Below are 72,089 nucleotides of genomic sequence, written 5' to 3'. Positions count from 1 at the left end.
AATGGATGTAGAATGTGTAGAATCCATGGTCCAGGATGGAATCCCCGAGCAGGAAATGTTGATTGTGCAGGAACACGGACTCGCCCAACTGAACCCAGAGCCCGAAATGGGTGCGGCAGCGGCCGCGGTGTATGACACCTCCCCCCCCTCTCCACCAAAACCCTTCCCCAACCCCTGCCGAAACGGCTCACTCAAGCGCACCCGACATGGCCCAGCTATGCGCCATGCTGGCGGCAATGACAGCGAAGATGAATGCGAACATGAACAAGCAAATGGACGAAGTAAAAACGAGAATGGATGCGAATACACAACAAATAAATGCGGATATGAAAGGCATGAACAAACAATTTAACGAAAAGATGGATGCGAATACACAAAAATTGGATGCGAATACACAACAAATGAACGGAATGGAAACAAACATGAAGGAGGAAATGAAAGAGCTACGGGGTGAGACGCAGAACATGGGCCGATGCCTGCAGGCGGGCATGAAGGCCGTGACCAGGGAGCTGGGAATGGCGACTCCACGTGTGGGAGCAAACGAGCTGGAAGGGGGTGCAACTGCTGACAGGCCCGCGGTGGAGGCGGGTAAAAAAATAATTCGGGGGGCGTGTTGGGCGAGGGTCGTGACAGAGGAATCGACGGTGACCAAAAGGGAAAAATTAAATGGGGAGACCAAAACGTGTGAGACGAGACACGAGGTGACGACGACAGAAACTTATAAATGTATAGAGACACGGGAGACAGAAAAAATAGAGGAGAGACAACACGATGAAGACGGGGTAAGTGACGCACACACACAGGTAGTGGAGGACAATGGGGTTGAGCTCGCGGAGCGTGTAGAGACCCAGTGCGAGCACCTGGATGGCCTCCTCCAGGAACGAGGGGAGGGAGTCTGCCCCCTTGAGGCGAGTCACGACCAGGTGAGTTCGGTCGTGCTTTGCGAGGTTGAGGGGACGGGTGCTGTGGACAGGTGCACGGAGAGCTTGGGGGGTATAGAGGCCCCGGAGACCCTTGTGGGGACACGAATCCCCAGTGTAGTTGTCCCTGTGTGTGTGGTGCAGGGCGTGGGTGCGTCCCCGTGTGTGGAAGCGACCCCGTGTGTGGGTGGTGTGGTGGCGATGGTGCCAGAGTACGTGCTTCCCAGCACGCCCAGTGTGGATGAGGAACGGTGTGTGGATGAGGCACAGCGGTTGAGTGCCCCCGCGTGTGTGAGTGAGGCACCGTGGGTGAGTGCCCCCGCGTGTGTGAGTGAGGCACCGCGGGTGAGTGCCCCCGCGTGTGTGAGTGAGGCACGGAGTATGGATGAGACACCGCGGTTGAGTTCCCCCGCGTGTGTGGATGAGGAACCGCGGTTGAGTGCCCCCGCGTGTATGAGTGAGGCACGGTGTGTGGATGAGGCACAGCGGGTTGAGTGCCCCCGCGTGTGTGAGTAGTGAGGCACGCGTGAGTGAACGGCCGTATGCAAGGGAGACCGTGTGTGTGAGAGAGCGGTATGTGAGGGAGATGTCGGTTGGCATGCGGGAGCACGCAGCCGCGTCTCCCGGGGTGAATGTGATGGAATGGAGTGTGAGCGTCGTAACACGCAGGTGTGCGTGTGTTGAATGGCGACGACGACGGAGACATGTGAAGAAAGAAAGCCGAGTAGCGGCTGTAGTTGTTTCGGGGACCGTGCCGGGTTCACCCAGCAGTGAGCACGCGGTTCGTGCTGTGCAACGCACGAGACCGCCACGTGCTCGCTTGCGAGAGTGAAGTCCCGGTCCGGAAACGCCAGCGGTGGATTTGCCGATCCCGCGGACGGACAAAGTTTAGGCAGGTAAATGGATTTGGACCGGACCGGTTCTCCACGCGATCGTGTGTGTTCAGCTCCAACGGGCAGGGCACATGTGTTCGCGTGGGGAACCCCTCGAGACGTGGGTAAATAAGAACAGAGTTCAATTTGTTCGACCACTTTATTAGCGTGGAACGACAATAACACTGAACAACAAAAATTTTTTACTGGAGATGTGTAAAGTGATTTAGACTAATTTGGGTACGCTGATTTCAACAATCATAACCATTTTGCTGTATCACGTCAGGATTTTCAGTAACAGAAATATTCCCATTGCCTAGAAGTCAGGATTTCAATGAAATTTACAAAAATTCATTTATTCATTTATTTCATCATGAATGCTTCAAAATTATAGAAATTACAGAAAAACTCCACTAGAATGTAATTAAAAATGCTTTAGGCATTTGGCTTTGCGTTTGTGCTGCTCTGTGTCAGTTTCACGATGCAGGAACCAGCAGAAATCGCCCATCATGTTCGGGTTGTGCCACCCTTGGTAACGCGTCTCCATGAGTGAAATCTCTTGGTGGAATCGCTCGCCGTGCTCATCCGAGACTGCTCCCAAGTTGTCAGGGAAGAAGTTCAGGTGCTGGTGTAGGAAATGGATTTTCAGGGACATCCTGGAGCCAAGTTTCCTGAAGGACTCCAGCAGCTGCTGCACTATTTCTTCATAGTTGTCCGCGCGCTCGTTCCCCAAGAAGTTGTCCGTCACAGCTTTGAAGCTCCTCCACGCTGCCAGCTCTTTGGGGTTTAGAGTTGTCGGAAAAGTTTCGTCCTTCATAATCTGTCGGATTTGCGTTCCAACAAAGACACCAGCCTTGATCTTGGCCTCCGACAAGGTGTTGCCAAACTTTTCCTTGAGGTATAAAAACCCACGCCCATTCAGATCCATTGCCCGTACAAAACTTTTCATCAAGCCGAGCTTTATGTGGAGTGGTGGAAGGAAAACCTTGGCTGGGTCGACAAGGGCAACATGCTCTTTTCGCTCTTCCCAATCTTTCTTCGTCCAGTGATTCTTGTCATCTCTGCTATCCCAGAGACAAAGGAAGCACATGTATTTTGTGTAGCTTGACTGCAGCCCTAACAACAGCGCCACCACTTTCAAGTCTCCGCAGATGTGCCAGTTGAAGTCATTGTACTTGATGGAATCAAGCAGCTGCCGCATAGTCTCATAGGTCTCTGTCATGCCGAACGCGTGAGCCAGTGGGACTGATGGTTTCTCGTTGCCATTGTGGAGCAAAACAGCCTTCAAGCTGTTCTTCCCCGAGTCGATGAAGAGGCGCCAGTCTTCAGGATCGTGATCACACCCAAGTTCTTTCAACAGACCGTTGATGTCACTGCAGAATGTCATCGTGTCTTCCATCTCAAAGAACTCAGCCATGTCTCTGTGACGTGCTCTGAACAAGGATATCTTGGTGTTAGGTTCAAGTAGATTCCACTGCTGCAGCCTTGATCCAGGCAGCTCTGCCTTCGCCTTTGACAGCGAGAGATCTCTTACAAGATCATTTAAGTCTCCCTGGTTCAGAAGGTGTGATTCTTGAGTGTCGGCTTCAAAAGGTTCATCATCACCATCCTCTTCACCACTGCTTACAGCTATGTTCTGATCAGCTGGAGGTGTTGGAACGGGGTTCTCGTCATCATGAGGCACAGGTTTACGAGCAGAGACGCAGTCAGCGTACTTGATGTGACCTTTATTCTTCTTGTTGAAGCCGGCGATGCTTGTGCAGCAGAAATAACAATCATCATGATGATTCTGCGGCTCACGCCATATCATGGGCACCGCAAATGGCATGCTCGCGCGCTTGCCCACCAACCACTGAGTCAAGGTTGTGTGACAGCGTGTGCAGCAGATGTGTGGTGCCCAGCTCTGTTCTTGGTCCCCCACCTTACACCCGAAGTAGTGAAAGTAGGCGGCCTTCATTTTCACTGCTGTAGATATACTTCGCTGTTGATCTTTTTTGGTATACCGACCACAGACATAACAGAAGTTGTCAGGATGATTGGTACAGGAACGCCTACTCATCTTTATCTGAAAGAAAGAAATATAACACAAGTTAACAACAATTGTACGAAATAGACATGTTAAAGACATATGTAAATTTCATTGAAATCCTGACTTCGAGGCAATGGGAATATTTCTGTTCCTGAAAATCCTGACGTGATACAGCAAAACGGTTATGATTTTTGAAATCAGCGTACCCAAATTAGTCTTAATCACTTTACACATCTCCAGTAAAAAAATTTTTTTGAAATTTGTTGTTTAGTGTAATCAAACAAGTATTGAACAGGTTGAAACACCCACAACATCCCTGGCTCCGGGTCAGGCTGCGCATGCGCACTGGCACAGGGGACCGTCGATATGTGGAATTACCGTAAAGTACAATGTTCTCTATCTCCCTCCGAGTCTTTATTATGTTAATAGATAAAGGCTGAGAAAATATTAAGTTTAATGAATGAACAAAAGTTTATATCGCCCATAGTGTGACTATTCCATGGAGTAGTCCTTGTGCCAGGCAGGCACGCTGGTCGCTCTGGTGGATCGGCGTTGACCTATTGCTGGTGCTGGTGGTGTCACATCGGGCCCCAGTGGGGATGGGGCTCTCGGGGTTTCAGGGGCCGATGGTGGCGTCTGAAGGATCGCGCGCCTCGGTGTGCCTCGTCCTGGTGCTGCTGGCGTGTCTAAAACGGGTGTCGTCTTGCGCCGGGGTGTGCATACTGACGTCAGTGCCGGCGTGGGCCCCGTTGGCGTCGCAGATGTCACGGGTTCGCTGTCGAGGTCAGGCAGTTGCGGTGTTACAACGGGTGTAGGTACAGTGATGCGGGTTGCTAGATCATCATAGATAGACCGGGGTGGCAGCTGGTCATTGCGAACTGGGCTAAACTTGCGCAGGAATTTCCTGTTCCGAAGTGTGACTCTGCCCGAGCCATCGATCTTGATCACGTATTGGTCGTGTTGGCGTACCTCCACGATACTGCCTGTCTTGTCCCATTTTTTGGGTGGAATCCTGTCTGGTTCTGTACGCGGACTTGGTCCCCTACAGCAAGTGGCGGAAGGCGTTTGGTGTGTTCTGCCCAGGTGTCGGCTGTGCGGATATGACGTTTGCGGAGGGCCTCCTCCCTCGCTTTCAGGGTCTCATGCCAAGTGTCATGCGGTCTGTACTTCCCGGGGATAATTGGGATGAAATCGCGTATCGGGCGGCCGAAGACACACATTGCCGGGGAGATCTTCGTGTCAGGGTCAGGCGTGTTACGATATTGTAGTATCGCTCTCTGCACAGCGTCAGTGTCAAGTTCTCCCTGCGGGCTGGTGTTGTCCGTGATAAGTCGTTTCATTGTCTTAACTCCAATCTCCGCGCGACAGTTGCTGTGAGGGAAGGCCACCGATGACAAGCGGTGGTGTACGCCCCATCTGTGCAGGAATGACCTGGTCTCGGTGGAGGTGAACTCCGGTCCCCCATCTGACGCCAGCTCTTCTGGTGTCCCGTACGTCACGAAGGCGCGACGTAAGTGGTTTATGAGTCCGGCGGCGCCACCCGTCGACTTTGAGATGATCGGCCAGTTCGAGTATCTGTCCACTGTCACAAGGTAGTGTGCACCCCTGTGTACAAAGAAGTCCGAGCACACTGCCTGAAAGGGGTAAACGACCGGAATAGGTGGAGTTGGTGGCGCTCCAGGCTGTGATGGTGCCATCCGGTGGCAGTGTTCACAGTTTTTCCGAGTGGCGCTGATGTCGGCCGACATGCCTGGCCAGAATACAGAGGATTCTGCGCGGGCGGTCATCATTGATACGCCCTGGTGGGCAGCGTGTAGGGCGCTCAGCACATCGCCGCGGAGTGAAGGTGGTATGACTACTCGGTCCTTGTATAGGATCACTCCATCTGTCGATGTAATGTTCTCGCGGTACTGGTGATAGTCGCGAATTGTCTCTGGCATCTCGATTTTTGAGTCGGGGATGCCGTTCATTGTCATTCCCTCCAATATGTGCATATCGCCATCGCTGCTGGTGGCTTCCCTGACGCGATCCCATGTTACTGATCGCAATGATTCGAGGCCCGCGGCACACCATGCCAGGTTGTCCTCGACGTCGTCGTCATACTCCGGCTCAGTTTGGCGTAGGAGGGACAGGACGTCGGTGTGCGTGCTTGGTTGGAGGTGGGTCGCTATGGTGGCATTGTCATCTGGAAGGTTCATGAGTGGAGGTCGCGTGGTGCCAACTGGCCTGCGCGACATGGCATCTGCCGCCTTGTTCTTCATTCCCGGGATATGTATGATGCGGAAGCGATAACGCAGGGTCTTCTCCTTGAGGTTCCTGAGGCGGGGGTTGGGTATGTCGTCAAGTGCTCTGTCCGAAAGGAGTTTCAGCAGTGGTTTGTGGTCTACCGCAACGATCAGGTTCTCGCAGCCCAGTACGAAGTAGCGCGCTTTGTCCAAGGCGTCCGCGACTGCGAGAGCCTCGCCCTCTATGGGCGCGTATCTGGATTCTGCCGCGTGTGTAAATCTGCTGCCGACCAGGGTTATTTTCCATCCATCAGTGCAGCAGAATGGTCTAACTGGCACGCATCGGCAGTGCTTTTGAAGCAACCAGAATCCGATTCCCTCCTTCGACCAGTCCGTGGCGATGCATGTTGGCTTAGTTTTGTCAAATATGCGGACACCGTGTTCGATTTCTTGTACGATCACGTCTTTCGACTCGCGGAATATGTCCTCTAACTCCATGGACCACTGGAAGCGTTCTCCACTTTTCAGGAGCTTCCGGAATGGCTGCATTCGTTCGGCCATACTAAAGGCGTATGCCACCTGGTTGACAAGCCCGAACCACGATCTGACGTCGGTGATGTTACGCGGTTGTGGGTAATCGTGGATTGCTTCCAGGTAGCGGCTGCACGGTCGCACGTCGGTCATGGTGATGGTGAAGCCCGCGAAGTCCACCGTGGGTGCGCTGAAGACAAACTTCTCCGGGTTGAGGATGATTCCATTCCGGCCGCATATATCCAGCCATTGGACCGCCTGGAAGTAGCTCCCCTCAATCGTGTCTGACCATAGGAGCGTGTCATCTACGCACTTGGTCTTGTTACCAATGTCCGCGACGATCTCATCGTATCGTCGTGAGTAACCGTCCCCGATGCCATATACCCTTGTGGGGCAGATAGGTACCGGTAGCGCCCTCATGGAGTGATGAAGGTCGTCTTGTGGCGGTCGACCTCGTGTAGGCGGACGCTATGGTAACCGTTCCATGCGTCGAATACTGTCTTGCGCTTCCCGTTAGGTACGCGTCTCGCCTGGTGGAACGGGGATTGGGTGTGGTGGGTCTCGCGGAACGCATGCTTGTTCAAGGCCTGAAAGTCGACGGTGCGTCGCGGCTTGCCATTCTTTTTCGCGCAAATTACCATGCGGTGACACCATGTCACCGGCGTGCCGACGGGTACTTCCTCCAACACGCCGAGCCGAACGTCCTGGTCGAGGCCTGCTTTTACCTCATCTTGCCAATGTATGGCCACGGAGATGGGAGTGTGATGGGCAACCGGTGTCGCGTTCTCACTGAGCATAAGACGTAGTGGCGGGCCGGTCATTCTCGGTAGTGGCTGGTGTGGGCACGTGTTGAATGTGCTCTGAGCATACATCCTGAGTAAATGTGACTGTAGTGCCTCTCTGTTGGCCTCGGTCGCTGGCATGGGGAGTGCGGTCGGCTTGGTCGGCGGCTCCGCGCGTCGCGGGCAGTCGCACAATTCCGAGGTCGTCAGATTCACCTCTCCGAGTGTCGGGAATCTGTCCGAGATCATTCCCAGGTCCATGCAGGCCGTGCGGGAGAGGAATATGCGGTCTGAAGAGTCCGTCACATACGCGATTTGGCGCGTCTCCAATCTCCGAGCGTCGTCACTGTTACCGGCGAATCTGACTACCACGGCTCCGAGGATACGAATTCCTCTGTTGTTTGCGGCCTTCATGGTCATGGATACAGGTATGAGGTCCTCGGTACTCAGGCCCATTTGTTGGACGACTTTAATGCCGATCAGGCAGCTCTGGCACCCCGTGTCTGCCATAGCGGGTAGGGTTACCGCGCGGGTGTGTTTCAGGAGGTTAAAACCCAGCGCTTTGTAATCCTCGCGCTTGTTGGTGAGAGTGAGGTTAACGTATGGCTGCGGGTCGGATATGCGTTTCATCCACTTATCGCACATATCATCGTACAGGTGGTGAGCGAGGGGAAGCGTGCGCATTTTGTCCTCTGTGCTGGCCATGGTGACCGTGCATAGCTCGACGAAGGCTGCCGTCTGCTCGTCGTACATCCCGTCGGTCTCCTTAGATGGGGGTCTTGCCGATCGGCCGCCCAGGCACGCCTTGTCGAGGTGATTCTGGCGGTCACACTTCCGGCACTTTTTACCGTATCCGGGGCACTCGGCGCGTCTGGCGCGCCATTGAGGCGTTTTGCCGTGGCCCACCTCGCCGCAGTAGATGCATACTCCTTCGGGCTTGGCTCCTACTCTGGCGCGGACGTCCTGTCGCTTTCCCCGCCGATACGAACTACTGATCGCGTCCGTGCTCTGAGTGTCAAGCAGGCGCGATGCCGAGCGTTTTCCAGACTCTTTGGCCTCGATATACTCTATCATGTCCTTTAATGGCATGTCCTGGTTCTTCTCACCGAGTAGGTCAAGTTGTATTGCTTGGTCCGCGATGCCACGGGCAACCACGTTGCGCAATATCTCTTCGGTGAAGTCGTTGACCTGATCGCACCCCGCCTTGGTGCACTTCATTTCATACTTGCACGTGTCCGCCTGCCCCTTGATGCGGGCGTGGAACGACCGGACGGGCTCCTCGTGTCCCTGCCGCATGTTAGACAGGGCCACTCGAGCTACCATCGTGTTCTCCGTCCGGACGGCGAGCGCCTTCATGGCGGCGAGGACGTCTTCTTCATCGCTGCCCACGAGGCTCCGACCCGCCGCGCGAGTGAGGTCCTTTCTCAGCTCCTCCTCACAGCACTCCAGTAGCTGCGCGACTATGTCAGGTCCGACAAGCTTAGTACCTGTTTTGTATTCGCCCCAGCGGGTTATGAAGTACGACCAGGCCTCGCCCGTTCCGGCCAGTGCTATGGAGGGACGCTTGAGTTTCTCCATCTTGGCATTTGAGCTCGCCGCCCTGGGGGCGGCGACGTGCACAGTGGCGTGTATACTCAACATGGCGGCCACCACTGCCGCCTCTGCGTGTGTAGCCATATAGTCACAACCCTCGATCAGGCACTCTGCTTCCACCGGCGCCATAGGAACAGTTATTCTGGAGTAAACGTTCTATTTTCGGTGATGCACACGTGTGTACAGTGTCCTGGGGGCGAAGATTGGGTACAGTACCCAAGAAATCCAAACTCACTGTCGACGTTCTCGTGGTCCGTTTTCACCCAGTCGTGTCCTCCTCAGCACCGACGATCCTTACTCGACTGCATCAAGTTGTTTGATTATAAATAAGAACAGAGTTCAATTTGTTCGACCACTTTATTAGCGTGGAACGACAATAATCAAACAAGTATTGAACAGGTTGAAACACCCACAACATCCCTGGCTCCGGGTCAGGCTGCGCATGCGCACTGGCACAGGGGACCGTCGATATGTGGAATTACCGTAAAGTACAATGTTCTCTAGTGGGGCTTGTGTTTTTTTTTTATGCGCACGGTGACGTCATGGCTGCACGTGTGGTTGGAATCCGGCAGGAGGGGTATCCCGGCCGGATGGTACCGTCCAAGGAGGGACGAGGAACACGTGCAGCTGCATGACGTCACGGGCAGGTGCAAAGTGCGCGAGCTCTGAGTTGCCGCGCAGGTGCTGCGCATGAAAAAAAAAAAAAAAAACAAGCCTCACTTTCGGGTGCACAGGATTCCTGGGCAAGGGGTGGAAGACCCCCTTACCCTGGGCACAGGATGGAAACTAGTTAGGGGGAAGGGTTCGCTTAGTTAGACCGACTTCATGGGGCAGGGGTAAGTCCTCATGGAGTCCGTGGAATGGATTAGTTAGAGGGATTGTAGCCAGATTTAGGTTGGGAAATAAAATGGGATTATTTTGGAGACAGAGACAGACTGAGGATGTGTAGAGGGGACGTAGCTTAGCTACGTAGAGTTAAATGGAACGTGCTGTAGTTTAAGGGACGACGTGGGAGCACGAGTTAGTTAGGGGATGTAGTTAGAAGGATGGCAGAGTTCAGCAGTGTGTGTTGAAAAGTTGGTGAGTTGTGAGGCATGTGCTTGGTGAGTGAGTGAGGCCAGCGGGTCTGTGTGTGTGGAGTGAATGGGGAATGCATGGTGCGATGAGTGATTGGGGGGAGGAGTGACTCCCGCCCAAGGGACCCCGGGGTCAGTATAAAGTGAGTTAGGGGGTTAGTCAAATTGAAAAATGGAGGTCGTTTTGTTGTTGGTGGGTGTGTAGGCTCGAAACCCGTTTGGAGGGGTGCAGGAGCCCTGTTGACGGGCTTGGGAGCGTGGCTGCGAAAGGTGAGTATCGCTGAGTGGGTACCCCGGGCACCAGGCTCGTCGGCCGTGGTAGGCCAAGGGTCCATGGGGGGCCGGGATAGCGTAGTGGGCACGGGTGTGCCTGCTTGGTGCGGGGGCCCGGGGCGCCATTAGCCGCGTGGGCAGTGTTGTGGGCATGGGTGACCCTCGGAAAGGGGCCCGGGAAGCCAGCCTGCCACGTGTGCGTTTCAGGGGAGGTGCCATAGGGGGGCACTCCCCGGTGTTAGGGAGCTGGTAGGCTCGGAGGCAGTGTAGTGCCCGGGGGTGCCATCGTCGGAGAATCGGCAGAGGGTCGTGCCTGCCAAAGGGAGCCACTTGTCATTCTGAGGCTTCGTTGGGCCTCGACACAGGACGTTAGCTCTCCCTTGTTCCCCTCCGGGAAGGGAACGTAGGGGTTGGGAGTAGGCTAGGTGACAGGATAGGTTAGCCGAACAAGGACGATAAAGGGGGTTAGGGGACGATTTATAGTGGGGAAGTAAAAATAAAAACAAAAAAAAAATAAGTTGGGGCTAAATTGGGGTTTGACAAATTAAGGGAGTGGGTATGTACAGTGACAGGCAAAGGCGATAGGTTGGGAGGGAGACAGGTAGGTAGGTCCGAGCCCGCCTTCCAAGTGGCCAGCACCACCGCACTCCCTCCACCAACCTCCACTGAACGGCAAAGGCTGGCCAACTTCATCGGCTGGCCGTGTTTTGCTGCAAGGCAGAGGCCGGCTAACTTCGTCTGCAGCTGCTGTGCTGCAAGGCCTGTGCCGGCCGGATCATCTGCAGCTGTGTTACTTCAAGGCCTGTGCCGGCCAGTTCATCTGCCGGCTGTGTTTGCCTGCAGCGGCCTTCTTCTGCGGGCTGTGTTTGCCTGCTTGCCTTTGCCATGCCATGCCCACTGCCCACGTTCACCAGCCCCGTTCAATTTTTGCTTTTCCCCCCCTTGTTCATTTCCATGTGCGCCAGGATCAAGGCAACAGTTTGCAAGCTGCAAGAACTGCCCTGTTGGCAGCTACAACACGGGCCTGCAGTGGCGGCCCGTGCACCGTGTTTGCGTCCATCCATTCACCCATCCATTCGTTGTGTTCATTGCGTGTGCCACTTGAGCTGGCACGGAGACTGCGTTTGTGCAGCCCATGCACCGTTGTGGTTCACTGCGTTCAGTTCAAAAGGGAAGGCCTTGGACTGCGTGTGAGCAGCCTGGCTCCCTGCTAACTGCTTTTCTTTTGCAGAGTTCAATGATCCTGGGCCATGGTTTAGTGTAAAATTTGTAAGTTAAGGTTAAGATGTACTGTAAATATGAGTGCGCCCCCGGCATGTCTGTCTTAGCGCCGGCAATTTTATTTAAGTCGTCCGTGTGAGTGAGTTTGTTTAGGTAGTTACGCAGCCCTCAGGTTATTTATTTTGGGGACACGAATACCATGAATGTCGCACTCAGGGATCCGTAGGTAAAATGTACTAGGGGAAAACTACACATGATGGCACACGAAAATTTGACGACTCGGGACGAGTCTGTAAAAAGGGGAGGGGGTAGTGTTGTGGTTACCAAATTCGCAAACCACCATTCAGGTCCCTTAGGTGAGATATCTCGGTAAGTACATGTGTAGTTAGGCCCAAAGCCGTTGTCTAGTGGGAATACATGTCATTTATGCGTGCTGCGACTCTTCAGGATAGCCGTTTTTCTTTTACTATCTTTAATTTGGACCAACCACCATTGTTACAACCACAACATCAACCACCCAGCGCGGCGCCGCTTCACGTCACACCTCGCAACCGTTGCATCGCCACCGTTCTTGCGCCGCTTGTGGGTACCGGTGTTGGACTCGTGCAGGACGCGCGCCGAACAGCGTGTACAAAACCACGGATTTTCCACTTCAAAAACGGATCAAAAACGACACACGCCCACTTTTGTTCCGTCCAATCGGTGGGCGAGGGGCGATTTGGCCCCGCCTCCAGGGCGTTGGAGGGCGATCGCTATATGCAAATTTATGGATCAAAAAGCATTCACGCCCACTTTTTCTCGGGCCAATGGGGAGCGAGGTGAAAGGTCGAAGGGAGGGGGTCAAAGATGAGAGAGCGAAGCCACGGGGCTGATATAAGCGACCGCGTTCGTCAGTCAAGGGGACAAGAGTTAAGACTTCGCGGGCGGTGGAGTTGGGAAGAAGAAGCCAGAAGGAGTTGGTCGTCGTCGTGTGCGTTGGAGTCGGAACGGAGGGGACGGAGCTGTGGAGAGGCGGCGAGGGCAGACGAGGGGGTGCTCGCGTCATGCAGGGAGCTGCACACCAGGGAGGCCGACGGCGCGACCTGGCCGAGGTGGAGACGCTCGTCGCGGGACTCGAGGCAGAGTGGAAATCCTCTATACCCCGAGCATCAGCAACCCCCTCCTGTTTCCCCCCGCGCTGAGATAATGCGACCAAGGGGGCCCCTTTCCCACCCCCTACCAGACACTGCCCGCGAGGCCCGCGGAGTTGAGGCACCATCGCCGCTCCGCGTCTCATCACCAGACGGGTAGGCCCGACCCGGTCTCGGCCTCAGGCCCGCCTCATCTTTGAGGGTGTTCTTTTCCTTGGTTTTGGATATGTGTTGTCGGCGCCGTCTGTGAAGTAAAATTGTATAAGTGTTGCCGTGTGCTCGCGTAATCGGTATTAGATCTGCATTGTCGCATTTGCTTTTTGTGTAAATTGCATTGTGTTGCTTTTTGTCTTTTCCTTTTCTATGTGCTTTTGGTGGAATTGTATATGTTCGCTTTCCGTTCATCGCGAATAAATGTGCTTTGTGTTGAACTGTTTCCCGCTTCGCTTCGTCATTTCTCTCATTGAATCCTCATCTTGCTTCACGTGAAGGGTTGGTAGTGGGCTGAATACGCCCGATAATTAATCGAACCGTCGAGGCCGACGATAACACCGCTCGGTTATCCCGATAGTACGGAACGGGTCGCTTAAGTGGCCCGTGTCCGAAGTCGACCTGCGGCGAGGTGCGATCGCCCGGTCTACCCTCCGCGTGGGTACTTAGGTAGGTCGAATTTGGCGAGCAACCCTATCCCACGCGGGGGCTGATTGGCTCGATCGCGGTGAGACCGAAAGGTCCACCCGTGACTGGTTCCCGGCGTTAGTCCGAGAGGGTCACGACTGGATTGTCCGTCCGGTGGGCGACGTGCCGCGATTCGAGTTACGTGGCCGTCAGCACGCCGGCGGGCGCGAATCCGCAACAATATATATATATATATATATATATATATATATATATATATATATATATATATATATATATATATATATATATATATATATATATATATATATATATATATATATATATATATATATATCTCTATCTCGAAATATAGAATATATATATATATATATATATATATATATATATATATATATATATATATATATATATATATATATATATATAGATATATATATATATATATATAGATATATCTCGAAATATAGAATATATATATTTATATATATATATATATATATATATATATATATATATATATATATATATATATATATATATATATATATATATATATATATATATATATATATATATATATATATATATATATATATATATATATATATATATATATATATATAAAATAAGCACTGGAGCAAGTTGTACCAGGGCCGAAGGAGAGCGGCCCATGAGCCAAGGGGTGTGGTGAAATGCCACGGTTGTCTCGTAGCTCCATATACACTCACACCACATGCTTCCGTCACAACACCGACACCCCACCGCCCATCTTTTGCATTCCTAACCCGCCTCCTCCTCTCACAATATTTGGTCTGCCGTAACCCCGCATGGTTGCGTGAGGTAAGAGAGGAGTCGTTCGCACACTCTGCTCTGCTTATTTCTCCACAGTTCTTCTCATCTCCTTCTTCCCAGATTGAATGGTGATGCATGTCTGTTGTCTAAGTAAGTCTGTATAAGAGGGAAATACGTATTAGGGGTAAGTGTGCTCTTCCGTGTCTTTGCCTGCTTGTAAATACCTGCCTGATTAATTGTTTGATGATTGCCTGCTTGTGCAAATAAAGATGACTGCTGCTTTGTAAATGCATAACACATGCTTCATAACTATCACCTTGCTTGTGTGTGTAAATAATTGATCTGACATAGCGTGTACGTAATAGATAGACGGGAAGTTTTTGTCCCACAAAATGGCTCCGAGGGTTAGCCAGCACTGCACTCTCCGTTGCACTCAGCAGTGATAAGAGTACGTTTTGAAGGCATGCACCCTCGCTCAGGTAGTTGTATCAACGAGTAGGTAATGTGCTGTGAACGCAGGACCCTGCTTTGTGTAATTGCTTTTGCCGGCGTCTGCGGTTGCTTTACGACCCGTTGGGCTGTGGAGTTATCCATGTTCCGGGGGGCCTCAGGGTTAGAGGGTGAGCGGCAGGTCCAACGACCACCCTGTCGATCTCGTCTATACTCGAACCCTACCCGTAACAATATGTGTGTGTATGGATATATATATATATATTTTTTTTTAATATATCAAGATGTAGAGCACGGTTCTATAATGTATTAAGGATAGAGCACAGACAAACCCCAGGGGTGGTCATCTTTGCGTTGGAAGAAATTCCTTCTTAATTGCCCCACTGAGTGTGGAAAGAAAAGTGAAGTCACACAAGATGCCATCGCTGGTTCCCAGAGTGCCCCCAGGAGGTTAGGTCACTTGCCCCAAGGTCACTGGCTGTGTTTTAAATGAAGTCATGTCCAGTGTTTGCTGGTGTCTCTGTTTGCAGGTGTGCACATAATTTTTGTGACAGCTCCTCCACGAGCCTTATAGCAAGACATCAACTTCTTACATTCATTCACCTGTGTACGAGAGTAGTTCGACGGTGACGTTCAGTCCTGGTGCGTACTATCGGAGGATATCACCCTAAAGAGAGCGGTCATTCTTCAAACGATTATGGGAAGACGTAATTGTCTTTCGTTTTTTGCTTTGACTTCATTTTCACACTAAAGTTTTGCATTATCGTTTGATTTGGAGGGCATTCGACCCACAACTGCAACAATTAACAGGAGACCTTCCCTGTTGCAGTATCGGAGGTGTAGCGAGATGGTTTCCATGTCATTTGGAAGTCAAGACTAGCAGGAATATGTTCGCATCTCAACCCAGCTATAAACTGCCATCCCGGTGTTGCACAGGCAGGGTGATTCATCAACGTGTGTGTGCCGTCTCTCGGATGGACGTTAAACTGGATATCCCATCTGCCAGCATTAGTTGGTGGATGTTAAACATCCCACGGTGTCCTTCACGAAGAGTAGGCGAGCCAGCACCGGCATGCCAAACAGATTCCAAATTCCCGCTCTAACCTACAGGGGGCACTGCATCAGTGACACAGCCACGCACCCACCAATGATGCAATGCAGCAGCCACATGCTGCATCTGAAATGATGATGAGCAGGAATATTTCCAACGACCCAGAATCTTCGATAAATAAGTACCATTTGAATCTTAGCTTTGGACACCACACCTCATGAAATGCAAAGGAGACATCAGGATTCATAAAAACGTGAACATATGGATTTTGAATGGCACATTAAGAGTCCTGTTTGATTTCTATTTCAAGAGGTGTTTCCATTTAATACTTAGTGATGTTCATGAACTTTGATGCTTATCAATGTTCATGAACCATTCTCTGTACACGAGCATCCGAGTTTGTTTGTTGCATCTTGTATTTCGTGCAAGGTGGCCACTAAATAAGAGAATTCATTGAGTGAAGGTAATAATAGCTGAAAAGATTCTAAAACAGTTATCTGGAGATACTGCTGCCAATGTGATTAACTAACGGATAGGAAACAAGCTAATTCGAAGTTGATGGGGGTCCTCAACGACCCTCACACTGTGGCATCATTCTGGCCACTTGCCATCTGACAATTGCAAAGTGGGCACTAACAAGGGACGTTAAATACAACTCTACTGTGAATCAGACCAACTTCCTTGCATCAAATTGAAATTGTGCTCAAAGTGTAATTAATCATCACGTTGTGATGTCTATTGTGCTCCTATTGAGACAAGCATACAGAATATGCTGTGCTTATTCCAGTAAGAAGGTGAAAACAAGTAATTGATGGCAATGGTGCTTTTTAGGGTTTGGGACCTTGTCCACCTCCACCTCCAAAATTAACCATCATGACAGGTAGCATGGTTCGGATGTATGTTTTTGTTTGACCGTGTGCTTTGAACTTCGGGCTGAAGTGCGTGGAAGAGTTTGACGAGCTTTATTGGATAGTGTACTTTGGTGTTATGGCTGCTGTTTTGATAAAATGTTTGACTCCCTCCCCCCCCCCTTTTTTTTTTTTTTTTTACAGAAAAAGCCATCATAATGATGGCCATTGGTCCCCACAGTTATTGTATGTCCATGCATTCTGGCCCTGTGGGCTGTGTTTGTTACCTCGACCACCGAAGGTGAACGGAGGTTATGGTTTCACCCCTGTTTGCCTGTTTGTCTCGATGTTTGCCTGTGAGCAGGATATCTCGATATGTTATGGGCAGATTTGGAGGAAACTTGGTGGACAGGTTGGGTGTGTGACAGGGTCGAATTGATTGGATTTTGTGGAAGAACTGGATCCGGATATTAGAAATTTTTTCGTGATTCTTCACCATTGAGAGATTGGGGCCAAAAACGATGTATAGCATGATATCTCAAAAAGTTATGGATGGGATTTGGATGAAACTTGGTGAATGAGTTGGACAGGTGACAAGAACAAGCAGATTCAATTTTGATTGAGGTCCAGATGCATATCCAATCGATTGGTGCAGGAAGGATGGCAGAAACAGACACACATGCATACCTTATGAGTTTAAAAAAAAACAAAACAGTTTAACAGGATGAAGACATGACAAATAAACACAACACTTAACAAAAGGGAAATAAACTAAATTCCCAAAAGTGGCGCGCATGCACACACACACACACACACACACACACACACACACACACACACACACACACACACACACACACTCATGTATTCACACAGAATCAGGCCAAAGGATAGTCCCTCAGGACCATGTTAAAGAATGGTGGATGCAGGTAAGATTCGCAGTGAAGTGAGCATGAAAATAATGAGCAAGCACACCCATGAGGTGAGGACACAAGAGGACGAGCTCTGTCCCACCAAAAAGTCCAAACAGGCACTCCTGTTTGGCGTGAGCTGTTCATGAGCTCAGGGCGTAGTTATGAATCTTGTAACTGCTGTCAGCCAACGACGGTCGGCACTTGAGTTGGCACAGCCTTCATCGATCGCTGTGGAGACGGAGCCATCATGCCCGTGTTGGCAACGGAGACTCTTGGTGTTCCACTGACCCAGATTATAAGGCATGCCTCGAATAGCCCCCCCACCCCCCAATCCTGCCCTGGTTACACACATGGACGATACATGGTAAGACATTCTTAAACTGACTACACTAAAACGACTTGACCCATCCACCCAGCTGGGCCACATCAGATAACTTATGTATCGTGTTCCTCAGTCTCTTGGCCCTGCAGAGATGATTCTTTGATCAGTCATTTTTTTGTTTAAACTTTCAATCTTAATTTCCTCATTTTTCACAGCCTTCGCCATGTGTACGTACTAAATATATGGCCCCGTGTTCCTGATATAATTCGCGGACCGGTGTTTGTGTGTTTGCTACTTACGAAATCTATATTGATGACTTCCGTCCTCTGTTTGTGTGTTTGTTTGTCGGCACGATAACGCGAGAACGGAAGAAGCGACCAATGTCAAATTACACCACGTGATTCAGGAGGTTTGTGGCTGGCGCTGATTAGATTTTGGTCAAAATCGGTCAAAGGTCAAGGTCACAGTGAGGTCAAACATTCGATTTTTGATGGTTTGGTACAGAATCATCGTATAAACTTCTGGTTTGCGTCGCTATCTTCTCCAGAGACAGCTTTTATTCGACAAGGTCAGAGGTCAAGTTGACGATTTCGTAAGTAGCAGCCTTTGACTGCTTGTTTGTTTGTTGCGCTACTTCAGTTCTGGGCCAATTATATCCACACTTGCTACAGAGGATCAGCATGACTCCAATTAATGTATAGTGGTACAGTATCTTTAATCTTTGGTGGTCTTAGGTGGGTCAAGAGGGGAACGCAAATTCTCCATGTAAATGTGTATCGTGTAGCGCCGCCTCCAGGTGGGGGAGGGTATTGCAAGTCCCCACCATTTACAGTACAGTATTCCTGTCCCCATGTTTTCCTGTACAGTGAGGTGTTTTGCATTATAAGCAGTAGGTATGTTGTTGCTTCATGCATGTAACCATGGCTTTTATTTTTTGCATATACAGAGCTGTCAGTTGCCTATACAACCGCCCAATTAAAGCTATGCGTCAGAAGAATGTGTTGCATGCTTGGAACAAGATCGCCCGCAGGGTGGGTACTCTGCGAGTGAAAGATTATAATTCATGTTCAACTACTGACTCTAATTGTTGCTTTCATTCTCCTTGCAGCAAATTATCATTGAACTATACCTCGTTTCCTGTTTTCTGGGAACTCAACAGACGTACAGAACGTTTCATCACCGGTCAAGTAAAAAAGTTGTCGATGAAATACAAACAGGAATACAAAAATATAATTTGACACAAACGCGTCGATGGATATACCTTTGCCCGGGTTCGACCTGCACCCACTGTTATGTTTGATCTCAATTACAGGTCGTGTGAAAAATTAAAGGTCACGTGAGAGAGTATGAGAGACAGAAGAGAAATAAGTGGAGGAGAGACAACATGAGATTCTTCATGCTCGAGTAAATGATCTGCAAAATGATTTTCACAGGACACACGACCTTTGACCTGTTGAACCCAAAAATTGAGGCAGTTCATCTTTGTGTTATAGTCTATAATTTTGCCAAGTTTGCTTGAAATTCCTAGAGTGGTTCACAAGTTGCCATGGTAACAGAAACCTAATAACAGGCCAGACAGACGAACGACCCGAAAACATGCCTCCGGCCTTCGGCTGTGGAGGCATGAAAATGACAGTTCCATCAGGACGTTCGTTCAAATTCATCATAACGCTCCATGATCATTTCTGAATTGGAAGGAAGTCACGTTTTCACTGTCCTTTTTCAATTACGTGTCTCCCTCTCCTGGCTACTTTGTGTATATCGTTGAACACCGATTACAGAAGTGAATGTTTCGTTCCCATTATAGTAGTCATCCTGATGGTGTCAGTTGATTTCTTCATGTTAACAGTGATCCGAGAACAGTTCTCGAATCGTCTCGATGCCTAGAATCCGAATTTATATTTTGCCATTTCTGAATTTATCATTAACCTTGGTTTAGTTCCCCATTGCCACCATCCATATAAATGTCCATTTGATAGGCTGCTTATTGTTTAAAGGTCCATTCAAAATAGCCCAACGTTGGTAAGGATGTGAGAGCGACTTAAAGATCTGTTAAATAAATTCAGCAAATGTGGTTCAGGTGCCCATTTTCTGAATCGGCAGCAAATCGTATGACGATCTTAAAATTAGATTCTCACAAACCTTGAAATAAGTGTAAACATCGACTAAATCATTTGTATCACTTGAGGGACCCAATTTGTTCAAATAGGGACGAGGTACTCCAACAACAAAAAAATTGCATTGATATAATGGGCCAGATATTCTGTTTATGTCTGCTTTGAATGGAGAGTTTTTTGTAGTACTTGGAAAAAAGGGCTTTTACATGTTGTGTAATCAACTTTAAAAGGCCAATTATAAAGCTCGTCCTTCTGTGGATTAAGTGACCCTTGTCCCAAGATGAATCCTTATTAAATACAAATTCTTAATTCTCGTCACTAATAAACAAATCGCAAGACATCTAAATATGGCTGCCATGCACATGCACATTTTAAATGATTAGAAACGCCCGCTCCCTTCGAGAGCATTGGCAAAGCTGTCCTCCTTCCAGTGTGAGGGGGTGGATGTGCCCATGACCTGATCCTGGGTACTAACAACACGTACGCAAAATTTGGTGGAGATTGGCCAGCCCTGTTTTTTTGTTTTTTTTTCTATGATTGTAGATGTACGTACGTACGTACATACGTACAGTACCAGTCAAAAGTTTGGACACATCTACTAATTCAAGGGTTTTTTCTTTATTTTTACTATTTTCTACATTGTAGAATAATAGTGAAGACATCAAAACAATGAAACAACACAAATGGAATTATGTCGGAACCAAAAAAGTGTTAAACAAATCAAAATATATTTTATATTTTAGATTCTTCAAAGTAGCCACACTTTGCTTTGATGACAGCTTTGCACACTCTTGGCATTCTCTCAACCAGCTTCATGAGGTCGTCACCTGGAATGCTTTTCCATGAACAGGTGTGCCTTGTTAGAAGTAAATTTGTGGAATTTCTTTCCTTCTTAATGCATTTGAACCAATCAGTTGTGTTGTGACAAGGTCGGCTTGGTATACAGTAAATAGCCATATTTGGTAAAAGATCATTATTTTTCTGTACTGGAGTAGTCCATATTATGGCAAGAACAACTCAACTAAGCAAAGAGAAACGACAGTCCATCATTACATGAAGGTCAGTCAACATGAAGGTCAGTCAATTCGGAAAATCTTTTCGACATGAAGGTCAGTCGATCTGGAAAATTTCAAGAACTTTGAAAGTTTATTCAAGTGCAGTCACAAAAACCATCAAGCGCTGTGATGAAACTGGCTCTCATGAGGACCACCACAGGAAAGGAAGACCCAAAGATACCTCTACTGCAGAGGATAAGTTAATTAGAGTCACCAGCTTCAGAAATCGCCAATTAACTGCACCTCAGATTGCAGCCCAAGTGAATGCTTCACAGAGTTCAAGTAACAGACACATTTCAACATTAACTGTTCAGAGGAGACTGTGTGAATCAGGCATTCATGGTTGAATTACTGCAAAGAAACCACTACTGAAGGAGACCATTTATAAGAAGAGACTTGCTTGGGCCAAGAAACACAAGCAATGGACATTAGACCGGTGGAAATCTGTCCTTTGGTCTGATGAGTCCAAATTTGAGATTTTTGGTTCCAACCGCCGTTTACTTTGTGAGACGCAGAGAAGGTGAACGGATGATCTCTGCATGTGTGGTCCCCACCGTAAAGTATGAAGGAGGAGGTATGATGGTGTGGGCGTGCTTTTCTGGTGACATTGTTGGCGATTTATTTAGAATTTAAGGCACACTTAACCTGCATGGCTACCACAGCATTCTGCAGCGATACGCCATCCCATCTGGTTTGTGTTAAGTGGGACCAACATTTGTTTTTCAACAGGACAATGACCCAAAACACACCTCCAGGCTGTGCAAGGGCTATTTGACCAATAAGGAGAGTGATGGAGTGCTGCATCAGATGACCTGGCCTCCACAATCACCCGACCTAAACCCAATTGAGATGGTTTGGGATGAGTTGGATGACAGAGTGAAGGAAAGGCAGCCAATAAGTGCTCAGCATATGTAGGAACTCCTTCAAGACAGTTGGAAAAGAATTCCAGGTATCTCATGAAGCTGGTTGAGAGAACGCTAAGAGTGTGCAAAGCTGTCATCAAGGCAAAGAGTGGTTACTTTGAAGAATCGAAACTATAAAATATATTTTGATTTGTTTAACACTTTTTTGGTGACTACATAATTCCATTTGTGTTATTTCATCGTTTTTATGTCTTCACTATTATTCTACAATGTAGAAAATAGTAAAAATAAAGAGAAACTATTGAATAAGTGGTTGTGTCCAAACTTTTGACTGGTACAGTTCTCACATACATCCATCCATACACACATAGAATTGCCTTATTTAATATACCGTAGTAGGATATGACTGTCAATATGTTAGATCCATATGATGGCTGCTTCTCCAGCTTTTATATGAATTCCAGGAGCCTTTGTCGACATTTCTATGATATTCAAGATTTTTTGTCCACCTTAAGTCATTCCTTTTCTGTTTATGGATTTACTGAAACTTGGTTCAGTCTCTTCTTCCATATATTACAATGCCTAATTACAACTTTCTTCATACTCCTGGTTCTCATCCTGAAAAATTTTAACAATGTCTTGATTTTTATCTTTATGTTATTTCTAGAGAAAGGAAACTTATTTAATGGGATATTTTAATTTCCACTTCCTCAATTGTTCTAATCATCAACCCACTGACGACTTTGCTAATCCTTTTTATTCAAGAATTTACAAGGATTTACAAGGAATTTAGGCACAGGAGGAGGCCATTTGGCCCATCATGCTGTGCCACACCAATACCAGATTTTTATCAATCCGTTGATACCCCTTCCCTTCATGTGCAGCCTCTTGGTTGCAACACTGGTACTCATTTCACCGACCTCGGAAGGATGACAAGCTGTCAACCCCCTGGTGTTAATTCAGCGACCAAGAGGGCTTGAACTCAGGACCCTAGGATCCCAAGCCACCACCCTAACCGCTAAGCCAACACCAGGTTATGCCAACACCCGCAAAGCCAATAAATATGGATTTCATCCCCTGATTGATCAGCGAACTCACATTACCCCTCAGAGTACTACCCTTATTGATAATATACTGATCAATAACGATGGTGATATTTACACAGGTATTATCCTCAATACTGACATTTATGATCATTTACCTTTATTCCAGATTACTCCTTCATGCTTTCTAAATTATACTTCTATTCAAAAGAGTTATGTTACTAGGGATATCAACTATAACATCTTGTGCTCTTCTACTGCAGATATGGAATCCATGGAATGGGAGGAAGTCTATAAATCCCATCAAGCTAACTCTGCTTATGATACGTTTCTTTCTCTTCTCACTAACTCTTACAATCACCATTTCCCACTTATTACTAAAAGGAGTGGAAGAGGAAAGACTAATCATCCATGGCTCACCCAGTCGATTATCAACTCCTGTAACTACAAAAATAGGTTGTAGCGGCACTTCTTACATAATCCCTCTGAGAATAGTGGGGAACATTAAAAGGGTAAACGTAATCTATTAACTGCTACTATCCGACTTGCCAAACAAAATATGACATCAATAAGTTTCATATGAATAAAAATAACATGAAAAATACTTAGCGTGAAATTAATAAAATTCTTGGCAAAAGTAATAAAGAGGATATTTTGGAAAATCACTCCGATGAGCAGGAGGTTTACTCCAATCCAAGAGGTTTTGCTAATTCCTTCAATTCTGATTTTACTAACATTGGTACATCACGAGCTTATAAAATCTCACCAACTAACATGCACTTCGGGGGCTATTTATACAACTCTTTACTACCCCTGTTAATCCACCACAAAATCCATCTCCTTCAAATTCCCTGCTTTCCTTCCTGAAAGTCCCTGTAGTGTCCACTTTGTTTACCCATGTACCCCCTTCCACAGATCTCGTGTATCCCTCTCCCTTCCACAGATCTCCAATTGTCTTTGTTCCCCACTATTTTGTGCTTTCCTCTCCCACCCCTCTTGTCTCCTGCCTTGTGATGTGTTTCTGTGTATTAGCTCTTATATGAGCCTTGACATGGTATTCAAAAAATATATATTAAAAACTCCAATTCGTAATCTTTTTTTGTTTTCCTTGTACCAACAAATTATTTTAAATTGAGAATGGCAGGAAGCTTAATAGTGCCACTAGTTGTGGCTTTGATGAAATTCGTTCTTCTGTGATAAAGTCTGTGATATCTTTTATTTCTCCTCCTTTAGCCAATTTATTCAATCTATCTTTCCTTACTGGTTCTGTTCCTCTGAATCTGAAGGTTGCTAAAGTTACTCCCATTTTCAAAAGTCACGATCGTCAAGCCGTTCACAATTACAGAATCATATCTGTTCTTCCGTGTTTTTCTCAATTTTTTGGAGAGACTCGTTTATAACCCTCTAACCGATGTTCTCTCTAAATTTTACATTATTTTTGATCAGCAGTTTGGTTTTTGTCGAAAACACTCCACAGATATGGCTCTCATTCATATGACAGATTTTATGTCAAATTCTCTCTCCGACATTGTATACCGCTGGTGTTTTTATTGACTTGTCCAAAGCCTTTGATATGATTGATCATAATATTCTTCTCTGGTCACAGTTAATAAATTACATACAGGGATATTTATGAACAAGGATATCAAAAATCTTCTTGCACAAGTATTTTTATCTTATTTTACAGCAGTCCATGACATCCATACTCATTTTTACGAGATGGCAAGACAACTTATTTATACCTTTTACTCGCACATCATACTCTATTAATACACTACGTTATTTGGAATAGTATTGTTAGAGCAGTGAAGGCACAGTGGTCTGTGGGTCGGTTTAAGTCTTCTCATAAACAAAATTTGATATCGTATTATTGAGCTTCCTTTCTTACACATTGATTTGTTATTCACTCTTGCAACTCTTCACCTTATTGTTATTTCATTCTTTTTTATCTGTTTATTACCTCCGCCAACGAAGGTTAAGGAGGTTATATTTTCATCCCTTTCTGTCTGTTTGTTAATTGCCAGAATCCTTCGGATTTTAGCAATTATGTTGGTCGGTTGTGTGTGTCATTCTGTGTGTCTGTCTGTCTGTCTGTCTGTTTGTGTGTTTGTATACCCTGTAGCAGCCACACCGTTTCAGCGATCATGACCAAACTGGGTACAGACGTCGGCCATAGTCCAACTTAGACACTTGTCGTTTTTGTTGAATCTAGGTCCAAGGTCAAGGTCACTGAAAAACCGAAATTCTTATTTTCGCAATTACGTCCGCTAAAATAGTCGTATCGACTTCAAGCCAAATCCAAAATGTGCATCTTCCAATTCTGCATCCAACCATATGTCTCATTGGGGTGTCACACCAACACCCTTCTAAGCGGTCGGGGGTCGGATGTCAGGGGGGTCGGGTCAAAACTTTCAAATTGCGATAAAAACGCCATTTCAAGTCCGATTGACTTCCAAGTTATGATCATGACCAAACTAAGTGCGATAACTCATTAAACAGTAGCACTATCGACTTATAAGAACCAAATTTATTTCCAGGTTTTTGTTTTTTCAGAGATCATGGAGATATGACAAAGTTATTCCGGCAATTCCTTGCTCAACGAGCAATTTCATTTGTTTGTTTGTGTGCAGGATATCTCAAAAATTTGTGGATGGATTCGGATAAAATTTGATGGACAGGTTGGGTGTTTGACAAGGATAAACTGATTTGATTTTTCTGCAGATACGAATCCGGATTTAGATACGATGATTATTTAATTTTTAAAGTGATTCTTCACCATTGAGAGACGTGTCTAAAAACGATATGTAGCATAATATTTCAAAAATGTATTGGGCCCGATATGTTCCACTGGATCAGGCATTGCGTGGCGGAGGTATGTGCTCTACCGAGTGCCCTTCTCGTTCTTGTTATTCACAGTATTCTTGATCATTTTTCCTTAATTATTTGCCATTCGGTAGTTTTGGTCGAATTTATCGTTTGCCATTTTTATCGTCAGTCCATAGGCATATCAATATAAGCCTTGGCTTCGGAATATTCCTCCATATTTGCTTCGGTATGCATTATTTTGATTGTATCCATCTGAGTTCACCAAGTTCTGGAAGTATTACTTTCATATATTTTTGCTTCACTCTACTCAGATTGTCAACTGTGGAAATAAATGTTTTTTTGAAACTGAAAAAAGCTTGGGAAATATGAGGGTCGGTACAAAAGTCATGCCTCTTCTTTTATTTCTCACCAAATATAATTCCAATTACAATGAAATTTACAGGGAATTTGCACACATACTGTATGCAGCAAATATGAAGATATTTTCCACAGTATCCCTCAACTGCAATGTATTTTAATGAGCGCATCAATCCGACTCTTTGTTTTCTGATGTCACAGTGGTTACAGGTCGACCACTTTGAGGTTTTCCCCACTCTTGAAATGCTTTGCACAATGTCTCACAGTGCTCACATCAGTGGTTGTCGCCGTCCACATTCTTTAAGTGATACTTGATCCATCAACGCCTGAGGTTCCATGATAAAGTCTTAATGTGATGTATCTATGGATCCCCCTCCCCCTTCTATGTTGCACAATATTGTTGTCTGATAACATTAGCAGTATTGATAATTGGTAAAACAATTGTAACCATATCTACTGGTCCAATGTTATCAGCTGAAGGGGTTGGTACAGTGAGGGATGGTTGTGAAGTGGTCCAAGATATACAAGAGGGGTGTTAGTGCCTCACTTCGACTATGTTGTCCATGTGACCACGATACATATCAACAGAAAGGATTGTGTTAAAATAATGCAAATAATATGCTGTAAGAGTGGAAGGTGTCTCAGGCTGTTATAAAGAAAGGTCCCATGTTGTTGTTGATGTGACCCTGAAACTCAGATGCGCCTCCCTGAAATCATGCCTGCCACAAGCTCCAATGACCGGCAGTCCAAAGTGATCGAGGGTGAAGTCTGAGATTGGATGCAAGCTCTTCTTACCAAGTGAGACAGGCAGTTGAGCACTGTAACCACAGAGCCCAAATATACCTGTATTTGGCATTCCTGGATGCCGCTCACAGGCACAATCTATGCAATCACAAGCTTAACATAAGGCCAAATTAAAAAAAATACCAGTTGATCGTCCCTGCCCACTTCCTTTTTTGAAGCCGCCTCCTATTTTTTTTATTTGTTCTTTTGTCGAACATCACGAGAAAAAAAAAATCGCACCTGTGTGGAAGCTGTGCAGTGAAGCTGCTGCACCGCTTAAAAAGTAGCCCCATAGGGGAGTAACGGTTACTTCACCAACAGGTGGGGTGACCTTACTGTCCTGATGCAAACTAAACAATACCACAAAAAACTAAACAACACAACAAACTACAAACGAACAAAACGTGTTGCTTTTGAAAGGTACATCTTCATTTTTTTACCGACGGAAGGAAGGAAGGACATACCAAATATTGAAGCGGTTTGCACCACTTAAAAATCCATATCTTTGTGTCCGACTCTGGAACCATTCTTTGAATCGATCATTTTCCCAATGTTGATGCTGAGTTTTTATAACTTCGTTTTTTTAACCGAGAGCTGTACTGCCACATGCCGCTTCTGTGCATGACATGTGAACAACACTAATCTCTGAACGGAAGTTCCATCACAGCCGCTGCAGTAAAATTCAGTCCACGTTTCGGATTAAAATGATGCAAAATACCACTGGTTTTAAAACGAGCAAATTGCACGCCGAATGTAGAATGTAGACAAATTGTGCGAACGTGACGAATCATTTTCATGACTTAAGTTTCATTTTTGAACACTGCTCCTTCCCAATTCCATTTCCAGGCGATGCGTGACGTCATCGCCGGGTGCGAAAGGAAGGAGGTACTCAGTTTTTACTCTGTTTGTTTGTTTGTTCGGACGATATCTCAGCCATCCTTTGAGATAGGAAGCTGAAATTTGGGGACAAAAGTGAGGATGTGCTTTTGCAAAAACGTTTTTTAATTTTTTTGATTAATCAACTAATTGATTAATTACTTAATTATTATCGATTTATTAATTACTTATTTGTTTTCTTTCTCAGCTGGGCAATATATCAGGCACATTTTGAGCGAGGAAACTGATATTTGACGTGACAGTGAACAAGTGATTTAGCTACAAAAGGTCATTTTGATTTGTTGATTAATCAGTGAATTATTCATTTTTCGATGAATTACTTAATTTTCGAAAAGTTCTAGATTCGGATGAAACGGTGGTGGTTTTTGGTATGCTATTCGGCAATTGAATGAGAAATTAATTATTTTACGATTATTATATATTTATTTTAATTATGCATTTAATCAATCAATCAATCAATCAATCATTGTACACCACTCCCTCCCAATTTTGTCTCGATGTTCTACATGGCGGCATTGGCAGGTGCCAAAAGCACCTGGCAATGTCACGTGCTGTTGGATTTATTGATTTATTTGGCATGGCAGCAGTGTACTTTGAATGTACCTGTACTTGTTGAAGATGGTTTTCATCTGTTTGGAAATTCAGATGGGAACTTAGAGTCTTGAAACCATGTTTATTGATGGGTGATGCTCGCTATGTGATGTTTTCTCCAATTTCGCTCGTGGGGAGTTGGACCAGGGAGTGCTGGTGAGTCCATATCCCACAAATGTAAATTTGTGTTTTAAATGTTTACTGTAGATGTATATAGAAAGATGGCCCAGTCAATCATTTTAATATGCACGAAGTGTGTAAGTTTTTTTTTGTATTTTGCCATACATTTATTATGTATTTGTTTAGAACTGTGGATTGTATTTTTAATATGCTGAGTGAGTGTGTATGTGAGGTGTCAGGTATATGGCCCACGTCATATTTGTTTAGGGATAGAAAACTGATGTCTGGTAGATGACTCGTGTATTTTTTTTTGGGGGGGGGGTATAAAGGTAAAAAAAAAAAAAACTGGCGTGTTGGGTACGTGATTTGTCAGGTACCAAAAGCAGGTGGCCATTTTTGAAGAAAAAAAAAACAAACAAATAAAAAGGCCCTCCTCCTTCCTTTTTCAAAAAAAAATCTGGACGATAACTGGTGTTTTTTGTTTTTTTTACTTCGCCTGACGTCTCCAGAAGCAGAAGAGGTACCAAATCTGTGAGTGTGTACTACCTATTTCCCTCATGCAGCAGAGCTTGTTTTTCCACAAATTTGTAACTTTCTTCCATCTATATGCCTGATGTTGCATCTATATGAGAAAACATCTCCACGCTACTACATTAAAGTTTATCATAGGGAAAATTATGGTGATAAATATGCAAGCACAGTGAAAATAATTTTACGAACAAACACTAAATGCACACAATCAGGGCACAAGCCATGATAGAGCTTAAACGAGATACATAGAACACGTGTGTAAAATAGGACAGAACTAATAAATATATTGTCGCAAACTTTGAACCACAAACGGAGAGAGCTGGGGGTGGGGATTTGGGGGGACTGGGGGCGTTGGGGTGGGGAGGGGGGTGGTGTCTCCTTTTGGCAAGCACACAGGTGCAGTGAGCAGTAACTGGGACTCAGCAGAGGGACAGTTGGTGGTGAACCTTGTCAGAATAGCTGACTCATGCTGGAGGATGATAGCAACCTCTGCTCTCCTGTACTTCTGCCGTGCTGGGCCCGTTGTCTTCTTCAACAGCAATCACCATCTCAATCTCCTACTGTCTCACTGAGTTTACTGAATTAGAAAACCAACTGCTCAATTCCGTTTGTCTGAAATGTCAAACTCACCTGGACGCACTTGCAGCATGCCGTTTTATTAGTCACCTGTGGGATTGAATCCAGCTCACTTGCCACGGTATACATGTTCAATCTTTGTCAATCGTTCACGGCAATCCCTGGCCGATCGAAGCGGGGTTTGAATTGTCCCTGCTTGCGCTTGGTGTTCTACATGCCATTCCTAAAGCTTGCTTGATTCATGCCGGTTGTTATGAGAGATGAGGTTCTCGACAACATTCTGAAATTGAATGTGTTTATGAAATGTTGAGCCGTTCGATAGGGGATGTTAACAGAGGTACACTTTGTGGGGTTTATGCTCTGAGATTCCATGTGGAAAGATATTTGCAATTGCTTGGTGACCTATATCAATTATGTAACACCATCCATAGAGGAGTTCGTTAAACTTTTTTTTTGTGCCTCTATCACGAGTGAAAACAGCTCTGCCCTTTCCATAATGACATGGGCTTTGGACCATTCTCTTGGGACAGCTGTGCAGCATTTCAGACTGCAGGACGCCACGGTGCAATTAGGCTCGGTTGGTGCCGGACTCAATGTCCCGTTGTAGTGGAAGAGCGAAAAGATGTTTCCTCCCCCACCCCCGCCTGCCCTCACCACCTCCCTCAACCCCAGCCATGGGGAATACTTTGGCCACAGCCCATGGTGATAAACCAGCAAAAGATTGTCAGAGCAGAGCTGCTGAGCTCATGAAATCCTAAGGACTCAAACTGCCTATAAAGAACAATATGTACAGAAGTGGAGGCTAGGGAGAGCAGAGCCGAGTCAAACAGAGGCCACCAAGAATGGCAGAGATGGCATGGACATCGAGAGCAACGGAGGAGATTTGCTGTACGTAATCAATCAAGTCAGGGGCATGAGCGAGCGTCGTTGGGGGAAACCAGGCAAGTTGTGCATCGCAAGTGGCCATTCTGCCACAGATACTTCCCATGCACAAGGTAGGTCTTACTTTGATTGACTGCAGCATGAGCGAACTGTGCTCTCACCTGGCACCTGGAATTTTGCAATATCACCTGGATGAACCACAAAGCAATGATCGCCACATTCCCTCCTCTGACTTGCTCTCTACCTGATCCAGGCCAAAGTCAATTACCTTCTCCGTGCTTCATGATTGTAGCCAAAAGTGGAGAAAGAATGGAGTTTCACAAAGACAATTATACTTTGTGTCCTGTCTGTTTCCACATCTCTTTGTATAGCAAACCTCTCTGCAGGGATATTATTTAGATTTTTGATTGTACCAGTTGAAGGAATTATAACCTTTATATAATGGAGCAAGTGTTTGTGTATGTTTGTGTGTATGTATGTATATCCGCTCTTCACCCATTGGTTGGACAGTTGACCTGACATCACCCACAAATGTAACCTGAAATACTTACCCTAAAGTATCCAGAGGACCCAAAAGACCCCAAGGACCCAGAAGTCCCCATGGACTCTGAAGATGCAAAAGACCCAGAGGACCCAAAATACCCTAAAGACCCCAAAGAACTAAAACATCTAAAAGACCCTGAGTACCCAAAAGACCCCAATAACCTTGAAGACCTAAAATACCCAAAAGACCCAGGAGATTCAAAAGACCCTGAAAACCCAAAAGACCACGAAGACGCAAAAGGCCCAGAGGATCCAAATGATCCTGAGGACCCAAAAGACACAGGGGACCCAAATGACCATGCATACCCAAAATACCTCGAAGACCAAAAAGATCCAAAAGATGCCCCCCTCCCCCAACCCAACTCTGTCATCCTCTCCCCCTTTCTTCTTCAAGTCCTCAACATCCCCAAACCCCAATTACTCAACCCCTTTCCCAACCCTCTGTCCTCAACCCAACCCCCACTTGCATCTCCATGCACCTCCCTCCCCAACTCTCTATCCTCCCCTCCCCATTTCTTCTCGTTCTTAACGTTACACAAAAATACACAGAGAACTGTTTTTGTTCTTAATCTTCTTCTTGTGGACTTTTTTGTTTCACAGCCTACAGTTTTCATCGAAACTTCCTGAAACTTGACATATATATGTAAAAATACCCTGCGCAGACAGTAACCATCTCCGATTTTGAAAATTCCTCCGAGAAAAAAAGTTATGACGTCAAAATATCTCCGCTAATGGAAATCGCCTAAAAACTTATCTCTGAAACTCGGCAAGCTTTTTGAATTCTGTTTGCGGGAATCGAACAGGGCATTAGCAGAGATGAATTACCGCACATATGAGACATCACTATGACGTCATATCAATTTTTATGACGTCATTCCTATTTTTTGACATTTTTTGTTTCACAACCCAGAGTTTTCATCGGATCTTCGTGAAACTTGCCATGTATATGCAGAAAGCCCACGCGCAGGCAGTAACCATCTCCGATTTTGGAAATTCTTCCTAGAAAAAAGTTGACGTCATAATATCGCCGCTAATGGAAATCGCCCATACCATTGTCTCTGAAACTAGGCAAGCTGTTTGAATTTTGTTTGCGGGAATCAAGCCGGGCATGAGCACAGATAATTTATCGCAAACCTGATACATCACAATTAGTCCAGCAGCCAACTAGCTTAACCTGGAAGTGCAGTATATACAATGTTTTTGGGTTGATTTGGGTCACTGAGACCATAAATATTAACAATCCGCTTGATGACACCCTGTCACCGTTGGGCATTTTTTCTAATTTGCATAAAACCCAGATGGCCGCCAGTGTTCTATTGAATATACTACAATGAAGATATCTCGACTTCTAGAAGGGATTTTAAAACTATCTAAAATGTTTTAATGGGGCTTTAAGACATTAGGAACGCAATGGAATAACTTATTATGATTTGACAACTCCTTCATTTGCATAAATCCAAGATGGCCGCCGTCAAACCTCTCGGGAGACCGGTTTCATGTCACCACGTTATCTAATTATTATTTTGGGCTCAGTGACCGAAATCAACCAAAAAAAATTGTATATACTCCACATCCAGGTTAAGCTAGTTGGTTGCTGGATGCGAATGGGACAGTCCGTGACTTTGTTGTGAACTTCAAACAGTACATCCAACATAAACTTACTTCTAGCGATGTCTATCTCATGTTCGACAGGTACCAGGATTTCAGTACCAAGAGTACAACCAGATGCAATCGAACAACAGAAGCAAGCAGAGTACAGCGACTGGCTCTAGATACACCTCTACCCCCACAGAAAGTTGTCCTGACAGTGTCAGAAAATAATACCTTCGATCGAGACTACACAATGACCCACAAACTTGTCATCACTAGCAGTAATAACACACCTGTTGATATAAGTTATGGGGGAGTGGTGATCCACCGGGAAGACATGTCTACATCTCATGAAGAGGCAGACTGCATCATTGTTCAACAAGCAGTAACAGTTGAGACTGAATGCCAAGTAGGCGTGTCAGTGATTGCAGATGACACCGACGTCTTCATCCTTCTGCTTCACCAGTACTTTGAGTGACAGTTAACCAGTCACATGATCATGGAATCGCCGATTCATGGTAGAACCGTTATTGACATACAAGCTACTGTTAAACACCAGCAGAGCATATTAGATGGACTGTTGTCTATGCACGCCCTATCGGGTTGTGATACATGTGCATGCTATTTCGGTATTGGTAAAGTCACGGAACTGAAAGTACTGCGAGAAGGCTACTCCTTGTCACTTTTGGGTGACATTCATGCATTGTTCACAGATATAACAAGACAGGCATCCAAGTTTGTGACCACATGCTATGGACACAAGGACTGTAGCAGTAGATCTGAGGCAAGGAAGAAGTCATGGGCCACAAAGGTTGGAAAGGGCATCACAGCCATACCAAAGCTGAAGTCTCTACCTCCCACAACAGAAGCATTTCTGGAAAATGTCAAACGGGCACACCTGCAGGCAGCTGTGTGGAAACACGCTTTGGTTCGAGACCCTCCCTTGCTCGATCCAACAGAACATGGATACGTTCGTGACGACAGTTCCAAGACTATGTTGCCTAAATCGATACATGAAGATGTGTCCCTTGCTCCACAAGAGATTCTGAAACTAATTCGCTGCTCTTGTGAAAGTGAAAGACCTTGCAAATCAGGAAGATGTGGATGTGTGAGCGGTACACTACCGTGCAGTGTATTTTGCGGATGTCATGCTGAGGACTGTCATAACGAACTGACTAAATGTGATGTCACCTCTGATGCAGATGACGACGATGACAATTAGACATAAAGGTATTAATGTCATCACAGACAAATGAGAGGAAGATCATGTTGATAACTGTGTACAATGTCATGTGCTATAAACTCTAATATCGCAGTAGTTAAAGGAGAAGAAATGTGAACGATTTCTTTATGCGCCATGGCTTGCTCAGCATAGACACCACGAGAACATTATGACTTTTCAGTCACTTTATTCCATATAATGGATATCTGAAATTAGTTTACTTTATAAACTGGTGTCTGTCAGCTTAAATATATTCTAACGTATACGTCAATGACAAACTATTAATATTGTTACGTTTGAGGGGGGGTATGCATTCAAAGGGTAATTAGGATGTTTAATTAGGTATGCCATGCTGTTCGAGTTTACCAGGATCTTGATGTAATAAGTAGCAATTCAGTGGTGATAAGTTGTCTAGTAAATGTCCATTTCTTCAAGGGGGAAATGATAATTGTCACGTAATTAGATAGGGACACGGGATAGGGTAAGTGTGTCTGCGTAAACCCCTTTTAGTAGTCCCTGGAGGCTTTCCGTGACGTCACAGGACAGTGCTGCGGATGGCTCCGCCCCGTGATCACGATTGGTGGAAGGCGACGGCGCAGGGCCAATAAAACGGCTCGATTGGAAGTGACGAGGACGGGAGGATAAAAAGGTTCTGTGCGGGGTCGAAAAGGAAGAGGAAGAAGATAGGTACAGAAAAACCGTTCTGGTATAGGTTGTTGTGCTGGGAGCGTGCTATTTTGTTGGGCTGATTCGATCCTGGTTTTCATCGTGTCTCGAGGCCTTCCTGTGCCTCGTGCCTCACCTTGGTTGGCTCTGGGGTTCTGCTGGCTCGGAGTACGGGGTCGACCGGCGGGCGGACCTGCCTCCCTCTCCTGCTCGCAACTTGGCGCCAGAACTGGTTCCCTGGCGGCTGTGAGCGGACTTGGGCCAGGACCAGGAGGTTGACAGCACCACGGTGTCTCCTGCCCCTGACGAGCGCAACGCCAGCTCGTCCGACGCCAATCCAGGGACTGTTGTGTCTACACCACGGGCCAGCCTGACCACCAGGACCAGCTACCTGTTTGTGTGTGTGTGTGTGTGTGTGTGTGTGTGTGTGTGTGTGTGTGTGTGTGTATGTGTGTGTGTGTGTGTGTGTGTGTGTGTGTGTGTGTGTGTGTGTGTACCTGGCGCCTTAGAGGGTTTGAGATTTGTATATTCATTGGAATTCTGTGTTTTCCCCACGCCCGAACCCACACCACCATCCCGTCGAATCGCCCCGGACCCCTCTTCTTGCCGAGTCTTGTTATTTCTGGTTAGAGAAATAAACATCATCAACTCAGTGAAAAGAGACTCGTGCCACCTTCCTCGTCCCATTTGCGGTAGAGCGATTAGAACCGCCATCTTTGGGTTGTTGAGGATAAACCGCCTCCATTGTTTCGGCTCATTCTACGTTAGCGGGACTGTTCAAGTCCCGTGGACGTCACAAATATTATATTGAAGGTGTTCAATGATATTGTCACCATTTAGATCAATCAAGCGTGTCATTCAAGAGTACAGCAAAATGTTAACAGATTGACAACGGCCATATTGGAATATGCAAATGAAGCTAATATATTTAAATTGTAATATAAGATGTATTATATGGGACCTCCATTTTTTCAAAACACTAAAACAAATCATTTAAAATGTATCCAAAATTGCATCCAGAATGTGGTGACATAAAACCGGTCTCCCGAGAGGTTTGACGGCGGCCATCTGGGTTTTATGCAAATTAGAAAAAATGCCCAACTGTTACTGGGTGTCATCAAGCGGATTGTTAATATTTATGGTCTCAGTGACCCAAATCAATCAAAAAAACATTGTATATACTCTACTTCCAGTATACCCCTAAAATCCCATTTTGCTGCCAGACGAAATGACGTCATATTCGTTTTTATGACGTCATCATTAAGAGGACGAGGATCTTAGCTCATTTGAGGTGGTTTATTAAAATCCATTGCTATGACGTTAAGAACTTGGACACGGTTGACTATCAAGTCAGAACTATTTATCATTGGGATTTGTTGTGGATGTGCAGTTCAAACAGTCGTTAGATGTAAATGGACTGGTTATGCTGCTTGATCCATCAACGCCTGGGGTTACAAGGCTGGTTCATTCAGTGTACCAAGTAAACTTTGAGGGTCAATATACTTCTTTTTTTTTGTATTTTTCGATTTACTTGGAATCGGGATCGGAATCATGTCCTCGGCAGAGCGTTGGTACTAAGCTACAATCCTGGTCAAGTCAGCACTCCGACTCAGGAAGTCAAAACAGGAATTTGTAAAAAAAAAAATTCAGGGTGCCGGCGATAGCTCGCCTCCTCTTCACGAAGGACGCAGCGGTCCCCCCCCCTTCACCAACAGCGTAAATACCCCGGTCATGCCGTCACTCTCTCACTTCGAGCCGTTCGTTGCCGCGATTTGTTCCTCAAAGCACGTGACTTGAATCCGACGCATCACGTCGTCGATCTCCGCAGGAAATTTCCAGAATGTGCTGCAACAGTTTGAAGGAAATAAATAAATAAATAAATGGAAGTTTTTTTTTAAAAAAGACAATTTCCCATTTCTCTGGAAATCCGGCGATTTCAGCTTCGCTTGAACGATTTAATAACGACACGTGTTTCCCGACGAAGCGGAAAACTGAACACTCGCAAGTTACACGGAAAAAGGCTTGACGGAGAAAATTAAAAAACAAAAAAAAACCAACAAACAAAAAAAAACAACAAAGAAAAACAAGGGAGTTCCATGAAATGCACAGATCGGTAAGACTTGTACGAACGGAACGTTTCATAATATTACTACTTTAAACCTCGGTGGGCATATCACCCTCTCGAGGCAAACAATGCGTGATGCCGAACTACATCACGTGACGTGATGCCCCGCCTTCCGCCGTTCAGCGGAATTTCCCTGCTGCGCGCAGCTCCTCGCCGATTGGCTACATTATTGGCAGCTCTTTGTAAGACGAGCTCCGATTGGCCAAAAAGCGGGAAAATCCCCACGTCAATCCGAAGGTGATGGCGCTCTCAGCAGCGACGAGTTGAAGCGCAGAGGGGACTGTTGAGACTCGAAGATCGAGTCGTGTTATGTTGTCGGCGTGAACCGAGAAAGAAGCTGAAAAACACCGTCGACACCGTGTGGAGAAGTACGACGGGGGAGGGAGGAGGAGGAGGAGGAGGAGGAGAAAAAGAATAAAAACTTCCGCTCGGTAGGCCTTTGGGTTTTTGGCTTCTCGTCTTCCAAAGAGTCTGAGAAGAGAGGAAAGAGAACAATAGAGTGAAAAACGGGGAGGGGGGGTCACGGCGCTGGACTGGGGATCACAAGGTCGATAAGCGTCGGACGGCGGTTGTTGTGCGTGATCCGTTGAGACATGGCGCAGGCGGGCGGGTCGAGCGGCCTCGCCGGGGAAGAGAAGTGTGATTCGGGAATCGCGTCCTTTTCCGAGCTGGATATCCTGCATCAAATCCAGGCTGGAGTCTCTGAGCTCGAGCTGGGAGGTCGGAGTCCCGACGCTGCATCGGACGAGACGTGGCGGCCCATCCGGGATCCAATGGTCGATGAGGATGGGGACACGTACGTGCCTGTGTTATTGTGTGCTGTGATTGTGTTCGATGCTCGTTGTGATTTCTCTTTTCCCCGTGCCCCTCCCCCCCGCTCCCCATCCCCAACGGAAAGTACGAAACGTCCACGTGGTGTCCACATGGTGTCTGTCATGTGCTTCCACCCCCGTCGTTGTTCACCACCCCTCCCACCAGGCCTGGTGTTGGCTCCACGGTTAACGTGGTTGCCTTTAAAGATCTCAAGGTCTTGAGTTCAAACCCCCTTGCCCCCTCGTTGAATAACACCAGGTGGGTTGACTCACTCGGTCATCCGTCGGAGGTTGGCAAAATGAGTACCTGCTTGCTGGAAACGAGGGGGGCACTGCATCAGCGGCACAGCTGGCTCGCAGCAACGATGCAACCAGCAACCGACCACAGACTGCATACGAATAAATAAATAAAGCACTCCCAGCCCTTTACAACGTTTTGTGAAATTTTAATTGAAACCCAATCATGTGACTGATATCGATTTGCGTGAAAACCTGTGATGCTGACATGACCATGAGTGGAACTATATGATGCAGGTTAAGAAAAATATACAAATAGCGAGGCTCATGGAAGAGCTGATGACGGAGAGCCGAGAGTCGGATGCATCGATGATGCAGCAGGAAGGGAAAACTTAGCTGCGTTAAGGATTGTTCCATTTTGATCACTCGACGATTGCTGTTTTTCAGGATTTTACACCAAGCGATCATTCACGAGATCCCCGCAGTGGCGCAAGAAATCATTTCTCGTGACGTTCACAAGCGCTTGCTGGATGTGCAGAACGATTTCAAACAGGTAACACGTGTTACGTCACACTATTTATTTATTTATTTTTGTGGTGTAAGCCTGGTGGTTGGCTTAAGATCTTAAGGTCTTGAGTTCGAGCCCCCTGCGGGGCCATTAAATAGCACCAGGTGGGTTGACTCAGCCTGTCCTTTCGAGGTCGGCAAAATGAGTACCGGCTTCCTGGGGGGGGGGGGTGGCACTGCATCAGCGGCACAGCCATGCTCCCAGCATTGATGCAACCAGCAGAATATTAATATTTGTGGTTTTGTTTTGTTTCGATTGTTGAGTTCAACAACGTAATTTGTACATTGTCGGTTTTTGTAAGCGTGTGGAAAGCTCTGCAAAACCCTCTTTTACATATTGTGCTGCACAGTACTCATCCCACCGACGAGCAGACGATAGCGGCACCACTCTGTTGAATCTGGAATTTTCTTAGAAGCTGCTCGGACAAACGTAGCGTGTCTGTCGGTCTCACCGTGTTGCACTGGAAAGTCATCAAACGAACCCGCCTATCTATTTCTATTATCAGCCATTGGAAGAGGATCGGTCTCTTGAACTTCTCGGCCACAACACACTCCCGGGCCTCCGATTATAGCAAAACTCGCCTTGAAAACCGGCCGCAGACTGGGAGTCCTCCGTCGTTCCAAGGCATTCCTTGCAGACTGTGATTAGTACAGCACTTATTTTACAAGGTCTCTGTCTCTGTAGTTCAATGGAATACTGCTCTTCACGGTGGGCTGATGCCCCAGCATCACATCTTTCTCCTGGATTCTGTGATATTTAAAGCTGGAAGCATTAGCATCACTCATTATGAGGTGGAAGCAACAAGCTCGTTGCTTTCTCATCCTCTGTTTTTCCTCAAAATGGAGGTGTGTGTTTGTGCGTTTCCTCGATATCTTACCTTCTCTATCGGGCAAATGCCATGATTTGTTTCATTTGGAAAAGCATTTTCCTGTATGTTTATGCCTCCGCAGCTGAAGGCCGGAGGGATTTTTGTTTCTTTCAGGTTGTCCGTTTGTTATCTGTTCTTTGTTACCACGATAACTTGTGAACCATTGAAGGGATTTCAACCAAACTTGCTCCAAGTATGGACTGCAGAACAAAGATAAATGGATTTGATTTGGAGTTCAAAAGGTCGAAGGTCATCATGCATCCTTTAATTGGAAATCATTTTGCAGACCAACTTGAGAGTTAAAAGCAAATCTGATGTCTTTCCTCTCCTTCTCCTGTGGTCTCTGTCTCTTTCATTTTATTTTGTTTTTTTCATTTGACCTTTTAATTGGGATCATACGTAATGTGCGTGGATTGACATTCAACAATTTTATCCTTGGGTTTACCTCCGACACCGAAAGAGGGTGGAGGTTATGTTTTCACCCCTGTCTGTCTGTCTGCCTGTTTGGACAGGTTAGGTGTGTGTGACAAGGACAAAATGATTACATTTTGATGAAGATCCAATCTGGATACTAGAGTTTTTATTCAATTTTTAGTTTGTAAATGCAAATTGTGATCGGATATTGGGATATTTGTGAGGTTATATCTTTAAGTATGCAAATATTCCTTGGAAATTATCAATATGGCCAGGAAGAGTGGCTGTGGCAGTTTTGAATTCTCTTACGTTGAGTACCATTCAAATCTCACCACTGCGCTGTGATGAATCTGTATGTTTCATTGCTTTGAGAAATGTATTGGAACAAGTATGAGTAAAAATAATCGATATCTGTATTGGAAGCTTCCCCAGAAAAACTAGATTGTGTGTGTGCATGTGCACTAACCCCTCCCCCCCCCAATAACTTTTTTTTTTAACCATTTGAGCTTTTGTCATCAAATTTTCAATCATCCTTAATTAACCTCCGCCATCTTCGAAGATGGATGGAGGTTACTGTTTTCACCCCTTTCTGTTTGTTTGTTTGTTTGTTTGTGAACAGTATTACGGAAAAACTCCTCCTCGACGGATTTCGACGAAACTTGGTGGGGGGGTTAGGTATGGTCCAAGGATAATGCCATTAAATTTTGGACTTGGTCCCCCCCCCCAAAAAAAAATTTAGAGAAATTTTTTTTTTGCATTTCTACATGTTTTAAGTGATTTCCAACCCCCCCCCCAAAAAAAAATATTGTTAGAGAAAATTTTTTTTGCATTTCTACATATTTTAAGTGATTTCCAACCCCCCCCAAATTGTTTGAGAAAAAAAAATTTTTTGCATTTTTACATGTTTTAAGTGATTTCCAACCCCCCCAAAAAAAATTGTTAGAAAAAAAAATTTTTGTAACTTTTTTTTCAACAAAATTTCGATTTTTTTTTATTTATTTTTTATTTTTTTTGCATTTTTACATGTTTTAAGTGATTTCCAACCCCCCCCCCCCCAAAAAAAAATGTTGGAGAAAAGAACTATAACACTCAGCACTGTTGACATCATATTTAATGAATAAGATATAAGGTTCACTTGAGTGACCCAGCAGTATTGGCGGCGGAGGTTTTGCACTCTCCCGAGTGCTCCCCCTCTAGTTACTTTTTGAGAACATGGAGAATAGTATTTAAAAAATTTTTTTTAAATAAATAATAAAATTTTACCTGTTGTTTTCACCAAGTTTAGTTTTAGTAGAAGGTGGACACGGATGGGCTTTGCATTTTGAGATGCTTTGAATTCATGCCAAAGATGAACTGCTTCGAAACAAAAATAACTCCTTCATTACATTATGAATCCATTGTCATCCAAACCGAAGAGGTGGAGGTTGTGTGTGGGTGAGCTTGACTCAAATAGAAAGTATCAGCGCTGCCTGGGCAGCTGGTATTGTAAACAGCATCTTAAAACCAAGATGGTGGATGAACCCTTTTACCCCCAGAATTTCTTGAAGTAAAATTGGCATTTTCAATAGATTTGCGGTCCATTGTGTGTACAATCCAGTCAAACCACATGTTGGTGTCCATTTGACAGATTCCATCTGCTGTATTCAAGTGGTGTTCTATTTCCACTGGAATGGAAGAAAAGTCGCTTTTTTTGGCTTCACGTTAACAGTTGATATCTCCCTCGTGAATTATATTTACGTTGGCACGAGTCGTGGTGGTCGTCACGTGAAGTGGCACAAGTGGGATGAAGCTTCAAAAAGGCAATCTTGGCATTATTTATTTCCGTACTTTACATCCTCGTACGCGGAAACATTTGGTCAAGGGGCAAATGCAGCCTTGATATTAATATAATTTTTTTTCTAATTATATATTCATTAATTTCTTGACGGAGGATTAAAAAAAAATCAACGAGAATGCCACTTGGTATAGCGCATACCTCTGCCAGGCTGAACAGTTTGTTTTGTATCCCAATGATGGGCTGGATCTGCATCTTGACCTTAACCAACATCTAAGGCCAAAAAAAAAAATGTTGCATTGGCGTAACCCGCCCGACCCTAAAAATTCCGCCGACCCTACGTTTTTTTTTTTTGTTTTTTTGCTATCGAAAAATTTTGCCGACTCTATTTTATTGCTATTTTTGTTGTTTTGCTATCGTTTTCAAGTATCTTGTTGATTGCGATCGCAAAAACCCGGAAGTGTTTCGGACAGAACCCGCTGACAAAAAGGGTGGTACTCGAGCCGGGGGAGATTTTGGGAGGGATTTATTAGGAAAAAAAAAAAAAAAGATCCCGACCGACCTACCCTATTTTTCAGTGACCCGTTACGCCAATGCAACATTTTTGTTTTTGGCCTAATCGGCTTGTTCTTGTCACCAACCCAACTCATCCACCATGTTTTGTCATAACTCGTCCACAATGTTTTAAAATACCCTTAAGCGCTATGTAATGTATCTCTCAATTGTGAAGAATCACTTAAAAATTCTCGTATCCAGATCTTCAAAATCTAATCAATTTGAACTTGTCCACTAAACTTTGTCCAAATCCATCCATAACTTTATGAGCTATCCTGCTCACAAACAAACAAGGATGTAGTGCACAGCACGACACTTGCGAAATCCAAATAAATACGCTTCGAGGTTTTGATTGACGAACCAATGTCGTGACCCGATATGCAAATTCTGTTCAACCGAGCAGATAACCCACCCCCTGGGTGGGTGGAGTTTGCGAATTACTTGATGAAAAAAAACTATCGTGTGTGTATTGAAAGACGACTCTATACATGTTTGTGTGGTGTGTGTCTAAAGAGGTCCAAAGGGCCTATCGGGCGGGTGCGACAAGGGTCTTGAGTGGTCGAAGAGGCGATGCATCACAAGATGAGGAAGTTAGGAGACCTCATTATTTATTTTGTTAAAAAATTTTTATTTTTTAAAAAATACATCAATTGCAAGGACATCGGAAGATTTTCGAAAAATCAACACAATATTTGGGGTTTTGTACATGGGATTCCAGGTTGATGAGCGATGTACTCTCGGAGAACCTGCCAAAAAGGCCAACCTGAATTTCTTCACAAAGATGTAGATTTGCTAATCAAGACTTTCAGTGAAATGTTTCTCTAACCTTGGCTACTTCCAAGATCTGGCTGGCAATTGTTCCACACAAACATCCATAATGCTACCAAGGCACAGAAAACATAGGTTGGGTTTTGATGTGCATGCAAAGTGGCAAAGCTGCTGCTGCTGCTGCTTTTTCTTTTTCTTCTTCAGCGGCTCTAATTATTCCCACGTTCTTGTGGGGTTTGCTGGTGGAAGCTTGACCAAAGTCTTTCACAAACCGGCAGGCCAGACATGATGTTCGACAGAGGTTGGGCAGGAATTTGTAATTCGTTTATGGTGCCGGCAATGGCTCGTCTCCTTTGAAGGCCACCGTAGGATCGTTAATGTCCACCAACCAATGCTGGCAGGTGGGACGCCCAGTTTAACGTCCATCCCAGGGACGGCACACGCATTGATGAATCGCCCTGCCTGTGAAACGCCGGGATGACTGTCTATTCAAACCCAGGCTAGACTGCTTGGAGGTGAGTGTGCATACTTCTAGGCCATGCTGCCAGCCCCATGCAAAATGGCAAAGGTTGTGTGGTTCAAAAAGGAAAAAAAAAAAAAAAAAACCTTTTTCGCTACGTCGCATTGCGAACGCTGGCTCGAAGAGAGCTCCGTGTTGTTGTTCTTCTTGTTCTTGTTCTTCTGGTGAAGACAAAATCTTAATGACGCGGCTCTTGTTTTAGTTGAACTGTTGTGTCGACTTTATTTTCTAAATTATTATGAATATTACTTTTAGGTTTGAACTGACAGTTTTGAAAGCCAAGATGGCTTGGAAAACCTGATGTTGGTTTGAGAATGCAAACATGTACTGCTGCTGTTAAATTTTTATTTATTTATTTTTTATCCTTTGTTTTTTTATTTATTTATTTATTAAATCATTTTTGATCAGAAATAGCTCGTCTGAATGCTGTGACTTTAAACAAAATGCCTTGAGATTACTAATAGCAATTCGAGCTGATTAGTAGTCAAGAGTACATATGAAAGTTAGCATTTGTTTCGTAAAGTTTCAAGACCAGCCTTGGCTGGATATTTGAAACATCATAGCAGTGATTTTCCTGTATCATGGGTGGTGTTTGTGCAGACTCCTTTACACTTGGCGGTTGTGACAGAGCAGACGACCATCATCGTCTTGCTGCTTCGAGCTGGTGTAAGTTTAGAGCTGCAAGACTGGCAAGGAAACACTCCCTTGCACCTCGCCAGCGGGCAATGCTCGCTCGACAGTCTCCTCGCACTCACGTCCGACGCTCAGGACAAGCACCATGCCGCCCACGATTCCCTCGCCAGGGCGCTCAAGATTCACAACTACGATGGTGAGTTTTTGTTCATTCATTTGTTTTCAGAAGATTGTGTTTGAGAAGATAAATAATTAACACAAATGAGAAATGAAAGGAGGAGAGTTACTGTAGCAGTAGATCGTACGTTGCTACTTTGAAGTAAAAAATACAACAAATCAGTGATGAAAATGGAAAAACCAAAATCGCTTTGTAAAGACAACTGCACGCGAGATGGGAGAGGAGAAGAGATGAATAAAGGGAAGAGAAGACTTTGCAACAGTCGAAGTTAGATTGTGGTGAAGGAACTGCAAATCCCACTCCACGTCGCCTTCCTTCTCTGAAGCCGACGTGAAGAAGTAGGTCAGCGTGGGAGTCGATTGTGGAAATCAAATGTTGATCGTCGGATGGCTTTTCCGTATGCGGAGTTTTGATCAACCCTGTAATGGCTCTGGTATCTTCTGGTCGGAAGGAGGAAATGCGAAAGCGAGTGGATTGGTAATCCCGGTATTTTTAAGTGGGGTTTTTGATCTTCTGCTTCATCATTGGAATCCCCCCCCCACCATTCTTGCTTACTTTTAGAAAATAAATAACTGCTCCAAATCGATCCCCTGTCCAAGACAGAGCAAATGGGTTTACATGGATGCTCACTTTTGGTGAATCTATATCGGATAGTGAACTCTGCACTCGGAAAGGCCTTGGCCTTTCTCTGCCAGGACGGTTGATAACATTTGTTTGGTAAAGCTTGTTAGGCCACACTTGGATGGATTGTAAAGTCATGCTGTCAGCAAAGAAAAACAAACTAACCACGAACAACCCAGCATGTGAGCATTTGAAGTGGTTTGTTATTTGATGATATTGTGTAAATTCGCACAATTGCCGTTGTCAGCATCGTCGTGTGTTGTTGCAAGACCGGTGAACTGCTCTGTTTCTTACAGTGACGTTGGTTGCGTGATGTCATTTTTTGGCTGACACCTTGTCCCTTTTGCACATGACTCCAATGGTGGTGTGGTTGTTTTGTTTTGTATCTTGGGAAAAGGTCAACATTACAAACATTTTTGTTTGAAGCTCTTCTCATGGCGTTGCTTAGCAATGGGAAATGCCATGCATTCCGACTGAGAAAAATGTTCCTGAGGCATTCCAAGGAGCAATTCTCAATATAGTCTCCACTGCGGAAACTTCCTTTTACGAAGACACAAACTTTTGACAGTTTGCGTTGTCTTTAATAAGCACAGAAGCTTTATCCCCCCCACCCCCAAAGTACATTAATGTTCAGGTAACATGGAAGACTTGTGCTGTATCAGTCGGGTGTACTCTTCCTGGAGGGGGAAATCAAATCTGTCTCACAACTTGCTTCCACAGTTTAACATGTGTACATACATGTACGTCTGAAAATTATAGAAAAAGAAAAACATGATTGGACTGATCTCCACCAAAGTTTGCCATTTGGGGGGGGGGGGGGGGGTGGGGTGTGAGACGACTTGTGATTTTTTTTTTTTTTTTTTTTTTTTTGTCTGGACACGTGCCACAATGCAAGTGGTTTACTGACCCCTGCTGCACAAAGAGGGGGTTATTAGCCACGGCACAAAATATATTTGCCAAAATTATTGTTCAGTTAAAAACATAGGACCACCTGTCCTGACACTCACCTGGATCAGGACCAAGTCACTCAAACCCCACTCTCTCCCCCCTACAGACCTCCTTCGACCCTGAATTTTTTTGATGTTGTGAACAAACTCAGGTACATCATGGGTGATGAAGGTTGTGGTGTAGTTTCGGAGAAGAGAGCAAATAACCAGTTGTTTTTTTTGGGGGGGGGTGGTCAAAAAACCCCCAATAGACCCCCTTACTGAGCGCAGATTTTGAAGCAGTTGATACACTTTGGTACATCATGGGTGATGAAGGTTGTGGTGTAGTTTCGGAGAAGAGAGCAAATATCCAGTTTGTTTGTTTTTTTGTGGGGGGGGGTCAAAAAAACCCCAATAGACCCCCTTACTGAGCGCAGATTTTGAAACAGTTGATACACTTTGGTACATCACGGGTGATGAAGGTTGTGGTCAAGTTTCATCAAAATTGTGTGTGTAGTTTTGGAGATGGCAAATACCTACTTTTTTAGGAGGGGGGGTCCAACCCCCCCCCCCCGCTTCGACCCCCTTTAATGAGCACAGATTTTGATGCAGTCAATAAACCTTCGTTTGGCAACAAATATGAAGCATGTGGCCAGGTTTCATAAAAATTGTGTTTGGTTCAAGCGATAATGACTGAAGTATTTCCTGACTAACTGACTGACTCGCCTACAGACACTGCTCTATTGCACAAGCTCCCTGGATTAAAGTCCTTGTGAGCCAAAAATGTTTTTGGGGAAAGTAGCAGACAGCTCTGGTATAGTTTATTCTATGATCCACAAACTTCATTGGACCTGTTTATTATCTTTTCTCAGTCCTGATGTTGGCTTAAGATCTTAGGGTCTTGAGTTTGAGCCCCTGCTGGCCTGTTAAATAACACCAGGTGGATTGACCCAGCCTGTTATCCTTCCAAAGTCTGCAAAATGAGTTCCACCTTACTGGAAACGGAGGGGTACTGGAAATCAGCGACACAGCCATGCTCCCAGCAATGATGCAACCAGCAGCCACAGGCTGCATACAAAATAATAATGTTTTCCTTATTCTTCACCTGCATTCTTCTTTCATGTAAGCTCTTCTCGTCACTGCTGTATCGGATGTAATACACTGTTCATTTCAGGCCTCGCCATGACACCATGGATCCTCAACATTAATTGTATTTCGGGAACCAAAACATTTTCCGACAGCTTCGTTCTAGCACTTAAAATTGCCGTCTCTCGGGCAGAAGAAGTAGGGTTGCTGATTCCTGACCAATATGAAGAAGTGACCTGAAGTTTTTGAGGATTTCTCTTTAAAAACATCAAGATTAATTCGAAGGGAATCGTCAGTGCTTTTCGGTTGAAAAGCCCGTAGTTCAACATGTTTTCTGATTGATGTCACGTGCCGTTTTCACAAACCTGAATCGACCATGTCGCTTCCCTTCCCCACTCGTGTTCAACCATGGTCTTCATATCAACCTTTCTTTTGCTTTGACTGATTGATGTCTTCGATTAACTCCCCCCTCCCCTCTGCTCCCCCCCCCCCATTTCTTTTCTATTACTCACCAGAGGAGATGGTATTACATTCGGGTCTATCTGTTTGTTTGTCCGCACAGACGTTTCGTGGTTTTTTTTTTCTTCTGCAACCACTTGTCAGATTGAGACAATTTTCACCATCGGTGCGACTACTCATGTAGAATGTGTTTTTGATAATTGTGATGTCATAGGTCACGTTGTGTGGCAGCCATATTGGAAAAACGGCAAAACTTTGGACCTCTGCACCAAGGAAAAAATAGAAACTTGGCACGTAGCAAGTCCTCATGGGGAATGAGTGCGTTTTTTTTTTTAATGATGTCATAGGTGCCCTCATTATGACGTCATTGCACGTGTAGAATGCCAATTCCGATCAGGATGAAAATGTTTGAGGGTCATCTATGGATAAAAAGGTCCACAGGAAAACAATAATAATAATAATGACGTCATCAGTCACGTGATTCGGCAGCCGTATTGTTTTTTTTTTTTGTAAACCTTCAAATTTCTTCTTCCCTGAAGTGCCTGAACAAATCGAGGCAACTTCACACATATGACCGCCTGTCCATGAGAAACAAAAGGTTCACACATATGATGTCATACATCACATGGTTTGGCAGCCATATTGGATTTACCCTTAAACCTATAAAAATACACCACTCAAAAGAAGTCCTGGTGAGGGTCTGCAATCTCTGATTGCTTTTTCTTGTTTCTGCCTGGCTCCTCCATTGTTATTGTTCTCATTTTCTCTGCTTCCACTGACTGTTCGAGCTCAATACATTTTTATACTTTGATCAAAACTCGGCTGTTCCAAGTCAATCAAAACAACATTCCGCTGCCCTGAAAGTACTTCTTTTATTTTGTATACAAAATCAAGACTCGTGGAAGAGCAAGAAAACACAACAGACCAAACAGAACACTAAAAAGGGAGGGGGGAGGGGGAACACCAACAATTGGATTAAGGGACAAAATAAGCAGAGATGGACAAATGAGGGGTAGGAAAATATGAAGGGTGGACAAGATGGATACAGGTACAAACTCTCAAGAAGAGAAAACTGGAACTTGTTGGGGGGGGGGGCGGCGGGCTTGATGGGGGTAGAAAATATGATTTTGAATAGGGGATGATCCGAGATTAGAGTGAATAGATGTCTTGAAGAATGAGTTTGAAGAGAGTGTGGAAGTTGGTTCCACAGGCAGGAAAGGGAGGAATAAATGAGTGGAGGTGAGCAGTGTTCCTGGATTTTGGAAGTTTCACCAGAAGGTGGTTTCAGGTGGACCACGTGCAGAAATCTGGGCTTGGGGCTAAAGCTCGGAGAGGGTGGAGGGTGCAAGACCAGAAAGGAAGCGGTAGAAGACAGAGCCTATCGACCTGCCGAGAGGAGGGTGGTTCTGCATCCGAACTAATCGAAAGATTGGAGATGGGACAAATGTGAAGCAAGGTGTCAGGGTCTTGGTCAAGATGTAAAAGCTCTTGCTGCCACCTGTATGGCCACAAATAAGGTGGCAGACTATGACATGGCAATATTGAAAGTAAAGAGAGATCTTTTCTGGGGGAGGGGAGTGAAATGGCTCTGGTGCTTTCTGTCATTACCATGTGACAATAACTCTCAAGGAGGATTTTCAACTGCAAATTATAGCATGCAAGTCGTTTAACTGCTTGTGCAGAACAAACACATTTGAATACGAGCCTTAAAATATTTGACAGATACTTGAATATTAAATATTATTTCTTGTTCTGTTGTCATCTGCAAACTTTTATTGATTTATGTTTTTTTCCATGAATGACCTATGTTCTAGGTGGGTTGATAGTTCTATGCCCCCCCCCACCTCACCCCACACTTTTTTCAGTCTGATGTGAACCCTGTGGTATATGCTGTTATGGTTCTTATTATGTCTAGTGTTGGCTTAATGGTTTGGGAGGTGGGCTTGGAATCCAAGGATCCTGAGTTCAAATCTCACTCAGCTTTTGAATTGATACCAGGTGGGGTTGATTCTGCCTGTTGTTCTGAGGTTGACAAAATGAGTACCAGCTTGCTGGGATCCTGTCAGAGTGGCAACATGTCCAGGATTGTGCCCAATAGCCAAGGAGACTGCTGAGGCAACACCAGTGCCCTGCACAGAGTATGGTCCCAATGGAATGGAATATATAATTATACATACATACATACATACATACATACATACATACATACATACATACATACATACATACACACACTTGCGGGGTGTGCTTCCCCATTGTCTCGGGTCACTCACCTGCATTTGATTTTTCGTTTATAAATTTTCATTTGTGGTTGTTGTCTGACGATTCTGTGAATTTTTCCGGTGTACCGGCTTCGATGTTCATCGGCACCCAAAATTTCAGCTTTCTACGTCACCCAATAGGTAACGATCTTTAATATGTCATTGAGTCAGTCAGGGGTTAGAAAGATATATTGTTGCGGTATTCGCGCCCGCCGGCGTGCTGACGGCCACGTAACTCGAATCGCGGCACGTCGCCCACCGGACGGACAATCCAGTCGTGACCCTCTCGGACTAACGCCGGGAACCAGTCACGGGTGGACCTTTCGGTCTCACCGCGATCGAGCCAATCAACCCCCGCGTGGGATAGGGTTGCTCGCCGAATTCGACCTACCTAAGTACCCACGCGGAGGGTAGACCGGGCGATCGCACCTCGCCGCAGGTCGACTTCGGACACGGGCCACTTAAGCGACCCGTTCCGTACTATCAGAATAACCGAGCGGTGTTATCGTCGACCTCGACGGTTCGATTAATTTTCGGGCGTATTCAGCCCACTACCAACCCTTTACGTGAAGCAAGATGGGGATTCAATAGAGGAAAAGACGAAGCGAAGCGGGAAACAGTTCAACACAAAGCACATTTATTCGTGACACACAGGAGCACACATATACAATTCCACCAAATGCACACAGAAAAGACACAATGTAATTTACACAAAAGGCAAATGTAAAAGCGAAAACACAATGCAGAGCTAATACCGACTACCGAGCACACGGCAACACTTATACAATTCTACTTCACAGACGGCGCCGACAACACATACCCAAAACCAAGGAAAAGAATACCCTCAAGGATGAGGCGGGCCTGAGGCCGAGACCGGGTCGCGCCTACCCGTCTGGTGATGAGACGCGGAGCGGCGATGGCGCCTCAACTCCGCGGGCCTCGCGGACAGTGTCTGGTAGGGGGTGGGAAAGGGGCCCCCTTGGTCGCACTATCTCAGCGCGGGGGGAAACAGGAGGGGGTTGCTGATGCTCGGGGTATAGAGGATTTTTATTATCCCGCGACGAGCGTCTCCACCTCGGCCAGGTCGCGCTGTCGGCCTCCCTGGGGTGCAGCTCCCTGCACGACGCGAGCACCCCCTCGTCTGGTGTCGCTGCCTTTCCACAGCTCCGTCCCCTCCGTTCCGACTCCAACGCACACGACGACCAGCTCCTTCTTGCCAACTCCACCGCCCGCGAAGTCTTGACTCTCTGTTTCCGACTCTCCGACTCTCCTACTCTCCTACTCTCCGCCTCTGGACTCTCCTACTCTCCGCCTCTCCGCCTCTCGACTCTCCTGGACTGACGAACACGGTCCTTTTATCAGCCCCGTAGCTTCGCCCTCTCCTCTTTGACCCCCTCCCTTCGACCTTTCACCTCGCTCCCCATTGGCCCGAGAAAAAGTGGGCGTGAAGGCTTTTTGATCCATAAATTTGCATATATCGATCGCCCTGGGGGCGGGGCCAATTCGCCCCTCGCTCACCGATTGGACGGCAAAAAGTGGGCGTGTCGTTTTTGATCCGTTTTTGAAGCACAAAATCCGTGATTTTGTACACGCTGTTCGGCGCGCGCCCTGCACGAGTCCAACACCGGTACCCACAGCGGGGCAAGAACGGTGGCGATGCGACGGTTGCGAGGTGTGACGGGAAGGTCGTGGCGGTTGTGGTGAAGCGGCGTTGTGGTTGGTGGTTGATGTTGTGGTTGTGGTGGTAATCATGGCGGTTGGTCCAAAATAAAGATAGCAAAAGAAAAACGGCTATCCTGAAGAGTCGCAGCACGCATAAATGACATGTATTCCCACAAGACAACGGGTTTGGGCCTAACTACACATATACTTACCGAGATACCTCACCTAAGGGACCTGAATGGTGGTTTGCGAATTTGGTAACCACAACACTACCCCCTCCCCTTTTTACAGACTCGTCCCGAGTCGTCAAATTTTCGTGTGCCATCATGTGTAGTTTTCCCCTAGTACATTTTACCTACGGATCCCTGAGTGCGACATTCATGGTATTCGTGTCCCCAAAATAAATAACCTGAGGGCTGCGTAACTATCTAAACAAACTCACTCACACGGACGACTTAAATAAAATTGCCGGCGCTAAGACAAACATGCCGGGGGCGCACTCATATTTACAGTACATCTTAACCTTAACTTACAAATTTTACACTAAACCATGGCCCAGGATCACTGAACTCTGCAAAAGAAAAGCAGTTAGCAGGGAGCCAGGCTGCCCACATGCAGTCTCTGGCTCAAACAATGCAGGCGACAGGGAACATGGCTGGCTGCTCACACGCAGTCCAAGGCCTTCCCTTTTGAACTGAACTCAGTGAACCACAACGGTGCTTGGGCTGCACAAACGCAGTCTCCGTGCCAGCTCAAGTGGCACACGCAATGAGCACAACGAATGGACGCATGAACACAAGTACGGTGCACGGGCCGCCACTGCAGGCCCGTGTTGTAGCTGCCAACAGGGCAGTTCTCGCAGCTTGCAAACTGTTGCCTTGCGGATCCTGGCGCACATGGAAATGAACAGGGGGGGGCAAAGCAAAAATTGAACGGGGCGGTGAACGTGGGCAGTGGGCATGGCATGGCAAAGGCAGCAGGCAAACACAGCCCGCCGAAGAAGGCCGTTGCAGGCAAACACAGCCGGCAGATGAACTGGCCGGCACAGGCCTTGAAGTACCACAGCTGCAGATGATCCGGCCGGCACAGGCCTTGCAGCACAGCAGCTGCAGACGATCCAGCCGGCACAGGCCTTGCAACAAAACAACAGCTGCCGATGAAGTTGGCCGGCCTCTGCCTCGCAGCAACGCAGCCAGCAGATGAAGCTGGCCAGCCTTTGCCGTTCAGTGGAGGTTGGTGGAGGGAGTGCGGTGGTGCTGGCCACTTGGAAGGCGGGCTCGGACCTACCAACCTGTCTCCCTCCCAACCTATCGCCTTTGCCTGTCACTGTACATACCCACTCCCTTAATTTGTCAAACCCCAATTTAGCCCCAACTTATTTTTTTGTTGTTTTTATTTTTACTCCCCCACTATAAATCGTCCCCTAACCCCCTTTATCGTCTTTGTTCGGCTAACCTATCCTGTCACCTAGCCTACTCCCAACCCCTACGTTCCCTTCCCGGAGGGGAATAAGGGAGAGCTAGCGTCCTGTGTCGAGGCCCAACGAAGCCTCAGAATGGCCTCCCCAGAGTTCGGCGATCTTAACACCAAGTGGGTCCAGCGGCCCACAACGACAGCGAGGGGATGGATGGTGCGGAGGGGTACATCTCCTAATCTACCCTAACCATTTAACTGTTAAACTACCCCGGGGCTTTCAACAAGCGCCTCTTGCTTAAACTATTGGTTCCAACAACCCAGATTCCCGTCGCCTGTGTTGGTGTCCTCACAATTTCGGGCCTCGCCCCCCAATTTTCTCTCCGTGCCCTCACACGGTCTCCTGGCTGGGACACGTGGCTCCCTTTGGCAGGCACGACCCTCTGCCGATTCTCCCGCTATGGCACCCCCGGGCACTACACTGCCTCCGAGCCTACCAGCTCCCTAACACCGGGGAGTGCCCCCCATGGCACCTCCCCTGAAACGCACACGTGGCAGGCCGGCCTCCCGGGCCCCTTTCCGAGGGTCACCCGTGCCCACAACACTGCCCACGCGGCTAATGGCGCCCCGGGCCCCCGCACCAAGCAGGCGCACCCGTGCCCACTACTCTATCCCGGCCCCCCATGGGCCCATGGCCTACCGCGGCCGACTAGCTTGGTGCCCGGGGTACCCACTCAGCGATACTCACCTTTCGCAGCCACGCTCCCAAGCCCGTCAACAGGGCTCCTGCACCCCTCCAAATGGATCTCGAGCCTACTTTCCCACCAACAACAAAACGACCTCCATTTTTCAATTTGACTAACCCCCTAACTCACTTTATACTGACCCCGGGGTCCCTTGGGGGGGAGTCACTCCTCCCCCCAATCACTCATCGCACCATGCATTCCCCATTCACTCCATACACACAGACCCGCTGGCCTCACTCACTCACCATGTACTCACCTCACAACTCACCAACTCTTCAACACACACACCGCTGAACTCTGCCATCCTTCTAACTGCATCCCCTAACTAACTCGTGCTCCCACGTCGTCCCTTAAACTATAGCACGTTCCTTTTAACACTACGTAGCTAAACTACGTCCCCTCTACACATTCACTGTCTGTCACTGTCTCCAAAATAATCCCATAAATCAATTTCCCAACCTAAATCTGGCTACAATCCCTCTAACTAATCCATTCCACGGACTCCATGAGGACTTACCCCTGCCCCATGAAGTCGGTCTAAGCTAACCCTTCCCCCTAACTAGTTTCCATCCTGTGCCCAGGGTCAAGGGGGATCATCCACCCCTTGCCCAGGAATCCTGTGCACCCGAAAGTGAGGCTTGCTTTTTTTTTTTTTTTTTTTTTTTTTTTTTAATGCGCAGCATCTGCGCGGCAACTCGCGCACTTTGCACCTGCCCGTGACGTCATGCAGCTGCACGTGTTCCTCGTCCCTCCTTGGACGGTACCATCCGGCAGAGATACCCCTCCTGCCGGATTCCAACCCCACGTGCAGCCATGGCGTCACCGTGCGCATAAAAAAAAAACACAAGCCCCACGTCCCGAGGGGTTCCCCACGCGAACACATGTGCTTTGCCCGTTGGAGCTTAACACACACGATCGCGTGGAGAACCCGTCCGGTCCAAATCCGTTTACCTGCCTAAACTTTGTCCGTCCGCGGGATCGGCAAATCCACCGCGTGCGTTTCCGGACCGGGACTTCACTCTCGCAAGCGAGCACGTGGTGGTCTCGTGCGTTGCACAGCACGGACCGCGTGCTCACTGCTGGGTGAACCCGGCACGGTCCTCGAAACAACTACAGCCGCTACTCGGCTTTCGTTCCTCCCATGTCGCCGTCGTCGCCTCCATTCCACACACGCATACCTGCGTGTTACGACGCACACAGTCCACTCCATCACATTCACACCGGGAGACGCGGCTGCGTGCTCCCGCATGCCGACCGACATCTCCCTCACATACCGCTCTCTCACACACACGGTCTCCCTTGCACACAGCGACCTTGCACACGGCCGTTCACTCACGCATGCGGGGGCACTCACCCGCGGTGCCTCATCCACACACCGTGCCCCACTCATACACGCGGGGGCACTCAACCGCGGTGTCTCATCCACACACGGTGCCTCACCCACACACGCGGGGGCACTAACCCGCGGTGCCTCATCCACACACGCGGGGGCACTCACCCACGGTGCCTCATCCACACTTCGTTCCTCATCCACACTCCGTGCCTCATCCACACACACGGGGGCACTCACCCGCGGTTCCTCACTCATACACCGTGCCTCACTCACACACGCGAGGGCACTCACCCGCGGTGCCTCATTCACACTCACGGGGGCACTCAACCGCGGTTCCTCATCCACACTGGCCGTTTCACTCACACACACGGCCTCTTCCACACACGGGGACGCACTCACACCTTGCACCACACACACAGGGACAACCATACTGGGGATTTGTGTCCCCACAAGGGTCTCCGGGGCCTCTATACCCCCCCAAGCTCTCCGTGCACCCGTTCACAGCATTCCTCCTCTCAACTTCGCAAAGCACGACCGAACTCACCTGGTCGTGACTCGCTTCAAGGGGGCATACTCCCTCCCCTCGTTCCTGGAGGAGGCTATCCCGCTGCTCGCACCGGGTCCCTGCACGGTCCGCCAGCTCAACCTCATCGTCCTCCACTACCTCTGTGTGTGTGTGTGTGCATCACTTACCCCGTCTTCATCGTGTTTATTGGTCTCTGCTTCTTTCTGGCGTCTTTCCCTTATCTTTATGTAGGTCAACCTTGCTTTCTCTTTAAGTCGCTCCCGTCCTTCCCTGTTTTTCACTCCTTGCTCTTTCACGATCTCCGCGTACCTCATCCTTGCTCTCCGTATTAATTGTTCTTTTCTCTCCCTCGCAATTACTTTCACCTCGTCTCTTGTCTCCCGAATTACTTTTTCCTTACCCGCCTCCACCGCGGGCCTGTCAGCCGTTGCACCCCCTTCCAGCTCGTTTGTTCCGACACGTGGAGTCGCCATTTTAAGTTCCCTGCTCACGGCCTTCATGCCCGCCTGCAGGCATCGGCCCATGTTCTGCGTCTCACCCCGTAGTTCTTTCATTTCTTTTTTCATTTGCTTGCCCATGCTTTTCATTTCGTTTATAAATTCATTTGCGTTTGCATCCATTTTCGCTGTCATTGCCGCCAGCATGGCGAATAGCTGGGCCATGTCGGGTGCGCTTGGGTGAGCCGTTTCGGCAAGGGTCGGCGGGTTTTGGTGGAGAGGGGGGGGGAGGTGTCATACACCGCGGCCGCTGCCGCTCCTATTTCGGGCTCTGGGTTCAGTTGGGCGAGTCCGTGTTCCTGCACAATCAACATTTCCTGCTCGGGGATTCCATCCTGGACCATGGATTCTACACATTCTACATCCATTTCTAATACCCCCGGCTCCCGCTCGCCTTGAGACACCATCTTGCTTCTCGTGAAGGGTTAATTTAACTTGCTCGTAATTTGGAGGGAATCGGGGGTCGCTTCTCTCACCCCTGGACCGATTCCCGTGAATTTAGCCGGAGACAGGAGAGCCCGTTTTCCTGTTCTCCGATACCAGTGCCGCGAGGAGGGCGATGGATTTGTATCCCACTCCTGACACCAGTGTTGCGGATTTCCGCGCCCGCCGGCGTGCTGACGGCCACGTAACTCGAATCGCGGCACATCGCCCACCGGACAGACAATCCAGTCGTGACCCTCTCGGACTAACGCCGGGAACCAGTCACGGGTGGACCTTTCGGTCTCACCGCGATCGAGCCAATCAGCCCCCGCGTGGGATAGGGTTGCTCGCCGAATTCGACCTACCTAAGTACCCACGCGGAGGGTAGACCGGGCGATCGCACCTCGCCGCAGGTCGACTTCGGACACGGGCCACTTAAGCGACCCGTTCCGTACTATCAGAATAACCGAGCGGTGTTATCGTCGACCTCGACGGTTCGATTAATTTTCGGGCGTATTCAGCCCACTACCAACCCTTTACGTGAAGCAAGATGGGGATTCAATAGAGGAAAAGACGAAGCGAAGCGGGAAACAGTTCAACACAAAGCACATTTATTCGCGACACACGGGAGCACACATATACAATTCCACCAAATGCACACAGAAAAGACACAATGTAATTTACACAAAAGGCAAATGTAAAAGCGAAAACACAATGCAGAGCTAATACCGACTACCGAGCACACGGCAACACTTATACAATTCTACTTCACAGACGGCGCCGACAACACATACCCAAAACCAAGGAAAAGAATACCCTCAAGGATGAGGCGGGCCTGAGGCCGAGACCGGGTCGCGCCTACCCGTCTGGTGATGAGACGCGGAGCGGCGATGGCGCCTCAACTCCGCGGACCTCGCGGACAGTGTCTGGTAGGGGGTGGGAAAGGGGCCCCCTTGGTCGCACTATCTCAGCGCGGGGGGAAACAGGAGGGGGTTGCTGATGCTCGGGGTATAGAGGATTTTTATTATCCCGCGACGAGCGTCTCCACCTCGGCCAGGTCGCGCTGTCGGCCTCCCTGGGGTGCAGCTCCCTGCACGACGCGAGCACCCCCTCGTCTGGTGTCGCTGCCTTTCCACAGCTCCGTCCCCTCCGTTCCGACTCCAACGCACACGACGACCAGCTCCTTCTTGCCAACTCCACCGCCCGCGAAGTCTTGACTCTCTGTTTCCAACTCTCCGACTCTCCTACTCTCCTACTCTCCGCCTCTGGACTCTCCTACTCTCCGCCTCTCCGCCTCTCGACTCTCCTGGACTGACGAACACGGTCTTTTTATCAGCCCCGTAGCTTCGCCCTCTCCTCTTTGACCCCCTCCCTTCGACCTTTCACCTCGCTCCCCATTGGCCTGAGAAAAAGTGGGCGTGAAGGCTTTTTGATCCATAAATTTGCATATATCGATCGCCCTGGGGGCGGGGCCAATTCGCCCCTCGCTCACCGATTGGACGGCAAAAAGTGGGCGTGTGTCGTTTTTGATCCGTTTTTGAAGCACAAAATCCGTGATTTTGTACACGCTGTTCGGCGCGCGCCCTGCACGAGTCCAACACCGGTACCCACAGCGGGGCAAGAACGGTGGCGATGCGACGGTTGCGAGGTGTGACGGGAAGGTCGTGGCGGTTGTGGTGAAGCGGCGTTGTGGTTGGTGGTTGATGTTGTGGTTGTGGTGGTAATCATGGCGGTTGGTCCAAAATAAAGATAGCAAAAGAAAAACGGCTATCCTGAAGAGTCGCAGCACGCATAAATGACATGTATTCCCACTAGACAACTGGTTTGGGCCTAACTACACATATACTTACCGAGATACCTCACCTAAGGGACCTGAATGGTGGTTTGCGAATTTGGTAACCACAACAATATATATATATATATATATATATATATATATATATATATATATATATATATATATATATATATATATATATATACTAGACGACCCGTGAACCCTTTGAGTTCCTGTTGTGACAGCGGTTGAGAAAAAATTTCAAAAAACAAAATTTGATCCTCTATTTTTGTAATTTTTTTTAATTTTTGATTCCCCACCCCCACCCCCAAAGCCACCATAAAAGATAAATACACACCGATACATTATTTGTGGGGTTATGCTGATCCTCTGTAGCAAGTCTGGATGTAATTTGCCCAGAACTGTAGGAGTAGCACTACAAACAAACAAACACCGGTCTGTGAATTGTCGTTCGGATTTCCCATTTCAACCCATCTACCTCTATCAAGTACAGTATATATTGCATTTTGCTGGCATTCTTTTTTATGTTTCTGATTAGGTAGATGCATGCTTGTAGCTATACTTGTGGAAGATGAGCAGGCATGCATCAATAGAACGGTGAAGGAGTTTAAGCTCACTACGACCATGACTGTCATTTTTATACTTGAGCCACAAAGCATTCACAATATTGCTGAAGTACATACATACTCGTCATGTACGTAAACAAGTTACTTTGTGATTTATTAGTTCTTCTAACTCTGCACTTTGAAGTTTAACCTCTTGTTCTTCTTTAATAGACATTATTGTTTACTATATGTTAATAAAAAAAACGTTCATCTAAAATAGAGGGTATACCCTTTTAATGTACTTCGGTTTGCCAAAAAGACAAACGTTTTCCGTTCAGCATTTAGAGGATGGCGTTGATGGCAACCAGTGTGCTCTGGCAAGTGGACGTCCCTTCCCTCGAGCTCAGTGGTTGCTTGTCTGTGAAGTTGGATCAGGTGTCGTTGCGTGCATGCGTGTGCATGTGATTTGTGTAGTTGCTCCTTGATGAGAATTGGACCATGTAGAAAATAAAATGTTGTCGGTTCAACTTCAAAAGCCTTTTTAAGTTCAACTGGCAATATCATAAACTGACAATATCATCATGGTGCTGCTTTATTTTTGTTTGCATTCTTCTAACATTGTTGAACCTTCTTTTGCTCCACCAGGCCACACGTGTCTGCACGAGGCAGTGTTTGCATGCAATAATGACAATGTCAAATACCTGTTGGAAATGGGTTCAGACATTAATGCACAGGTGAGGTTTTGCTTATTCCTTGCACGATTGTTGCTTATTTCCTCCGTGATATATATATATATATATATATATATATATATATATATATATATATATATATATATATATATATATATATATATATATATATATATATATATATATATATATATATATATATATATATATATATACTGACCTTTACAGGTTGTGCACATGGTGCTGAACATGCATATGAGTGGGAAATCCCCGAAAAAGTTACAGAAACTGGATGATGTAGCAGGAATTCATAGAAATGGGGATTCACTACCACAGTCAGTGGGGAACATTCAGATCTAAAGCTATTTCCAAGGGTAAAAATAACAATAGCGTGTATTTTATGTTGAGCAATAAAAATACTCAAGGTTCCGAAAAGCCAGTTACACCAGCGGTGTCACAGCAAGCGAAACTGCGTCTGTGTGGATGGCTTCCGGAAGTTTGCAAAGTGAAGCTATGCCGATCAAACCTCTGCATGGTGAAGATTATTGAATGATTGTGTTGGAAAATTGCTGAAATGGGCACTGGCTTTCCAGAAAAATTGAGCTTGCAGCAGGTCTGTGTTACCTATTTGATTTGTTGCAGCTTTGGCAGGTCTGTCTAGGTTGGGGAAGGGAGGCGGAAGATTTCGGGGGAAAAAAAAATGCCAAATGTTAGGCCAATGATTTTCCGTGATCATGAAAAAGGGAACGGAATTCACAGAATTTGTGACTTGGAATGGAAAACTGAATCTAACACAGAAACAAATTGGGATGTAGTGAATAAAAATAATAAGAAGAATAATAATAAAATAAACTAAAAACTTGATGAGGCCAAATTACAAATAAACTGTTAACTAGATGGTGTTATTTTATGTGTGATTCTCCACAAACACCCTTTCCCACAGGCCACAGCACAATTATGAAAAGTAGTTTATAAATAAATAAATACACCGCAATTCGATGCATAAGGAATACCCTCTCTACCAGGAGCACGAGCACTGTCATTGTTCCCGTCCACGTCAATCGCAGTTGCTGTGAATCTAGATTGCTGGCACTAAATACTGAATAAAATTCCATCGAACAATCTCTGGGGAGCAGTCAAAGTGGAATTGGGTTTAAAATTCGCCCAACTTTGAAAATATAAATCGTCGGCAAACATAAAATGTCGGTCATCACAAACGATAGCCGGCGAAAACAAAAATTTGTGCAATGTTGTAACTTTTGTTTATTATGGTGAAAAAGTGTCGAAATACATGAGATTGCTAACAACGAAAACGATTAACAAATTAGAAGGGCACTCGATAGAGCACATACCTCTGCCACACTGCATGATCCAGGAGAACATATTGGGCCCAATACATTTCTGAAATTTCATGCAACTGGTGTGGATCGGCTCGCTACGCTCACCTCTCCACACGTCATTGCAGAGATTGATGGCACAGATTTTCTGTGTTGTCATGATTCACACCGATCATCATGCAAACATTTATTTTCTACAAATTTATTTACAATGTTGGTGATATTATATTTATTTGTGATATAAAATGGTTCAAGTGGTCTAAATGGTCTTTAAGGTCTGGGGGTCTTTTTGGTCCTCTTGAACATTTGGGTTGCCGGGGTCTTAACGGTCTTGGAAAGGGAGGAGGGGGGGGGAGAATCTTCAAAGGTCAAATGAGTCTCAGCAGTCAAAAGGATGAAAATGTACATTGCAATAGTAATTAATTAATACACACACACACACACACACACACACACACACACACACACACACACACACACACACACACACACACACACACACACACACACACACACACACACACACACACACACACACACACACACACACACACATCTCATCCATTTATAGTAGATCATGCCATGCTGTATATCGTTTTTAGTCCATCACTCAGTGGTGAAGAATCGCTTTAAAAATTCTCGGATCCGGATTCAGATCTTCACCAAAATCTAATTGGTTTGTGCTTGTCACACATCGAACCTGTACATCAAGTTTCGTTCGAATCCGTCCACAACTTTTTTGAGATATCGTGCAATATATCGTTTTTAGCCCCATCTATCAATAGTGAAGAATCACTTTTAAAAATTCCAGTAATCAGATCCATATCTGAACTAATCAGTTTGTCCTTGTCACACACCCAACCTGCCCACCAAATTTCATCTGGATCTGTCCACAACTTTTTGACATACACTACCAGTCAAAGGTTTTAGAACACCCCCATTTTTCCAGTTTTTACTGAAATTTAAACAGTTCAAGTCCAGTGAATAACCTAAAATGGTACAAAGCTAAGTGGTAAACAGCTAGAGGTTTTTAAAAAAAGTTTAGATTACCAAAAACTGAAAAATAATGTAAATTTCAGAGTTGTTAAAAAAGGCGCTTTTCATGTAACAAGTAATGGGTTAGCAACTGCAGCTGTTCTGCAGCAATGAAAGTAAATTTAGCCTTGAAAGTTGATGCAAACAATTCTGACAGGTGTCGCAACTTTTGTTGATTAGTTACAAACCCTCTGTCTACATAAAAGCAGTGTTGGAACAGACTGTGTTGCTACACCCTCAAACATTATTTGAACAATATTGTACTGCAGGAAGTAGTATATTGCTGTCATAATGGCAAGAAAAAGACAATTAACAAAGGAAGACAGACAGACCATAAAACCCTTAAAAGTGCAGGTCTTTGCTTTCGAGAAATTTCAAAGAAGCCAAAGTGTCAGTGAGTACAGTTTCCTACACCATCAAAAGGCACTTGGAAACTGGAGGAAACTTTGACAGGAAGAGGACTGGCAGACCCAAAGCCACAACACAATCAGAAGACAAGTTTCTGAGTCAACAGCTTGCGTGATAGGCGGCTCACAGGACAGCAGCTTCAAGCACAGCTTAACACTGGTCGAAGTAAGGAAGTCTCAATTTCAACTGTGAAGAGAAGACTTCGAGCTGCAGGTTTGACAGGTCGAGTGGCAGTAGGAAAGCCATTGCTAAGATGGCAAAATAAGAAAAAGAGGCTTGCCTGGGCCATGAAGCAACGCCAGTGGACAACTGAAAATTGGAAGAAGGTCTTATGGACCTATGAATCAAAATATGAAATCTTCGGTTCATCTCACATGGTTTTTGTATGCCGTCGAGTAGTCGAAAGGATGGTTCCTCAGTGTGTAACGCCAACTGTCAAATGCCAACTCTCAAGCGTGATGATCAGGTGCTCTTTTGCTGGATCCAGAGTTGGCAACTTGCACAGAGTGACTGGCATCCTGAACCAAAACCCTAACCCTAACAGCATTTTGCAGCGCCATTCAATACCCACTGGTCTATGCCGAGTTGGTCAGGGGTTCATCTTACAGCAAGATAACGACCCAAAACCTACCTCGAGGCTATGTCAGAACTACCTTAGAAGAAAAGAACAAGACGGTAGGCTTCAAATCATGGAATGGCCAGCATGGTCTCCAGACTTAAACCCCATCGAGCTGGTTTGGGATGAACTGGACAGAAGGGTGAAAGCAATGCAACCTCCAAGTGCAACACATTTGTGGGAACTTCTGCAACAGTGTTGGGAAGAACTTTCCGAACAATATTTGATTTCCATTGTAGAAAGAATCCCACGAGTATGTTCGGCTGTTGTATCTGCAAAAGGTGGCTACTTTGATGAGTCAAAAATTTAGATTAAATTTCGTTCAACAAAACGATTCCATGATTTCCTTTTTTATCTGCAATTGTTTATTTGTTCTGATCCCTGATCAATTGTTATGATCCCTGTGTGTCGTAAAAGGCGACCAGGGTTGGCGTCAAGAAGGGCATCCGGCCATAAAACATTGCCTCAAGAAAAAGCCAAACCCCTGCACAGCAGGGAAAAATGGCTGTAAAAACGGTCATTATATATTAATGTTTATTTGTTCTCTGCTTTAATTTCAGAGTACATTGAAACATGAAACTGCTGAAATTTCAGGAAAAACTGAAAAAATCGGGGTGTTCTAAAACTTTTGACCGGTAGTGTATCCTGTACACAAACAGACGTGGGTGTAAACATAACCTCCTTCCACCTTCGGTGGCGGAGGTAAAAGTACAAACTAGAGTTCATAGAACACCTTACCCCACACAGTCTTGAGAGAAAAAAAGGACATGGGCAGGGTCTGCGAGCATCAAGTTGGATTGGTCAAGATGATGTAAAATGTCATTTTGTCCCAGTACTGCTAAACGGAAGGCTTTTTAAGGTCCCAAAAAGGTGATTTGTGTTCTACAGTGTTCAAGTCTATAATTCAATCAAAATAAAATGATTTTTTTTTAAAGGTTGCAGGAAAAAAAAAAAAGATACGTTTGGCCATTTACCACCGTTGATGCAGCGTCTTTTACATCACGTTGTTTAACACATTACATTAGTTCTTTGTGTGCTTGTGTCCTTTTATGATGTCCTGAAAAACAATAAATTTCCTGTTTTGAATGATTTGCTATTTTGTTTGACTGCCAGACAGGCAGATGGAATAAATAAAAAATAAAAAAACTATCTATCGTCGATGTGTGTGCCGTCCCTTGGATGTACGTTTAACTTGGCATCCCATCTGCTACCATTAATTGGTGCAAGTTAAAGATCCCGCTGTGTCCTTTGCGAATAGTAGGCGAGCTATCGCCGGCATCCTGAACCAGTTCCGAATTCCTGTCATAACCTGAGTCAAACGTCAGCCAGTTCGTGAAAGACTTGTGCCAAAACTTCCCCAGGCCAATCCCACAAGAATGTGGGAATAATTGTGGCCATTAAAGAAGAAGACGGCGACTTGTTTTGAAATTGGCACCAGAGATAAAAGAGTTCAACAGGTAGAGGTGCATTCAAAGTACACCGCTCCCATGCCAAATAAATAAATAACAAATCCTCCAGCCTGCGACATGGTGCCCCCGGCGATGCCGCCGTGGAGACGGAGACAGAATTGTGAGGGAGTGGTGCACTTCTTAGGTGAATGTGTACAAATGATACTGACTTGCCATGCAGCACGTGGATACAGATTTGGGATTGGGCGACGTACGTTAATTTATTGATTCATCCATTAATTGCGTAATTAAAATAAATAATAATTGTAAAGTAATTGATTTCTCATTCAATTGCCTGATAGCATACCAAAACCACCACTGTTTCATCCAAATCTAACTTTTTTGAAAATTAAGTCATTTGTCAAAATGAATAATTAATCGATTAAATAAAAAATACCCTTTATAGCTAGATCGCTTGTTCGATCGATTTAAAAAAAAAAAGAAATCGTCTATCCAAATATCAGTTTTGTAGCTCAAAAGGTGTCTGAGATATTGCCCCGATGAGAAAGAAAAGAAAATAAGTAATTAATAAATCGATACTAATTAAGTAATAAATCAATCAATTAGTAATTCAAAAAAAAAAAACATTTAATACCGTTTTTGCCAAAACACATATTCACTTTTGTCCCCAAATTCCTAGCTTCCGAGCTCAATGAATGGCTGAGATATCGCCTGAACAGAGTAAAAACTGAGTTCTCCCTTCCTTCGTTGCCGGCGATGACGTCATGCATTGATTGGATATGGAATTGGGAAGGAGCAGTGTTCAATAATGATGAGAAAACACAAGAGCAGCAACAAATGAGCTGCTCCCTCAAGTTGCTATTCGTTGGGCTTTGAGCTGTGCTTGCTCATGTTGGTTGTTTGGGGGGTGGGGGGTGGAAGAACTTCAGATTGTACTTTTGGAGGAAAAAGTCCATTGAAGCAATGTGGTTGTATACTTTGGTGCGTGTATTCGGTGGGGGTTATAGCACAGAAACATTTTTGGGCCTTCTTTAACAGTTGCAGGTTGAGTTTTGAGGGAACCAGGTGGAGAAGAATCTTTCATCAAAGCCTTGACTCATGTTTCGCATTTGGTTTATGTGAAGATGCAACCACCTTCACTGGCCCGTATGTATACTTTGTGCTAACTGTATGTGGCTGTGCTGTGCACACAGGACCCGAAGAGTGGCCATACGGCATTGCATTTTGCCGTTGAACTCCGTAGGCCGACCCTTGTTGAGCTCTTGGCTAAAAAGAATGCAGACATCAATGCATCGACATACAGTGGTTGCACGCCACTGCATCTAGCTGTGGGTCGTGGGGCAATGGACCTGGCCGTTATGCTGTTGGCATCCGGTGCTGATGCCGGCTTACGAAATATGGAGCAGGACTCTGCTTTTGACCTGGCTGGAAGTAACGAAGAGGTGGGATTGTAGCACTGCTTCATCTGTTCTTTGCTGCATTCACTGTGTTTGTTTTCATTTGACACACACACACACACACACAATTTTTATTTCCCTAACTGGTGCCACTAGACCATCGGAGATGAACTCCCCAGATGCTGAACGGAGGCATTATTTTAAATTAAAGCGCCAGTGGCGGTTCATGAAAAGGTGAATATATTCAATGTGTGCCTGCTGGCAATTTTCTCATGAAGAAACTGATTGAGCCTTGGAACCAACAGAATTAATAAATAATTCGGTTTAATGAAAATGTGAATACAAAAACCTGGGAAGGGAGCAAATAAACCACTGTTGCAGAGAAAAATGTGAAGAAGAGGAATACATCTCGCTTACGACTCTAAAAATGTATGGGGTTGATCTACTTCCCCTATCCTTATTGACAAAATGATCTCTCAAAGGGTCGGACACTCAGAGAAAGAGGGTTTGAAGATGAGGAAGATTAAAAAAACAAAAATAGGCTTCGTTCAGGCCTAGTCAAGTCGAGCGAGGTGCCCTCACCTAGATTGAATGGGAGAAGCAGACTGCAATTCCTCAACACATGATGTGCTGTGAGGTGGGTCTCTGGCCAGCGCAGGTGAACCCTGTGTCACCAGACTCTCACTCCACACTCACCTGATCCTCAGCTCAGATTTGACACAGACCTCACATGAGAGGGCCAAGCTTTCAACTGAACTTTCTCCTCAAAACCGTCGCTCGCGTGACATCGTCAGATGTGCCCATTGATTGACCGGCTCGAGTATACTGTTGATTGGTCCAATTGAAATATGAACCGGGTGCTACTTGGCTCGAGGACTTTTGGTTGCAAGGTTAGTGAGTAGAAAGGAAAAAGGTTGTTAATCAAATGAGTAAATGAACTAGTACGGCACTTGTAGCGTGTGTTCGTTCTATTCTTCTTTCAACTTCCATTCTCATGGCCCAAGCTTCACAACCAAACAATAGCCTTACACAGGCTAAATACTCTCTTAGAATTTCCTGCTTGTGAAAGGTCGCTCCTAACTATTTCCATTCATTCCAACCAACCTTCAGCGACTTCTGCTGCCTCAGTGACGTCCAACATGTTTCCAAAGTCACAAAGAAAAATTATACGTTTACATATGCGCATCAAAAGCCAATCACGTCTCTCACCCGTAATTGAAGGAAACAACGAATCAGCTCTTACTTAATCATCTCCGTGTGTGTGTGTGTGTGTGTGTGTGTGTGTGTGTGTGTGTGTGTGTGTGTGTGTGTGTGTGTGTGTGTGTGTGTGTGTGTGTGTGTGTGTGTGTGTGTGTGTGTGTGTGTGTGTGTGTGTGTGTGTGTTATTCAACCAGTTATTGGGCTGCAGATGTTTGGATTGAACCTTCAAGGTATTTTGACATTGTTTTCCGTCTCGCCAAAGAAAGTTTTGATGTTTATGAAAGATTCCAAATTATTGCAATTTTGACTTGATGAATTAGAGTTTAAAAAAAAAAAAAAAAAAAAGCTTTTGGATGGAAATGAGGATTCACATGATGCAGAATGTTGTGAGAAGAAAAAGTATTTTGTGGAAATTCTTTGTTAATCACTTGTTTTTGTTCATTTTGCAGCTGAATATTTTGTCTACTTACGACGACCTGAAGATTGGAGGTCAACCAGTGTTTTAAATATTTTGCAAGGGTGTTAATGGAAATGGAGGTTGTTCTCCATGGTTTGATTGTTTGGTTATATTTTAACCCATTAGGTGCAAACTCTACCGTAGTGAACAGAATATTGGTCGAGGTATGCCAACTGCCTTGGGATGCAAGGAGAAACTGAAGTTTTGTTTCGGTCATTAACTCCTTTTTTTTTTCTCCAACCAATCATCAGTTTCTCTCATTTTGCATGGCGGTTAGCATTCCTTGTTTCCCACGGCGCTGAGCATACTTCGATCGACGTTATGTTGTTCTACCTGTCCACCACGCAGATTGACATTCGTGTTCATGAGCAAGACTAGTTTTTCATTATTCCGTAATCGGTTTGGCTGCTGCTGCTTCTTCTTTCAGACTAGCAATAACCCGCGCTCTGCGCGACATGCTGGGGTTGGTGTGTTTGAGAAAGGAACTGATGCAGAGTTTCAGGAGTAATTTTACTTTAATGCAGTAAGTGGAATATGATTTCACTGTTACAGAACCATTTTATTTACTTTTTTGTACCATGCACCTCGTATGGTCTTTGAGATAATGTAACCTGAATATCACGTTACTCGAGCGCAGAATAAAGTCGAAGATAGCGCGACACGAAACCACAAACTCGGAAATAATATATAAGATGTTGTACATGGCTGCATGTAGAATCATACTGGAGGTGTCACTGTGTCGTTGATGCAGTGCCCCTGCAGGTTAGGGCAGGGATTTTAAATTGGATCATGGTACCAGCAATAGGTCGCCTACTCTTCACGAAGGACACCGTGGGAAATTTAACGTCCACCAACGAATGCCGGCAGATGGGATTCCCAGTTTAACATTCATCCGATGGATGGCACATACATTGATGAATCACCAGGATGACAGTTTATAGCTCTGCTGAGATTCAAACCCCAGATTGACAGCTACCTTTATGCTATCCTGCCAGCCCCATCAATATGGCTAAGCTCGATTATAAAAAAAAATAATACTAAGTCTGAAGACTACGATGGTTCACGAGCGGTATTTGACGATGTAGATTGTTTCAGAAGTCAAGGATGAGACAATGTGATAATGTTTGACCAAGTTATAAAAATGATCAACATGATGTGGTACGAGTGGCAGGTTATTAGCTAAATGTCGAAAACCCAGTTTCGTTCAACTTTCAAAATTTGACCTTTGCATAACCTTTAAAGGTCACAAAACAAAGTTGTGGACATTAAAATAAGGAAACAGGATACGTGTTATAGCTTATTGGAATTAGTTCGTCGAAGAAGGTCGAAAACCCGGTCCGATTCCCACAACTTTGAAAATTTGACCTTTGTGAACTTTAAAGGTCAAGGATTATGACCTTTGGTGCAAAACTTCCTCTGGAACATTCCAGGAACAATATAACGTCATATAGGCTTTATGGCATTTCACACTCCTCGGATTATCCAAACTTTGATGAAAGCGTAAAAACAAACTTGAAGGGGGCGCCACGGGAAAGGTGTTCGAGATAGAGCAAAATAGTTTCAAGACTTTAGGTGGGGAATGACCTCAAGATTATGCATAACAAATATTGTCATCCCAGCTCTCAAAGTTTGGGCGGTCATATGATTTTTATGTCAAAATTAGAAATTTTCTAAGTTCGTGACCTTGTGACCTTGACCTTGGGACGAAAATGAAAAATCGAGCTCCGTGGGGCTATGCAGGTGCCATTGGGCTAACCAAATACCAAATTCCCTGTCAGATTCGACAAACACCGAGGAGAAGATGCACATTGAAATTGGCTACCCCCTAAAAACACTTTTTTTGGGCGTAGCTCAGCCCATCATGGGCGCACCACGCCCATTTTCAGGAAAACACAACTAGATCATGGTATAAACCTCCCACCAAAATTTTATCAGGATCGGATCAAAACCCACGGAGCTATGCTTGGGACAGACAGACAGACAGACAGACACACACACAACAATAACGAATATAGTGGTCACTTATTTTTTTCGTGAAAATATTTTTTCACTTTTTTCGTGAACCAATAATGAAAAGCCTTTTTCAGTTGGTCTTTCAGAAAAATGTAAATATATCTTGGAATACTAATTTTACAATAATTTGGAATGCTTCTTTAATTGCAGTTTTCCTGGGTAAGAGATTATCTTTGTGGTGGAGACGATTCATTTCCTTTGGATGTCGCAGGGCTTTGTAGGCTTTGGTTGATGGGAGGAAATTTGAAGAGAATAATTGTAGTTGTACAAATATTTTCTTGTGAGGAATTTGGAGCACTTGACTTTTTTGTTTGTTTTTTGTTTTGGCATATTAATGTCATGTGTCATTCGAATCAAACGTGAATGATAAATCTATTCGTAACCCTGTCCAGCACTTTGTAATCATGTTTTTGTTGTTGAGGGTTCACCCCATGCAGTTAAATCATGCACCGTAAGAGCTTTGAACCTTTGTTTGTTTCGGTTTTTTATTATTCCAGCATTAAAATGAAACGATTTTGATATAAAAGCACAATTTTACTTTTTACGGTGCTCACCGCCAAGCTCATTGTAAAACATTTATTATCTAAATATTTCTTTTATGTGGAAACTATAATTTCTATCATAACTGCTGTTCTTTGAGATATCCCTTTGTGTCCAATTGTTTTTGATAGCCTTCCTGTTGCGGAATTCAACTCGGTCATTTGTAATTGTCTGTGCCAACTTAGATTGCAAATTTTCTGCATCACTGTGTACAAGGCAAATTAAGAGGATTAACCAGAATATATCTTGCAATGAAAACAATTTGCTTGCTTGATGCAAGCCTTGCCGCCCTCATTAAGAACCTGTGAAAAGCTCCAACCCCTCATCTTGGCTGCCGGGTAGCTGTCATTTTGTTGGGGCGCGACTATGCCGCTGATGTCATGCCCCCATACCAGTACACCGGTACTCATTTAGCCGACCACGGAAGGATGACAGACTGAGTCAACCCCACCTGGTGTTAATTCAGCGGCCAATGGGGCTCAAACTCAGGATCTAAAGCCAGCCACCTTAACCACTTAGCCAACACCAGCCTTCTCTCATGAGCTGGTGGAACAGGAGCAAATTTCAGACAAACACACAGACACAGTCCAAGCTCTGCCCTCCCCTCGGTAAATTTGCATTCTTCACCCACCTGTAGGGTAGGTAAACAGTGTGTGTGGTGTGTATGTATATGTATATATACACATACACACTGAAAGCATTAGCATATTTATATAATTTTGCTTGGCATCGAAGATACAAAAATAGAAATCCACAAAATTGGAATACTTATTTACAGGAATGTAAATTCCCAGTGCTGAAACATCATTTGATGGCAATTAATGTCTTAAATAAGGTATACATTGCTGCATGATGATGGTGAAATAACGTACACATGTTTCGGGCTTGTTAGCATAAAAATGATAATGTCAAAAATGTAATTTTTTAATGTACATTGTTCGAGGTGTTTGTCTAAAATATAGTTTATCTATTAAAGTGCAAAGGTATACCAAGATTGAGTCGGTATCCTTATTACCCCGCACGCACGACGCGAAACGCAGGGTTAAGCAATTGCTTCATTTCTGTCTGTCCATTCCTCCGTCCCTCCACAAACATCATTTTATGATTAAGCAACAACTTGATTTCAATTGAAAATTATATTTTGAACACGAATTGAAAAGCAAACGTGTTATTTAACATACTTTGTCTCTGAAGTCATCCCAATTGTGCATTTGCAGAGAGGAGTGAAATGATAGTTTTAGTCTGTCTGCCTGCCTGGCAGTGAAACATAATTGAAATTCATTCCAACCAGGAAACTTACCATTTTAACGATGTCATAAAGGACACAAACAACAGGCACAAATAACTAATGTGACATGTTGCATAAGTTGGTGTAATAGCCACTGCTTCAATGGCAGTAAACTTCAGAATTTTTTTTTAATGTAATGCGACCTTTACAATATTTATTTAATTCAAATTTAATGATATACCTGAACACTGTAGAACAAAATTTGCCTTATTGCTTCTAACAACCTCCAGTTTTGCAGTATTTGAAATGAGAAACTCAGCATCAGAGAAATGGGAAACCTTTAAGGATCAAATGTGTTGAGTGCAGAGCAAGTACATTCCAATGAGGTGTAAAACTAGAAACAGAAAGAGGCCAGGGTGTTTGAGCAGAAAAATAAGGAATGCTATTAAGGAGAAGCAGAAGGCATTTATTGGGTTTAAAATAATAGGACTGCAGTTAGATTGATATCACTATCGGAGTAAACAGAGGCAAGTGAAGAAAATAACTCTGCAAGCCAAAAGAGAGTATGATAAGGACATGGCTAAGAATATTAAACATAATGGCAAGGATTTCTTTAAGTATATCAGGGGAAAAGAACAGGTTAAGACCAGTGTGGGATCATTGAGGAATAGCACCTGGAGAGTGGTTGGTGATGAAAGTGAGATGACAGGCTTATTAAACAGGTATTTTGCTTCAACTTTTACACAAGAACAGTCAGGAGAATTGCCAATAGCTGAGAGTATCTATTGAGGATGTGAGGAAGGGCTTTTACAGAAGATCCAGGTTGGAATGGAGGAAGTAAAGGAACAGCTTGGTAACACTGGTTTACAAAAATAAAAAAAATTCTGAGGCTAGCATGCGAATAGGTGTTTCTGACTAATTTTTATATGCTGAATTCAAATTTCTAAACAGTTTTGCTCTATCACCTCTAGTTTGTTTTGCTTTCACATATCCCATTTTGTTATTATAATGCATATACTGTATTTATAATATAATGTGTTTATTTCATATATTCAAATGACATATTACAGAACGAAACAAAACATAGACACAGAACACTGAAAGAACTAAATATTACTATTACTTGGATATAAGCATATATACACATCATAGTACTACAGACAGTCAGAAGTGAGTTTTTTTTGGAGGATCTGGTGTACTTCGCCTTTGGGATGTCACGCAGGAGCATCCAGCAGAAGTCACCCATCATGCTGGTGTTCCACTTGCCTTGGGAGTTGCTCTCCATCTTCGTAATAGCTTGGTGGAACCTTTCCCCATGTTCGTCACTTACTGCTCCGAGGTTCGGGGGGAAGAAGTTGAGGTGGGAGTGGAGAAAGTGAATCTTGAGAGACATTCGGCACCCCATATCCTGATAAGCCTGCAACAACTTCTCGACATGCATTTGGTAATCTAGTGCCTGTGTGTTACCAAAGAAGCCATGGCAGACTGACTTCAATGCTTCCCATGCTCTCAGTTCCTTCAAGGTGAGCTTCTCCTCCAATACCTCATCCTTCAGCACCTCCCTGATCTGAGGTCCGACGAAGATGCCCTCCTTGAGCTTAACAGAACTGAGACCTGGGAACAGAGTGCACAGGTGTTGGAAGGCAGTGCCATCCTTGTCCATGGCCTTCACAAAA

General features: G+C 45.5%; 1 protein-coding gene across 1 annotated transcript; it reads left to right on the top strand.

Moving 5' to 3' along the window:
- The first annotated feature begins 36,657 nt into the window (after positions 1 to 36,657).
- On the top strand, positions 36,658 to 70,177 carry LOC147023830 (NF-kappa-B inhibitor epsilon-like). The gene is made up of 6 exons (XM_085889680.1): positions 36,658 to 37,254; positions 37,955 to 38,060; positions 43,575 to 43,803; positions 58,727 to 58,815; positions 64,772 to 65,020; positions 66,625 to 70,177. The coding sequence occupies exons 1-6, from the start codon at positions 37,052 to 37,054 to the stop codon at positions 66,679 to 66,681; spliced, it is 933 nt and encodes a 310-aa protein (XP_085745806.1). The 5' UTR covers positions 36,658 to 37,051; the 3' UTR covers positions 66,682 to 70,177.
- Positions 70,178 to 72,089: the final 1,912 nt, after the last annotated feature.

The sequence above is a fragment of the Eptatretus burgeri genome, chromosome 7 (assembly GCF_056783735.1).
Source record: "Eptatretus burgeri isolate ZD-2024b chromosome 7, Ebu_testis_v1, whole genome shotgun sequence".
Lineage (NCBI taxonomy): Eukaryota > Metazoa > Chordata > Myxini > Myxiniformes > Myxinidae > Eptatretus > Eptatretus burgeri.
Note: the sequence above shows the minus strand (reverse complement) of the source record. Positions and strands in the feature narration are given on the sequence as shown.

Coding starts and splice junctions, on each gene's coding strand:
- LOC147023830 (XM_085889680.1), top strand. CDS start 37,052: ATGGCGCAGGCGGGCGGGTCGAGCGGCCTCGCCGGGGAAGAGAAGTGT. Junction 37,255..37,954: donor GTCGATGAGGATGGGGACAC/GTACGTGCCTGT, acceptor GCTGTTTTTCAG/GATTTTACACCAAGCGATCA. Junction 43,804..58,726: donor CAAGATTCACAACTACGATG/GTGAGTTTTTGT, acceptor TTGCTCCACCAG/GCCACACGTGTCTGCACGAG.